This window comes from Lagenorhynchus albirostris, chromosome 5 (assembly GCF_949774975.1).
Source record: "Lagenorhynchus albirostris chromosome 5, mLagAlb1.1, whole genome shotgun sequence".
NCBI lineage: Eukaryota > Metazoa > Chordata > Mammalia > Artiodactyla > Delphinidae > Lagenorhynchus > Lagenorhynchus albirostris.
Window position 1 is genome coordinate 28268540 of NC_083099.1, and position 72089 is coordinate 28340628.

At 42.3% G+C, this 72089-nt stretch overlaps 1 protein-coding gene and 1 pseudogene across 2 annotated transcripts; both read right to left on the reverse strand.

Moving 5' to 3' along the window:
• Nucleotides 1-15185: 15185 nt before the first annotated feature.
• On the reverse strand, nt 15186-37004 carry CLDN18 (claudin 18). Of its 2 annotated transcripts, none has more exons than XM_060149174.1 (5): nt 36785-37004; nt 19196-19360; nt 18459-18576; nt 16347-16457; nt 15186-15357 (listed from the first exon to the last, which is right to left on the reverse strand). In XM_060149174.1, exons 1-5 carry the CDS (start codon nt 37002-37004, stop codon nt 15186-15188), a joined length of 786 nt encoding a protein of 261 aa, XP_060005157.1. The 2 variants fall into 2 exon arrangements, with proteins under 2 accessions (XP_060005157.1, XP_060005156.1); XM_060149173.1 differs by lacking the exon at nt 36785-37004 and adding an exon at nt 27308-27527.
• A 25484-nt stretch (nt 37005-62488) lies between these two features.
• Nucleotides 62489-63363, reverse strand: LOC132520428 (14-3-3 protein gamma-like; annotated as a pseudogene).
• Between the last annotated feature and the right edge of the window lie 8726 nt (nt 63364-72089).

The window sequence follows — 72089 nt, forward strand, 5'->3', positions numbered from 1 at the left end:
GGCTAGAAGCCACAGAAACCTGCTTTGTGTGAATTTTCTTTCTTCCAAGTGTAAACTACCGTCCAGAATATGCCTGTCTTTGTTCACTCTCTAGTGGCTTCAGGTGGTTGCTTTTTCTATTTTTTACAGCTTTTATATTTGTTATCTGCAGGAGGATCAGTCTGGAAGGAGCTTTCTAAGCCATACTGGAAGCTCCTCTAGACTAATTTTGCTAATAATTTTTCTGCCAGGCAAAACCCCTAAGCCAAGAAGAACGTGGAGAAGCACAGATTGTAGACATGAAGCTCTATATACAACATAGAATGTGGGTTCATTTTTCTCACAGGTGATTTCTTTCCCATCTTTGGTCCACAATCAGTGGCATGTATCTCTTCCGTGTTTTGGGGCCAGTGAGAGCGGTATTCCCCTTTATGCAGTGAGCTCAGTTCAAATATCAAATGTGTGGGGGCTGAGACTTTCCAAAAGAGGTTAAAATACAAACCCCATGGTGTATGTCTAGTGGAACCCCCACAGTGAGCCATCAACTCCCACTCATCACTCTGCCTTTGAGTTCTTTTTTTCATTTCCAGCACAGTTCAGTTTGGCTAAAAAGTAACAAAAGTTTTTTTTTTTTTTTTTTTTTTTGCGGTACGCGGGCCTCAGCGGCCATGGCTCACGGGCCCTGCCGCTCTGCGGCATGTGGGATTTTCCCGGACCGGGGCACGTGTCCCCTGCATCGGCAGGCGGACTCTCAACCACTGCGCCACCAGGGAAGCCCCTTTTTGTTTAATTTTATACAGCATACCTATGTGTTTGAACTGGGTGTGGGGGTGAGCTTCCTGTGTCAGCTCAGCTTGCCTCATTGACTGAGAGGCAAGAGTTATAACTCCAGCTGACACAAGCATCAGTTTGCTTAGCTACCTCTGTCTGAGCTGGGGGGAGGCTCTCATCCAAGTGGAACTTCACCTACCCAGGTCTAGCCTCCTCTGCCCCAAACTTGGCATAAGCGCCTAGGGGCTGGTGAGCAATGCCAACCTGTGTCTGACTTAAAAACGTTCTATACCAGATATGCTGAACCACTGTTCCAGGACCACATCGGGACAACTTGCCTCCCTCCTGCCTCAGAGTGACTTTCTTCTCTCCACGTATAACCCCTCCCTTTATAACTTTGGAGACAGACTTTGTCCTCTCTTGTTGCTAAAGCCTTAACGTTGTGTGCCAGGATCTAAGTGTCAGTCTCATAGACATCTACAATCTTTCTCCCAGATCCTCCTGCAAACAGATCTCCCTCGTGGTAGATGTTCTGTTGTGTGAGAATTCCTCAATGAATATATAGGCTCCACTCAGCTCCACTTCTCCTGCCCTCTCCCATCCCTTCATTTCCCCTAGGGTCCTATTTTCTTCTATACACATACAAAAAGTGGTGATTTTTTCCTTTCAAAATTGTCTGAAATTTTACATCCCTAAAGGACTTGCTGTGGGATTGGCACACTTGCTGCAGCAAAAAGGTTAAAAGAAGGAATTTAATATGCTCCTTTCCCATTTCCTCTGGTGGGTAGGTGGAGTATTCACCTGGGATGGACACTAGTGGGGAGAGGGCTGAGGGTGAGGGGGCTCAAGTTCCCACCCTTAGCCTGGGGAGGGGAAAGAGGGGGAGCCCACTGGTGACATAGGCAAGCATGCCCTACTCATTTTTTTTCACAGCAGCCTCAGTGACAGCTTTACTTTTCTCTTGTCCTTTCTGCCTTCCCCTCCTCCATTTCTTTTTAACAGCAAAAGAGGAACCAAAAGGAGAGTGTATTAGAGAGAGAACCATTACTTTAAACATAATTAATTCTAGGGCTTTCTTACAGCAGGGTTTCTCAAATTTTAATAAGCATAAGAATCACCTGAGGATCTTATTAAAATGCAGATTCTGATTCAATAGGTCTGGGCATCAAGAGTCTGCATTTCAACAAGCTCCCAGGTAACACTGTTATGGAACCAAACTTGGGTCTGCTTGCCCATGCTCAGTAAAGTCAGTGTCCTGACTCCAGGACACTGGAGTGAAGTGTCCTGTGGTGGTGGGAAGTGAAGGAAAGTGCAGTGTTTATTGCAGGGTGCCAAGCAAGGAGTCCAGGGCAGCTGGTGCTCAAATCACCTGAACTCCCTGATGGGTTCAGCAAAGCATTTTAAAAGGCCAGGTGAGGGAGGGGAGTCCCAGGGTATGTGATCAGTTTGTGCACAATTCTCTGATTGAGTGATTGATGGTGAGGTAACAGTGCAGTGTCACAGCAGTTAACATTATCAATCCTTAGGTACCAGTAGGTCAGGGGGGCTATGTGCTCATGGTCATCCAGTAGTTAACTTTTTCCGTTTGGTGGTGATTTTAGCATCTGTAAAACAACTCAGGAAATGTGCTTCAGATACTACTATCTAGGTACTTCAGAGAAGAGCTAAAGCTAAAGGATATGGGGGAAGGGGTCTTTCCTGGGAAGGTCTTACAGGGTCCTGCTCAGTTACAATACCAAAACTTATGGTCCATGGACCATACTTTGAGGATTAAGGTATTACAGTTCAGACGTATAGCCAGGTGCTAACCTCAAGGGGAGGGAGCCTGGGGGCCGGGCCAGGATGTGATGTGGGATTTTTGCCGTAGTTCCTGGTCTCTGCCACAAAGGGGGCAATACCAATGGAGGCATAGAAGGAATGAGAGGGCATGAAATTGTAAGTTTGGGGGCTCCCTCTTGGCAATGAAACTGTACTTTTACATACTTCATAAATCTGTCTTTACCTGGGTGTGATTTCAAATGGGGAAAAGTCCACACTGAGAAGGAGAAATATCTATGTGACTACATGTGCTAGGAAATTTTATTTTATTTTTTTTGCTCATGTTTTCACACATTTGGGCCAGCCTTAAGAAGCAGTACAATTGCATCAGTTAGGAATACATCCAACTTCTAGTTACAGGAAATCCAGTGACAGTGGGGTTTATTGGTTTCACATAATGGGAAGTCTGAATCATTGGGTAGTGGGATGTTGTCTCAGACCTCATCTTCTATATGCTTCCAGAACTTTGTTCTCAACTCTGGCTGAATGACCTGGGGAATTTAAAAATAATCATGTTGTCCAGAGCACAGCCCAGATCAATTAAATCAGAATTTCCAGGGTCAGGACCCAGGCGTCAGTATTTACCAAATCTCACTCCATGAATCTAATGGGTGAGAACCTCCACTCCTGGCCTTGCTGCTGCAGAGCTTTCTCCAACACTTTGCATCATGTTCTTAACAGCTCTCAGCTGCTGGCATTGGCGCAGTACCGGACAGTGTTACAGCCAGCATATCTGTGAGTCTCTTGGCCTATCCAGCTTGGTTCCCAGATGCCTGATGCAGCCTCAGTCACTACATTCTAGATAAGAAGGAGGAGGAAGGGGGAAAGGCAGGGCTCAGACTGCCACTCACATCTTATTGGCTAGAATTGTGTCAGGTGTCTTCTGCTAGGACAGAGGTGGCTGGAAAAGTGACTACTTCACCTTTTTCAGCCTCTGTAGTAGAAGTAGACAAGAGCAATGTGGGTTGGGAATAGCTATGAGGTCAGAGATAGGTATTGGGTTTTGTAAAGAGTTGATTGTTATTGCAAACATAAAAATTACATGCCTGTTATAGAAAACTTGGAAAAAATGGAATAGAAGAAAATATACTTACCCTGGCCTCAGAACTTCAAGACAAGAACTGTCAATAGTTTGATGCATTTCCTTCCAGATTCTTACATGTTTTCCCTATGATTAAATTATATTGCACTTACAATGATGAATTTTACCTTTTCTTGTAGCATGAAAGGATGAGAATTTCTCCATATGTTATGATGATTTCTTAAACATCATTTTATTGTCTGCATTATATTTCACTGTGCTACTGCATCATAGCTTAACTTTTTCCTTGTTGTTAAGATTAAGGTTTTTGTTTTCCCTTTTCCAGTTTTACAGAATTAAAAACAATGCTGCACTGAACTTCTTCGTGCCCAAATTCTTCCCCCCTGCTTCATTCCTGTCTATCTATCTATCAATCATCTATCATCTATTTTGGTGGGAGAGAGGAGGAGATAAAGAAAAAAAAATTGGTTTCTACTTCAAAGAACTTTCCCAAAGAGTGGTGATTCATTTATATTATACATCCTCATGGATGAACACTGCTCTCCTGGTTTTCACGACAGTTTGAATTCAAGGTGATGTGTGTAATGTTTTTCTGAAGTCCGGTGTATTCATTTGGACCTGTGTGGGGTGTTTCTTGTGTTCTTGATCTCATATGAAAGGAGGGGGAAGGGTAAGCTGGGACAAAGTGAGACAGTGGCATGGACATACATACATTACCAAATGTAGAATAGATAGCTAGTGGGAAGCAGCCACATAGCATAGGGAGATCAGCTCGGTGCTTTGAGTCCACCTAGAGGGGTGGGATAGGGAGGGTGGGAGGGAGACGCAAGAGGGAGGAGGTATGGGGATATATATTTATGTATAACTGATTTACTTTGTTATACAGCAGAAACTAACACACCAATGTAAAGCAGTTATATTCCAATAAAGATGTTAAACAAAACAAAACAAAACAGAAAACCAGAAAGATACATGCACCCCTATGTTGACAGCAGCACTGTTCACAATAGCCAAAACATGGAAACAACCTAAACATCCATCGACAGATGAATGGATAAAGATGTGGTACATATATACAATGGAATACTACTCAGTCATAAAAAAGGACAAAATAAAGCCATTTTCAGCAACATGGATGCCACATGTTGGAGATTATCGTACTAAGTGAAGTAAGTAAGTCAGAGAGAGACAAATATCATATGATATCACTTATATGTGGAAACTAAAATAAGGCACAAATGCACCTATCTACAAAAGAGAAGCAGACTCATAGACATAGAGAACAGACTTGTGGTTGCCTAGGGGGAGAGGGGAGGGAGGAGAGACTGGGAGTTTGGGGTTCGTAGATGCAAACTATTACATTTAGAATGGATAAACAATAAGATCCTAATGTATAGCACAGGGAACTATATTCAATAACCTGTGATAAACCATAATGGAAAAGAATATAAAAAAGAACATGTATGTATGTATAACTGAGTCACTTTGCTGTACAGCAGACATTGGCTCGGCATTGTAAATCAACTGTACTTCAATTAAAAAAATTAAAAAGAAAAGAAAGGAAGGTATTGACATTTTGGCTTCAAGAACAAATTAAAAAATCATAAACACAACTTGTGTTTGATTTGGGTCTGGGCTGATTACCAAGCAACCATTCAGCCACAATGGTCTCAAATATTTAAACACCCTGTGAAATTGCAATTAATTTAGCAACTGTTGATTTGAAGAACTGTGCAACCAACAAGGAAATAAGGGGAGAATTTTAAGTCTGGATGCCAAGTTCAGAGCAAAATATTAAGTCTCCTGCTCACATCTGCCATATCTGTAAATATAATAGAGGGAGAGGATAATAAGAATCATATGAATAATGTTAAATAAAATGTGCAAATAAAGCAGGAAATTTTTTCCATTAAATTTGTCACTTATTCAAGTTCAGTAAAATGGTTGTAAGGAAAATAACAATTTAAGGCAGAAGGCTAGTTACATTGTTGCTATTCAGAACTTCTTAAGGGCGGAAGAATGAATACCTATCAACTCCCCTGCTTTAAACTTACTTATTTGCCTTAAAACATGTTATTTTGTAACTTGAACATCTGTGTTGTGCCTTGAAAAGTCCAAGAAGAAAGTAAAATCATACAGAAAGCCAGCAACTGCATCAATACATCTAGACAGATGTTTGCTGGTGGGTTTTGGTAACAAACCCTTTTTCCTCACGTTGCAGATATTCTTTTTATAGGCACAGCCCTGGCAGTAATGAGAAGGCGGGTTGGTGCACAGAAATGTTACAAATTCTGCAAGTGGAGAACTTATTCTCTCCATAGGGGCTGAATTTTGCTTTTTTTAGAAGGTAAAGTTTTATTTTTGTTCAGCTTTCTCCCACCAATTTCACTAGTATTTCTTGCACATGAAAAGACGTATATCTGGTGTGATAATACTATCAAAAGTACTACCAAATACCTTCAGCTGATGGTTCCCTTAGCCACAGAACAAACTTTTTTTAGAGTCAGGATGATTTCCTTTGGGCAGATTCCCAGGAAGGGACCACTGGGTCACAGAGAATGAATCTGGTAGTGACTTGGAGTATGTTGCCAGAGAGGCCAGGAGGGTCATTCCAATGCCAGCTCTCCAGTGAACCCTTCACTGGCTTCTCTCTGCCCCGTTGGCTGTGCCCCTTTGCAGACGGATGGGGCTGATCTGTCTGCACAAGGGCTAGTGGTGGGAGGGTTTTGCCAGCCCTCAGGAGAAGACACAGTCACATACACCCACCCATTCTGACGCCCCACCTGCATCCCTCAAAATGCTTGTTGGACATTTTTCTTTCTCTCATTCTCTCTTAATTATGACTTAACTCCTAAGACTTGGGCAAACACTCCCAGTATCATAAGGGGGGGCTAGCTGGGTGGCCTATGCCCTATTATGGTATTTTATTCACCCTTCAGCCAGACTCCATCCTCCTTACCAGAGCCATTGCCATAGCAACTGTCCTCCTTTGGGCAATAAGTATGGGCGGCAAAGTCCTACATGATTAATATGTTTGCTATTTTACCTTTCAAAAAATTCTTTAGGGAAATTCAAGTTGGATTGTTGAACAAAATAAATAAGCTTCTTATTGTCAATGAGGGCTAAGGGTGGCAGCTTTGATAACAGGAAAAGCCTGGACTGGCCACAAACCTGAGACCAGAGTGAGCAGGTCACATCCAGCTCCACTTCAGACAAGAAAGGAATGAAAAAACTCTCGATTGATGGAAATTGACTCAGAACCCAGAGTGCTGGGGAGCTCTAACATAAGATTAGTGCTGAGATGAAATGTGCCTCAACCCAAACCCAATCTCAGTGACCTTTGGGTGGTTTCTGGCTGTCACCACTGGAGGGATCAGGGATTTCACCTGCGGAGAATGCCCTTTGGGGGCTCTGGGCCTTCCCTGACGCTCTGGCATCACACCACAGGTCTCCTCAGCCTTAAACATGCGCCCATGTCACACAGCACACTGAGAATTTTGCAGAGGCTGAATGTATCAGCTCAGAGGGAAGAGCTAGCCTAATGTCCTCCTCCATCACCACCATCTTCTGTCCACCATTTACAATAGATTTGCTCTTTTTTTTTTTCTGGCGGTACGCCTCAGTCACCTCACCTCCCTCACCTCCCTCACCTCACCACCCTCACTTCCCTCACCTCACCTCTCACACATCACCTCACATCCCTCACCTCACCTCACCTCCATCACCTCACCTCCCTCACCTCCCTCACCTCACCTTCCTCACCTCCCTCAACTCACCTCACCTCCCTCACATCATCTCACCTCCCTCACATCATCTCACCTCCCTCACCTCTCCTCCGTCACCTCCCACACCTCTCCTTACCTCCCTAAACTCACCTCACCTCCCTCACCTCATCTCCCTCACCTCCCTCACCTCACCTCCCTCTCCTCACCTCACCTCCATCGCCTCAACTCCCTCACCTCCCTCTCACTGTTGTGGCCTCTCCCGTTGCGTAGCACAGGCTCCGGACGCGCAGGCTCAGCGGCCATGGCTCACGGGCCCAGCCGCTCTGCGGCATGTTGGGTCCTCCCGAACCGGGGCACAAACCCGTGTCCCCTGCATTGGCAGGCGGACTCTCAACCACTGTACCACCAGGGAAGACCAGATTTGCTCTTTTTTGACATTTTGTTTAAAATTAGAGAATTAAAGATTGAAATTTTACAGTATGTTGTTTTAAGTATTATGCTTCTTGGTTTCATAGGCAATTACTTTTTCCTTTAAAGTAGACTTATTCCTCCCTCCCTCCCTCCCTCTCTCCCTTCCTTCCTTCCTTCCCTCCTTTGTCTGTATTTATGTATGTATTTTGCCTTAGTGGGATTCACTCTGGCGTAGTGGAAAGAGAGTGAGGTGTGGAGGCAGACAAACCTTGGTTGGAGCATGCTTTCCTATTAGCTATGTAGCTTTGGCATAGGGTGACCAGATGTCCTAATTTGCTGAGGACTGAGGGGTTTCCTGGAAGACAAGATTTTCAGTGCTAAACTCAGGACAGTTTATCACAAACCAGGACAGTTGATCACCTTACTTAGGCAAGAGACTTAACCTCTCTGAGCCTTGGTGTCTTCATATGTGAAATGAGGATAATAATACTTGTCTCCTGAGTTATTTTGAGGATTGGAGCTAGTGTACAAAAAGGGCCTGAAGCTATGTCTGAGAGCTACTAGATCTCAGTAGATGATACTGATAGTAGTATTAAGATTAGTAATTTTCTATATAGTTTTTAAGGCTCGAAGAGATCTTTCATCATCATTCAGTTCTGCCATCAATGCTTTTCTCTTAATTTCTAATGTCTGTTCAGGAAAGGGGAGTTTAGTTTGTTTTCTTCACTTTTATGTAAGCCTAGGTTTCTAAAACGTTACTTTCCCAATTAAAAAAAGGCTATTAAATTTTGCCTAACATCTCTGAGTGGAGTCTAAGGGTAACACACCAACTGAGATTCAGATTATCTTTTAGAAACCCTGAGAAAGTCATTGAGGCCCCTAAGGTCTTCCTCTTTAGATACAAGACATATGGCTTTTACCAAGCCCCTTCTTTCCCAGATGCAGGTCTGATGTGTTTCAGGTATTGAAGGCTTGGGAACTGACGGTCTGCTCTGGATACTTCCCTACACAGGAGAGTGAAGGTCCAGGCCACCTGCCAACATTAGATCACCTGCCCCACAGCAAGCTTGTCCTCGCTCTTTTGAGTTGGCCCTTTTGTCCAGAAAAAGGCGTTGGGAACCAGGGAGGCCAATGGGGTGGAAACGTGTGGCTTTGGGAGGAAAGTAAGAGGTTAAACCTGCGTATGGACTCCAACACTTGTTCTAGCTCCCCTGACTCTCTTCTGGTCCTTGCCCACTATCGAGGTGTGGGCCTCTGTCTCCCATCTTCAAATTTGAGTAGAGGTGATGAAATGGAGAAATGAATACCAAAGTGTCTCCAAAGGGGAAAAACTAAGACAACTCAGTAGAGGTCCAGTTTCTGGGCTCATAAGCATTTTATTTTATTGGTTCAGAATAAACAGAGAGCTCTATTCAGCCAGGACTTATCAGCTTCCTCCCTCCAAGCTGTCTGAGATGGTCTGGTCTCCAGGTAACAGGTTGCACCTGCCCTTGTGGACTTCCTGCTTGGATGTTATTATTATTTTTAAATTGTGGTAAAGAAAAAACACATAACAAAATTTATCATATTAACTATTTTTAAGTGTATAGTTAAGTACATTCATATTGTGCCATTTCTGGGTGTTATTTTCAAGTTTTTGATCCTTCATAAGTTCTTAGGTTTGTGTTTTTCCTCTGGTTAGGAAATGAAGATATTCTCATTGAAGAAAATTTAGAAAGTACGGAGAAGTACAAATAAAGAAAAAGAATCATTATATCACTATGAAAACAACCACTTTAAAATATTTTGGAATATATTTCTTTCCAGGGCATTTTTCAATGCACTAGTTAAAAGAATTAATATTTTAAAAAATCTTAAGAATTTAATGGCTGTGTATTAATTTACATGTATAAACTATTATTTATGTAAGTCTTCCTCTAGCTGGATTTTAGGATGATACAGTTTCACTATTCCAAACAATTGATATATATCTTTGGGCATAAATATTTATGATTATTTCCATAGAGGATGTGAAAAAAAGAATTGCTGGATTAAAGAACAAATATTTTTAGCCTTTTGCCTATTAGGTTTTACATTATCTTTACATTTCCTCCCAAAATCTAAGTTAAAAGATAAGACAAAATGTGATATTTTCTATAGAAGGGACTTGTGCGTTCCTCATCTCCAGGCAGGTCCCAGCTCTCCCTGGAAGGTTCTCCAAGGAAGAAATCTCTGATTTCTTTTAGCAGTCCTATAGTAGGGGTGGCTAAGGGTTTTCATCTTATTTGATCATTAGGTAGTAGCTGCCTTTAGTACCGAGTATTGTGGTGCTATGCCTACTGAAAACCATCACTGTTAGACCCTTTTTTCTGTATCTAGATTAAATACTTTTGCTCCAGAATAGGATTTGAATACTTTTGAAGAACTTGAGCGACATTATTTCTCCACGATATAGTGTCTTGCACTAAATACTAAACCAAAAGGAAACTCTGTTTATCCCTACTCCTAATTCCTCTTTTACTCATTTCATATTCATTTGGGCTATTCTGAAGAAAATCATCCCTTTCCTTCCTCAGGGTGGACTGGGAAGGATGATAAATCAGCCTGGCTTCAGCTGGACAAATGGAATAGTTCCAAAGCAGCTCCGAGGTGTATGCAAACGCCTGAGAACTGAAAAATCAAAGAAACTGTGGGTGCCGCTGAGGACCCAGAGATACAGCTGACTGAGTCCGTGTGAGTATCAGTGAGTGTACGTTTGCTCGTGTGTGGTTCCTGACAAGTACCTGGGAGCTTTGGGCCACTCAGACTGGTCACAGGATGGAGGTTGATGAGGAGACATCAGGGTTGTTGGGGGATTACAGATAAGGTATGTAAAGCACTAAATGCAGTACTGATAATCCCAAGGACTTGATAAGGAAACAAAACAGTGAAAACGTGTTGGTGAATCATTGTGATTGATCCCTGAAGGTCACATAACTGGTTGGCCTTGGAGTTGGGACCAGAAGTTCAGGTTTCCCCAGAGACTGGATTCCAAGCCCAGTGCTCTCTCCAATGAAATGCTCCAACTCTGAGATACCAGGCACTTTGGCGCAAATTGTAGTCATTGCAGCGGTTGACCCTGTATAATATCTGTGGTGGCAGGATGGGGCTGAATATTACCCAAGAAAAAAGGTAAAAGAATTGGGCATCCCATGGAAACATGGATTTAACCCTCTTTCTTTTGGACCTCAACATGAATGACAGCGAAACGCTAGCCCACTCCTCAGGATTCCCCAGGGATTTTTATGGCTAACAGTGATGAGTCATATTTTGAGCTTGTACATTATGACTTGCACATACTGTTTTCGCACAGAGTCTTCAAAATGTCCTTAACCTTAGTTTTCTACTATCCAGTTTGGTAATCCCACTTGTTTAAAATTGAATGTGAAGGTTGTTCTCTTTTTTTTTTTTTTTTTGCCATTTTTAGATTGTAATTATCAGTTTCCTGGGAGAACCAAAGAAGTCTCCCAGATCTTCCCTCTCTGTACTGTAAATACTGTGCTATTTGGTAAATGGTCAGAGAGGTTCAGAGGTTGTGCCTCTGAAGGTTTTTTTGGAGTTCAGTTTCAACCAAAGGGGTAAAAAGAAAAATAAAATCAAGGCAAAGCAATGAGTGCCTGATTGCTAAGGACTCTGGGTCCTTAGGATATAGTCTTTGTGATATATGACAAATCTCCACTTCCTTTTTTTTAAGATTTATTTATTATTTATTTATTTAATTTATTTTTGGCCGCGTCGGGTCTTAGTTGTGGCATGCGGGCTCTTCATTGTGGTGCACGCGGGCACAGGATTTTCTCTTCTCTAGTTGTGGCCCACAGGCTCCAGGGCACGTGGGCTCTTCAGTTTGCAGCACACGGGCTGTCGTCCAGGCGCGTGAGCTCAGTAGTTGTGGCATGTGGGCTTAGTTGCCCCGCAGCATGTGGGATCTTACCTCCCTGACCAGGGATCGAACCCGCGTCCCCTGCATTGTAAGGTGGATTCTTTACCACTGTACCGCCAGGGAAGTCCCCATTTCCACGTTTTGACTGTGGGACCCAGGCTTGGCCAAGCTAAATACCATTGCTCTGGCTATAGGAAGAGATGACGGATGGATACCTGGATAGGAATAGATTCATGACCCAAATAGTCCAATGAGTTTTATCAGGATTTTTTTCTCCTACAGATATCAGGAAAGAGATACCTCCTTTTTGGCAAGTTTCCCGAGCCGAAAGATGGCCTATGCCTGGAAATATGATCAGCCATCACTGCTAGCCTGTGGGAACAACCTGCCTGAGAAACACACCAACTGAGAGGAAAGCAGAACTGAGACGTGAGCAGAAAAAGGTAGGGTCTCGAGCATATTCCTTGATCCTTCTGTGCCTGAAACCAATCCTGGCCTCATGCTAGCTACACAAGCCAAGGCCCTGGTTGTCTTAAGTTGTTTAAGTCAGATGTTTTCACTTAAATAGATCCTTTACTCACATTATTCCATTAGCCTTATTATACCTATTCTGTAGATAAGGAAACTGAGATTCTGAAAGGTTAAGTGTTTTGTTCAAGCTAACACAGCTGGGAAATGGCGCGGCCTGGATTTGAGATTGGGATGTTCTGCTTCTATAGAGCATGCTGTTTCCATAGCCTGATGCAGCCTCAGTGAGTATGGCTAATGGAGCTGGTCAAGCCAGACCTTGATGTCACCAAGGGGACAGGCACTGACTCTCCTGTTTTACTAGCTCATGGGCTTACCAATGACATTAGACACTCCAGGCTGGCACACTCAGGGTCAGACAGGCCAAACTTGGTTTTTGGATCCCATGCTGCATGCCCGGCAGCTCTGGGAATCCCTTTTTATTCAGGCTTCCCAAGTTGCAGAAACTGCTAACTGGACTGGATCAGACCTGGCTGGCCTCCAGGCAGCCAGGCTGCTGCTGAGAAGACAGAGATTCTGCAAACAGAAACACCCCAGGGAGATGCACTCGGCTTTGAGGTGCTGAGACTCCCACCTCCACATTCTGAAGCTAAGGAAAAAAGAGCAGAAGCTGTTCGAATGTGAGAAAACAGTATCTTTAATATTTAAGTAACAAAACATGGAGGTCAACACTCAGTGCATGTACAATAAGACAGAGCAGCAACAAAAAAAATTTACAAAGCGCGCTCTAACTACATGGAGGCTTTCAAACAATTAAGTGTTGGATAGAGAATGTGCTAATTAAAAGCCCAGCTGAGCCACACCTCAGGGCCTCAGACCTGACTAGGGACTTGGTGGTGGTGCGGGGGAGAGTTCACTGTGTTCATGGCCTTCCACTCAAACCCTGAACACCCTGAACAATCTCCGTGTCCTACATTGCTCAGCTTTCTCTCTCCCAACCTCCACTTTGTGTGTGTGTGTGTGTGCATGCACTTGCTGACTTTTTTTTAATTTTAATTTTTTTTTTTTACAGTAGGTCCTTGTTGGTTATGTAATTTAAACACAGCAGTGTGTGCATGTCAATCCCAAACTTCCAATCTGTCCCTCCCTCTTACCCTTCCCCACTGGTAACCATAAGTTCATTCTCTAAGTCTGTGAGTCTGTTTCTGTTTTGTAAATAAGTTCATTAGTATCATTTTTTTTTTTTAGATTCTGCATATAAGCGATATCATATGATATTTGTCTTTCTCTCTCTGACTTATTTCACTTAGTATGATAATCTCCAGGTCCATCCTGATTTTATCTGTTCATCCTTTACCCCATCTTAGACAATGATTTTCATGAGCACTCTTATGTGGTTTGGCCTAAAACCATTGGTGTCTCATTGAGAAGTGTCTCTGGGTTTACTGTTTGGATTCTTGGTGAACACAAGTCCTCTCTGCTTAATGGGCCATGATCTGGTCTCCTCCCCGCCCCCCAACGTAGTCTTTACAACCTGAAGACCCCTATGAATATTCACCCATCTCCTTGGAGGCCACTTTCATATGCACTATTGGCCTGAGGACTTTTCTCCTCCAAAGAATAACCCAATGGTCAGATTCCCCCAGTGCCAGCGCTGTTCCCTGAGTAGGTAGTTTTGAGAGATTGGCCTTACCTCAGTTTCCTGGGGGGGGGCCTATTCTGGCTCTCGTGCTGGGATGGGATTCTGGTGGCCTGGAAGAAGGAGGTTAGGCTTCTGGCAGTAGTGATGCACACAAGGAAGGCGTGTGGCTGCAGAGAGTTCTCGAACATCCAACGGTCCAGCCACTCAAGATGAATTTAGTGAAGGGACCAGCTTTCAGTGTCACAAAGCTGACCACAGTGCCAAGTAAGTGCTACCCTCAACTCTTAGTGGCCTGCAGCCATGGAAGTGTGGATACCTGTCACTTGGAACTATTTATTACATTCAGGCTCATCACTTTTTAAAAAAAGAACCAGTTTCAACTCACTTCCTAGGACCTGCTGTGTTCCATTATTTGGTTTTTACATGGATTACACTGATTCTATCATCTATAATCAGAGCCCAGGAGACCTCAAAGGGAAAGAAATAGGATCAGTGAGCATTTCATGAAATTCGGACTTAAATGTGATTTTACAAAGTACAATACAACATCAGAGCAATTATTTTTTTCATTTTCTTCTATTCATGTGCAGCGGTGAGGCTGATTCACAGAGACAGTGTATCATTTCACTAATACATTATTTATTCTAAGTATATTTAGAACCAAATATATTTAGATTACCAAAAAAAAAAAAAAAGAAAAAAGAAAAAAATTCTTTTCTCATTCCTCTGAGGACAGTTTCTGGCCTGTGGCAGAAAGAGGACCTGCAGTGGGGAGTCCAGCTAGAATTAGCAGATGTTAGCAGAAGTGGAAAAGGTTGGTTTCGTCAAACTGAAATCACTTTGGTCCAAGTAATGTTCAAGATCATAGTGTAAGAAAACTCAGATAATGAGCTGCAGATACGATAAATATTTTTCCCTACTAACTTTCCTTCAATCGGTGTTATTAGTAGCCAAGTTAGGGCGGGGGTGGGGGGAAGGGGCAAAAATCGAATAGCAGAAAATGATGTCTTTTGATTGACTCTTTTTTTCCTTTCATAATTGTTCTGGGGGATGAGTTGGGAAATAGATCATCAATGGGCCATTGGCTAGAAGGAGGAGGGAGAGTCTGCCTAAATTATCTAAGTGATTGATAGGAATTCAAACCACATTCTATCATCAGATTAAAAAGGTTATGTTAAAAAAAAGAAAAGGATTGGAAAATGTGGGCTATAGCCTCTAAGGCACATCTGCTAACTCAGCTGTTTCGTGATGGAACATTTAGAGACAGAGGCCGGTGTCCAAGACCATCTGGCCTCACCACAGGTGAAACCAAGGCTTTCTAACTTCCAACTGTGAGTCAAAAGCAATGGGAAATTAAGGTAAAATGTCCTTGTTTTGGGGTGAGCTCTAGTTGGGGGATTTCTTCTGCTCCTGCCGAGGTGTCTTGGAGGGCTACACGTAGTCGTACTTGGAAGGATGAGATTGTCCCTCATCTTCTGTGCGGGCACCCCCATCGTATATCTTCTTGTTTTTGGTGTTGGACTCAAAGACAGTGCTGGCTTTGAAGCCTCCAGGCCTGTAGGCAACATTGTGGCCCGAGGCGTGATAAGAGACGGCTTTGTAGCTGAAAGCAAAAGAAATATTCTATGATCATAGATGTATTTGGTAGGAGGACAAACAACTCATTTTCCCTAGGATGTCTGACTTTTAGCACTGAAAGTCCAGTGTCCCAGGAAACCCTTAGTCCTCGGCAAACTGAGACAGTTGCTTCCCTGGGCTTTGGGACACTGGCTTTTCAGCCTCTGCGGTAGAGCAGAATTTCTTGCTTTGTATTAGAGCTGGGGGGTTAGTGACTAGTGAGTTCCCTCTGTTCATCAGTTAAGATGAAGCGGAACCAGAAATGATGTCCAGGTGAACATGGTCATGCCAAAGAATCATAGAATTTGTGAGCTGGGAGGTATTTACATGCAACCCATCTCCCCTAATCTGCTTAGTATGTGGATGAGGTAACAGAGGCTCAGAGAGGGCAAATGACTGGCTAGAGGTCACGGGGCTGGTGAACAGGAGCACCTGACTGGGATCCAGGTCTCCCAACCCCAGGCCCAGTTACAGAGGCACAACAGGCATTCTCAGCGGCAGTGCTACTAACGTTTTGGAACGGATACTTCTTTGCTGTAGGGGCCTGTCCTGTGCTCTGTAGGATATTTAGCACCAGATTCCAGGATCACCCAACCCTTCCACCCCAAAGCTGTAACCATCAAGAGTCTTCAGATGTTGCCCAATATCTCCTGGGGACCAGGGCAGGGGTGGGTGGGGGTGGGAGGTGGGTAAAATTGCTCCCAGCTGAGGACCATTGAGTTACAGAATACTGGAGTCGGGGGTGGGGGGGAAACCTAGAGGGCTGGGTTTTTCCTTCAATAGCATCATTTCTAAATCTGCTCAGGCTGAAATAGGCCTGTTCTGGTGTTTAGGTCTCCTCGTAAAAGATAGGGTTCATGATCCTCTTGTCAGTAGAGTTCTTCCGTGTGCCTATACTGATCATTCTGCCTGCAAATGATATGTTAAAATGGACTCGGATAAAACATCTGATTGCATTGGGACGGGGAGACTCACTTGGTTTCCTCGGGCGCCAGGCCCCGGCACGTGATGCACATCAGCACACCCCCAATTAGCGTGAGGCCTCCAGCGACCCAGCCGACAAACAGAGCCGCACCAAAGGTGTACCTGGGTGGGGAGACGGTGGCTGTGAATGTGGTTGGCTCAACTCCCCGGGCTTTACCCCGTGAACCTGACCATGCCCATCCTCTCTGTCCCCACTTTTGGATTCTACATCTATCCCAGCCCGCTCCTGAACACAGCCCTTTGGGTCGCAGTCAACTGAATCAGGTGTCCTGGAGAATAGAATTGGGACTGAAGCTACTCAGCAAAAAAGCTGTGGGATTCTTAGGCCCCTAGCATCACTCAGGCATAGAATTAATTGTAAACTTCTAATTTCAGAGAAACATCTCAGGAAATCCCCCTCCCTCCCTATTGGCAAAGGGAAGTGTCTTGAAGGTTTGGTAAGAGAAGTTTGAGAGATTAGGGAATCAGTCTCAAGTTATTATTTCAGAAGGAATTTTGGTCTCTTGGGTTCTTACTGTGGATAAATCTCTAACTCAAGTAACCCTGGTAACCATCCATGCCGGTAGGAGCATTAAGTTTAGAAAGACCTAATGTGAAGAGATCAGTCATTCTTTCATTCATTTCTTTACTCATTTGTTCAACAAGTATTTATTGAGCTCCTACTATGTGCCTGGCACTGCCAGGCACCGGGACAAAGGGATGAACAAAACGGACATAGACCCCACCCTCATGGTGCTTCTGTTCCAGTCCACACTGAATTCCAGTCCACCAAGGCTGGTGCCCTTCCCCTTGGAGGGTTGCCTCCAATGGGACTCAATTACATCAAAACAGAATTGTCTGAGAACAAAATCTCTGAAGTTGCCTGCCCAAGGGACACGGGAATGTTCTAAGGAGATGGTGTAAGAGAGTGATGGCGGGCATTAGCGCTGGGTGCCAGGCAGGTGGGTGACTCCTCAGGCAGGGGCAGTGACACCAGGCACCCAGATACTGCGGCCAAGGCGAGCTCTTCAAAGTAGGGTGACCAACCATCCTGATGTGCCTGTGACAGAGAAGTTTCCCAGGATCTGGGACTATCAGTGCTAAAACTGGGAAAATCCCAGGAAAACCAGGACGAGTTGATCAACATGCTTCTAAGTAGCCCTTGTAGTCAAGAGACCATGAGGGGATGGTAAAGGAGGATGAGGGCAGCTTATGGGGACCACATTTTTTCCTATTCTTGAAATAAAGCAGGAACATGGGTGGCGAGTGGAGTTCCAGGGAGCCAGAGAGTAATGGATTTATCACGTGCTCACGCTCATCTGTCTCCCATGATGGTGCTGCTAGAGAAATACCAAGTGTATCCACTCCAGAGATGACGGGTCACTTAGGTATAATATTTACATTGCTCTCCCAGAATAAGATCTTTCTCCTTCAGGAATTTGCTGCTGCTTCTTGCTATGAAATACATCCCTTTGAAGTGGCTAAATGAATATAGGTATTGGAATTGCTCTTCCATCTTTGAAAAGTTCTACTCTGCTTCCGACACCAAATTACAGTGAGGTTTCATCTCCCTCCACTAGACCGTGACCTCCGTGAGGGCCTTGTCGTTATCCCCAGACCTCAGAAGAGTGCCTGTATGTTCGATACATTTGTAGAATGAATGAATGAATGAATGAGAGAAAGAGCAGCCGTACAAGGAAGAAACATTACTTTTCTCATCTGTACCGCACCTCCCTCATTTCGATTCCAGCTTTGCCCTGTCCCTAGCTGGGTTCCCGTCATGGACTGGAGACGTGGGGGTGACGCTCATTTACAGGCTTGGGTTAGCAGTGCCTGTTTCATTGCCACCACAATGGGGCCTGTGTAAGAGTGGTAGACAAATACTGTGAACTGTCGCTGTATTTCAATGCAAATGTCAGATCAGCCTCAAGCCATATCGCCAAGGATATTTCACTGAAATGAAGCTTATGAATTTACAGATCATTGTTGATTTATGATATGGCATGGTTGCCTCTGATAAATTTTTGCTATTTCAGGCGCTGACAGTCACATTAGGCATACGTGTTTAATCGGATTTTTACAACAATGTTCACCACGGAATACTGAGACTAGATTGGGGGTTACCTGGTCTGGACGGTCTGCACCATCCCACCCATGCTGGTGTACATGTTAGCTGTGGACATCCAGAAGTTAGTCACCAGCATGTTGGCAAATACAGACACTCCAGCGATTGCACAGAGACCTGTGGGCAAGAAAAAGAAAACTCCGGAGTCAGCTTTAAATGGATCACATTGTTTGTGAGGCAATGTACGTTTAAACGAGTTTAGAGGAGCAGGCTGCAGAATATGCTATTCCTATAACAGGATGGTCAATCCAAGCATCAATTATTGAATTCCCACTATGAGTCAGACCCTGTGCTAGGTGCCTACACTCTTTTATCTCTCCAGCTGAGGAAGGATTTGTACGTGCGCAGAAAGAGATTTTCCATCTTGGGACCAGGGGTCAGTAGTACAAATATTTTGGGCCTGGTTCTTTGATGATGTCAAGGGCTTTTCCCTTAAAATCATTTTCTAAAGTCTCACCAGAATAATGCCTTTAGGGATTGAGTCACATGTCTACCTAGAGCTGAGAATCTCTCATAGTGAGGCGAGGGTGGCAGCTAAGAGGGACACCAGCGCTCATGATAATTCTGTAGAGTGTAAGTGAGCCTTAATCTCAGATCTTGAATCCCAGCGTGTAACGCTCAGATCCATGTTCAAACCATGCTCACTAGGGAGAAGCCCTGTCCTCTGCCAGAATGATTTTGCTTTGGCATTCCTGGATGCGCATGTGAGAGAGGGAACCCCAGGCTCCTTGTTTACCTGAGATGATGAACATGATCCCGGAGGTAAGTGTCATTTTGGCTTTGGCAGAGTCATCCATGCCGCCGATGCGGATGCACTTGAGGGCGAAGATGGACACCAGGAGGCCAATGATACTCAGGACGATGCCCACAATCATCAGGGCTCGCACGGCCTGCAGCATGGCTGCGGGGCGAGGGGCAAGACACAAGCAGACAAGTAAGACCACCTCAGCGTGATTGAGTAGGCTCTGGTGTAATACAACCAAACAACTACAGCCAACCAGCACCAAACTGCTGAGAAAAGGCAAGTCCATAAACTGGGAACCTTATCATCCTCAGGGGATATGAAATTGTGAAAAACGCAAAACCATCGCTTACACTCCCCTGACTGATGAAAGACATGCACGCAGGAGTCTATAGAATGAGAAAATTATGAACTGTTGGAGCTGGGAGGGCCAAGGGAATTTAGCTACTTCATGTCCTCATTTTAAAGCTTGATAACCTGGGGTCCAAGAAGGGGGAAATGGCTTGACTGAGGTGCCATTAAAAATTATTGATAGAGCTTATAGTAAAACTGTGTTGCTTTGACTTCTAACCCAAACATCTTTCTTCTCTAGTCTTTCCATAGGAACTCAGTGCTTCATAGGGTTGTATCCACTCCCAGAAAGCTCAATACTCACAGCCTATAATGAAGCAAGGTCACTAGGTGGTATACCAGGGGCACTGTATTGTTGCCTCTTCCCAAAGGGACTACTAAGGTCATGGTGAGCTGTAGGTTTGACGATTATATCAATCTCAGGCCCTTCAGCACAACCACAGTTTATCAGCAGTTCCCTTTCCAGGAATTAATGGAAGCTGTACATCCTGCTGGGACTCGCCTGCAGTGGCCTCCCCTCCAGATATTTCCAAAGAGGTTTCTAGTGCATCCTTAAGGTGCAGTGACTCATCCCAACAGTTTTTTACTGAGCCTGCATGCCTAGGCATGGGGATGACGGTGAGTAACAGGTCGGATATGGTCTCTGCCTTCACGGAGCTTATGCCAAAGTGGGGAAAGAAAGTCATTAAACATGTCCACCACAAGCATAATTAATTTTACAAAAGGAAGATAAATTAGTTTTTGTGTCTTCCAGAGGGAAAGGCCACTAGTGTGGGTAGTTCTGGTAGAGCAGAACTGAAGAACCATGTGAAGCAAAGCAGAGAGCTCTGTCCTATTCTAGTTGTCATAGCCAACTGCTACTTTTATTTTCTGGTACGTGGGCCTCTCACTGTTGTGGCCTCTCCCGTTGCGGAGCACAGGCTCCAGACGCGCAGGATCAGCGGCCATGGCTCACGGGCCCAGCCGCTCCGCGGCATGTGGGATCTTCCCAGACCGGGGCTCAAACCCGTATCCCCTGCATCGGCAGGCAGACTCTCAACCACTGCGCCACCAGGGAAGCCCGCCAACTTCTACTTTTAATTGAAAGCTATTAGGGACTTTTCAACGTTAAGAGATTGAATCCATATAAAAACTCCCTTGCAATGTAGGTAGTATTATTATCTCTATTTTATGATTGAAGAAATTGAGACTCAGGTTAAATAACTGCCCAAAGACACATAGCAAGGGAAAGGCAGAGCTGCGGGTCAAACCTGGAACTGTTTCAAAATGGTTATTTTCCCATCACAATACGTTGCTCTGAGGTACTTTATCCTGGAAAAACAGGTAGAGTTCTGGCTGCCAGCAAGGTATAGGGATCTGTAAGCTCCTAACAGAATGTATCCTTCAGACTTGGAGACCAGACCATAAAATGTCATCCTCTGAAATGGATGCTAAGAATGTATAAAGGAATATTCTCCAAAAGTCATCTCAGGGAATTGCCTGTCCCAGGAGATTATTTATAAATGTGACTCTCAAGACAAGGGAGCCCTGGGAGGAATTCTCTCCAGTCTCTTAGGGAAGATGTCATCTCAAATATGGCCGATATCAGGGGAGCTGCCTGCTTATTCACTCTAATGTGTGTATCATAAAGCAATTTGTCATGATGGAAGAATTGGAAATCAATGAAAGATATTGAAAACAGGAGAGGTAGATCAGTTCATTAAAGAGCCTTCTGCAGTGTCTGAGGAATGGAGGCCCCGGCAACTTTCTCATCAGGTAGTGAGACAATGGTAACCAGCTACTCTAGTTCTGTGCCATTGACTTCCATTCACTTAATTCTGATTCTCTTCTCCCTAAAGAAACTTCTGCTTTTAACTTTGCTTCCCTGCTGGGAAGAGATTTCTATAAGCATCCATCATCAGTCTTGGTCCTATTAACCACTATATTCTGGGGGTAATTGTATTGGTGTACGGTGTGGATCAATCTTCCAGGATCTGACCATTCATTCCTAGAAGAACTGATGAACATCAGCGTCTTGGGCTTGCAGTTTCCTGATGCTAGAGCCACGGTGGCCCCAGTAAGGTGAAAAGAACTCAGGAGGGCTTAAGAGTGGCCTCTGGATCCACTCCTTAATATAAGAGGACTCTAGTGTGTCACCTCTGTTTTCCAAAGCCCTGCCCAATGGCTTTGTTGACCCCACACATACTGGGAACAAACACCTCATCCATTCCCTCATTAACAAATGCAGGCATGTGACATCTACTTGTGTATTTATTTATAACTTTGTGTATTCATCCAGCACATGTTGGTATACTTTCATAGTCACACATTCACAGATTCATGCACTCATCCATGAATTCATTCATTCATTCATTCATTCATCCATCACGTATTCTTAAGCTCAAATTCTCTGCAAAGCCCTTTGCCAGATGCTGTAGGAAGAATAAAATTTCATGAGAAATAATCTCTGTCTTCAAGCAGCTTACAACCTGGAAAGATTATATTTTCACTGGAAATCCTGAACCTCAAATTTCTTTTTACCTTGGGAGTACCTTGGCTAAGAAATCATAATAGAACCCCTTTCTGACAGTCACTCATCGTGTGGTTCTAGCTCTCTTTCACACACACAATTAAACTCTAAGGCTGTGGTTCAGGACAGCTGTGGAGAGGACATTTGTGGGGCAGCCCCAGACTTCAGGAAATACCCTCAGAGCTCTTCTATTTTTGCATGTTGCTACCAGAAAACTGGACCTATGAGAGGAGGAAGGGACTTTGACTTTCCTTCCGTCTTGTCCTCATGGGCCTCTTATGAACGTCAAATCTACTCAGGAACCTGTTAAAGGTTTTAAAAACTGCTCTTGTTCTGATATTTTAAGCCTTAAGCCATTCAGAGAACAAAATCTTTTATCCCTTTTGAGAAGCACCTGGCAAGGCATCTGGTTAAAACAACTGAAACCCAACCAACCAACCAACCAACCAACCAACCAATCAACCAGCCAAATATTAACCAAGTAGAATAAAAAATATCCCTTCCTCATTCTATGCAAAATTTTACTCATCCTGGACTGTTGGCAAGGATGGGGTCATTGAATCTCTTTAACTGAGTGGTTCTACTATTTGTTCCTGAAAACATACCATGTATGTGCTATGGCTGTGGCTGAAGTATGTGGTCTTCCCTGACATTGCTGGATTAGAAGGGATGGTGATGCCAGCTGGTGGGAGGTGAAAGCACCAGACTTGCCTGATGTGGAGAGCAGCTGCTGCTGTGTGTGCCACGGGATTCTTTGGGTACCGAAGCCGTAGCCAGCCTGTCTTTGCCTTTGCAAAGACAGCCTTTGCCTCAGGCTCTCAGATGCCCTCTTGCCTTTGCTGGGTCAGGTATGCATGACAAGACCTCATTCTTTACTGCTCTCTCTTGATCTCTGGATTTCTGATGAACACTGGTACCTGCTTTGAACCAGGGGTCCACCCTGACCCTGAGCTCCTTTTTATTTTTTAGAATCTCCTTCTAGGGTTAGGGTTAGATTACCACTTTCTTTTAGCCTGTGGTTGGGCAAAGACACAACACTGTCTTAAATCTTGCGGGGCCACTGTCAGAGCCACAACACTGGACCTGGATGGATGAACCAAGATCTTCCTTGCTTTGGAGACCCCTTGTGGGTGTTCTTCTGAGGGTGGGAGCTGTGATGGGGGCAGCTGTCAGGAAGCGAGGGGAAATGTTCTTCACTACTCATTGCTGGAACCCCCCTATGTCTAGTAATGACCATGGGGACGCATGGTGGTGACCCGAACTTCCTTTCCATCTGGAAGATTCTACCACCTGGAATACTAATCTGTCTCCATGGATTAGTCACCAGAGGAACTGCTTCCAAAGGAGGTAAGATTTCTCTTTTAGCCTCTCTGTCTCTTATTTGATATTCTGAGCAAGGGGCATAGGCTTACCAGCTGATAACAGGTGAGTCAACGGGTTCTATAGACTGATTCCCTGCACCAAAGGTGTGACTACAGCATTCTTTCCAATGAACAAAGACGTATTATCAGACCTGAAAGGTGGGCAGGATTCAGGGCTGACAGAAGCAAACAGAAAAATGGGAACTCAGTTTCCGCCCCCCACCCCCCACCGTTGCAATATATCTTATTCCCCCAAAGTAGCTATGAACTGACAGGCAAGGCGTGGTTCCCAATCCTGGCTGTACCTTAGCCTCTCCTGGGGAAACTTCCAAAGAAATGTTAATGTTTTGCCTTGATCCCTAGGGATTTTCATTTAATTGTTCAGTGACATAAAATTGCAAGGAATAATCTGGGAAAACAGCCCTCAAGAGGGCTTAGGAGGAGATGCTCAGAATGGGGAGTTGAGAAGAAAGAGTTCCCAGTGGCTGACATCACTAAGCTGGCTAGGGGGTGTGGGTGGGGCTGATGAGACTGCAAGTCACAAAGTGCCAAAGACTGGAAATGGGGCCTTTGTTGGGGTGGGAGGGGGAGGACCCATATCTTCAGGCACAGCTTGGCTTCAGATTGAAGGCAGGAATGGCTGGTGGAGGAGCCCAAAGGAGGGGATCCCAGAGGAGGGAAGTCTAAGGCCAGACCTCAGAGGGAAAGCCCTTCAGAACAAGGTGGGAAGGCTTTGATTCTCCAGAGATCCCAGGGAACTGATATGGAGGTCCTGTGTATCTCATGAAAACCTGCAGACTTCATGATGCCAGGTGAGTGTCATTAGGCAAGTCTTTTAACCTCATGGAAGCCAAGTCTCCTCAACTCTGGAGTGGGATAGAGATATTTCTTGCAAAGAAATGTTGTGAGGATCAGATGCTGCTAGAACAATTCAGAGCATGGAACTAAGCCAGCCTCAGTAAGTTTTAGTTTCTTCCCCTTCCCTAAAAAGAAGTTATCTCTCCATAGAGAACAAACTAGTGGTTACCAGTGGGGAGCGGGGGAGGGGCAATATAGGGGTGTGGGAGTGGGAGATACAAACTATCGGGTGTAATCTTGGCTACAGGGATGTATTGAACAACACAGGGAATGTAACCAACATTTGGTAATAACTGTAACTGGAAAGTAAGCTTTAAAAATTGTATAAAAATTAATTTAAAACAATAAAACAATTTGAGAAAAAGCAGTTATCTCTCTCCAACCTGACATGGCTTTGATTTGTGTTAACCGTGTACAAACCTGAATCCTCTCACATGATGATAAAATATAGTTGAGAATTTGAAAGCCATGGGTGGGAGAGTGTGAAGGGCAGGAATGGAAGAAGACTTGGGAAGAGGAGGAAGAGAAAGGCCTGGACCAAGGTAGGGGGGAAGACCTCCTCTTATTCACAATATTTCAGGATGCCAGTTGACACTGTAGTCACTCCTGCTGCCTTGAGGACTGGCTATTCTTAAATCCACACTGTTCTCCAAGGCCATACATCATCAACGATTTAAAGTATCTCCTCTCCCACAAACTCAGTCCCAAGAAATGTCTTTCCTGGATTTTGGTGGGATCCTGTTTCCCCAATGCAGACCGGCAGGGCTGGGGTCCCCCTCTGTGAAGGCTGCCTGGAGCTTTTCAGAGTTTCAGATTTGTGAGCAGTTGTCGGGAGTGGTACAGAGATCTGTGGGATCCTTTTTCATTTGGGGATGTGAGGGGGCTTCAGGGAGGAGATGGTATTGAGCTGGACCTCACATATGGGAAGATTTGTGCAGGTTGCAGTTGGGGTGTAAGAGGGGGGACATTTGGGCAGTAGGGGCAATGGGTATCCAGGACCAAGCCCAAGGCATAGTAAATGGACAGGGAAAACCTTAGGCTGTGGGCAAAGGGCTGGTAAGAGATGGGTCAGGGAAGGGAGGTGAGCAATGCAGGAGGGTGTGGGTGTCAGGCTGTCATGTCTGCACCTAATTAAGCTGGGAGTGGGGAACCATGGAAGCTGGTTAGGTCTTGAAATATCCAGGGAGATGAGAGGTGAGAACTGGAAGTTGGTGACTGGAAGATTCTGCCCGACCTTCTGCCACAATCAAAGCAGAAAACAGTCTAAAGAGATGAAGGATAGAAACCAGAGGTTAAGAGTGAGGGGTGGTAGAAAAATTGAGTCTTTTAATCTGATTGTCAGTGAGCCGGGGAGAGACAGAAATTGACAATGATCCGAATCAAGAGAAGGTTTTCCAGTAAAGGAGGATATAAGCATAAGAGAGGAGGGAAGATGAAAGAGGCAGAGAGGAGAGGGGCTGATCAGCGGTGATGGCCAGACAGGAGGGCGTGGGGCCTTCAGAGCCGGGATGGAGAGGTCGGCCTTGGGCGGGAGGGAGGGAGGGAGGGGATCTTGTTCTGCAGAGAGGTGGGGAGATGAGGAGAGGTTCTGGGAGGGCTCATGGAGGATGGGATCCCTCGATAGAACAGGAAAGGCCATGAGAGTGGCAGCGATGGGGTCTGGCCATTTAGGGCAGTGGGGATGTTCGGGAGCCCCATGTGTAGAAAAATACAGAATGAGCAAGAGATTGATAACAGGTGATGGGGCCCTGGGTTAACGAGCTGAAGTCACGGAATGTCATGCCTTAATTTTCAACGTAAGGTCAGTCTTATTTTTTCATTTAATAGTTAAAATTAGCTAGCAACTCAACAATCCACGGTCTCACATCTCCTCCCTTCTGACCTTTGCCCTCACGCTATAGCATCATCCCTCCTCCAGGGTTTCCTTCCCTCCGGCCAGGTTCTACCACCCTTGATTCTCTAAGCAGGTCTCAGTCAGGGATGGGTCTGTCCTGCAACACAAGTGGCTTCTAAAAATGGAGTCAATACCCCAATTCTTCCACTCTGCCACCCACCTTCTATTTCTTTCTACACATGGAGATGAATTAATTGAATTGCTCTTTACAATTCAATTTCAAGGGCTTCACAGGCTCCTAACAGTTTTGTGCAAACTTATTCCCATCTACCTGTCCACAAAGTGTTTGTTTCAGAGAGACAAAACCCAGCCCTGTTTTCCTTTCCTCACCAAACTCACATCTGGGCCACTGATTAGCCTGACCTTTTACTTCTTTTTGCTTTAAAAAACAAATGCAAGTAGAGCTTCCATAATATCTAGAATGCAAAGTTCCTATGATTCCTATTTGAAATAATTATCTGTATGAGAAACAGGGATTTAGTGGATTTTATCTTCAGGGGTGAAACGATGTCACATTTATAATTATATTTATATTCTGAAATTATTATAATATCATTACAGTTCTATAATTACATTTTGACATGCATTGTTTTTTAGGAGGGCAGACCAGAACCTCTCAACACAAATGCAGAGAAAAGATATTTATAGTTTAATGGCAATGTATACTTTCTGGCACCTACAGAGAACTCCAGCTTTTCAAAGGAAAAATTAATTGAATTGATAATGAAATGATATTAGCTCCCAATAAACTTTCTGGACTGGAAGAAAATATTCACCACCCTACCTACTCCCATGTGTGTGCAGGCAAGAGCAATGCACATACATGCACACGATTACTTTTCTCCTTGAGAAACATTGTCTATTCTAGTACCATGAGCTTGTCCTCACGATAGACCCATTCTTTTCAAGACCTGCTTCCTTACTAGCAATTCCTTTGACCTGAGTACGAAGTCTCCGATATTCACCGCTACGACTATAGCCCTCTTTGACACCGGGTCAACTTCTCCTCTTATTCACACCTCCGATCCGAAGCCCGTGCTGCGAGGGTCATGCCCTGCACGCATCTCACCAGTCCCTCCTGGCTGCGGTGAGAGAAGCAGGCCCTTCCCTGCCTCACCTGTGCCCTCGCCTACCTGGCAGGCCCAGGATGGTGAAGTAGGGCCGGCACTGGGTGAAGCCGGAGCTCTGCTGCACGCAGCTGCGCCAGAGCCCTTCGTACTGGAACACGGCGGTGACAGGGTTGTCGTACAGGTCCTGGGTGCTCCACATGTCCATCACCGTGGCAGTGATGCAGCCGGCCAGGCCCAGCATGGACAGCAGGAAGCCCACCACTTGACATGCGGTGGTGGACATGGCCTGGGTCACCGTCCTCCCACCCAGCTGCCTCCTTCGTCCTGCTGTGCTCCCGGGGAGCTGCTCTGATTAGATGGTTTCCCTCAGCCCTTAGTGTTTGCTCACAGTGTTTTCCTTAGATAGTTCAGTTTCACTCTTGGTTCAAGGGCATTATTTTTTCATTTGTTAGGGAAGCAGCCCCAAGAGGCACTTGTCCCGCTGCACCGCGCAGGCCCAGCTGGTTTGAGGGCGAGGCAGTCTGAGTGCACCCCCGCCCCATCCTGGCTCGGGCTCTGCCCAGAGGGCGCCACCCTCTGGGGAAGAAGCGCAGCTGAGAACGCCCCCCCCACCCCCCACCCCTCCGCCACCGCACCACCACCAAAAAAAAAAAAGCCCTTCCTTTAGGCTCTGCTCATCACAGGAAACCACTTCGCCTGACCTCACTTAAAAAAAAAAAGGCTCCAGGAATCTCCTCTTACACCAGATGTTAACATTTTCTCCTCACGACTAAAAACACGTTTCACTGACATAGTTCCATTTTGATCTTACAGAAATGGGTAGGGCAGGTATTATTATTTCCCACCCATATTTTTTGGGGGGGGCTGTGAGTCAAGCGACCTACAAACAGGTTAAGAAACTTGCCCAAGTGCCTTGAGCCACAGCTACTTTTTTTTTTTTTTTTTTTTCCGGTACGTGGGCCTCTCACTGTTGTGGCCTCTCCCGTTGCGGAGCACAGGCTCCGGACGCGCAGGCTCAGCGGCCATGGCTCACAGGCCCAGCCGCTTCGCGGCATGTGGGATCTTCCCGGACCGGGGCACGAACCCGTGTCCCCTGCATCGGCAGGCGGACTCTCAACCACTGCGCCGCCAGGGAAGCCCCCACAGCTACTTTAAAGATGACAAAGGTGGAGCTCCCATCTCAACTTCCAATCTGGGGCTCCTTCTCTGTTTCCATATGGAGTGGCAGAGGCAGGCAGAGTTGTCCCCTCTTTTGAGAACAGGAAGCCAAATCCTAGAGATAGGCTCTCGGTCCACTGATATTGGAACTGGGATGAGAAGAAGCAGGGCATTGTATTGACGGCCATCTCACCCTTTCACTCCTGTTGCAAGAACCACGTGAAGACCACGTGGCATGCAGACATGGAAGTTCCACAAAGGCCAGGAGGAGGGCACAGGGCAGGCTGGGCCAGAGACCCTGACCTGGTTACTGAGAGGCCTAGCATCTGCTCCTGACACTGTCCCTAACACGCCGTGTGCTGCGTGATTTGGAACAATGGCTCAACCTCTGTGGGTCACAGTTTTTTCATCTGTAACATGGACAGATTAAACTAGAACACTTCAGAGCCCATTCAGGTCTCACACACTGTCACCTTCTACATTTTGCAAAAGCGGTTTTCACGACAGTTGGTCAAAATATCAGGATTATATAGTCACACAAAAGAGAGACTTGGCTGGAGATCAGCCATGGCGTTTTGTCTACATAATTTGATTTTAGAATTATGTTAGGGAACTGATGGACCTGCTGCTTCCCGTAGGTGGTGTGTGTCTGGCCTCCGAATTCAGACACATTTTAATGAGACTTTCCCCAAATCTGGATGTCAGGGCCCTGATACACAGCCCCACACACCCATGCCCCAATCTCTAACCTGCAGACAGGTTCTCCCGGAAACAGGCCTGTGCATCTGGACATTTCAATGTTATCTTGGGTGCACCCAGCCACCACTCCCACGGCTTTATTCCCAGTAAACACAGAAAGCAAATATGCAAGGTCTCCCCTCTGATTTGAATGGAGGCAATGCTCCCCTCAACCGCACACCTTGCTTTAGGTTCTGTGATCAGTGTTTGTAGAGGAAAAAGAATGAGTCAGGAAACCCAGAAGACGAGAGCAGGCAAGAGTTACATGACTAAAGTCAAGTCATGACTCTGTATCCCTGAACTGAGCTACAAGGCCAAGTCTGAAATGTGGATAGAAGGCAGCTAGAAGAAGTGACTGTTCTCTGCTTGTGGACAGGGATCGACCGATTCAACTGGAAAATGTTGGAGTAAGTCAGGAATGATTCTGCCACTGTGTCTGTGGACAGAGCTCATTTTATTCTTTTTTCAACTAAGAGGCAGGCTTTTTATCCACAAAGAGATTTGTAAGAGTTTGGTTTCCAGTTGTTCATTTTATGACATCTGTCTACCCCCTCCCCACACATTGACTACAATACCACCAGAACAGTAGATTGAAAATGGAAACATTAAAACGAAAAAGTTATTATAGTTATCTATTCTGATTCATGGAGGTTTCCCCACCCACTCTCCTATGCAAATGTTTTTATGCAAAATTTCAGGACAGAAAAAACAAAGTTATTCAGGTAATAAGGAATTAAGCTTTCTTTCTTGCTTGAAATGGCGACAGTGGCTTTATGTTTTTGGAGGAAGGAAAAGTTAAGTTTAAAGGATAAACTAAAGTTCCCTCTACCTAGGCAGAATACTGAACGAGTAGAGAGAAATTCTAAGTCTATACGCTTTTTAAAATATGAAATAAGTACTAACATGCTTTAAAACATGTGAAAGATGGGATTTTTCACTTCCTGGTGAGTTTTCTGTGCTCCAAAATGAGTGGACCACTGCTTTAGCTGTCACTGCCAAAGAGTGAATGGGGGTCCGCAGAGGAACATCTGGCTTTCTTGTTCATGGCAACAGGCTTTGTTAAAATATATTAAATGTATCTCTAATGATAGTGATAGTTTGTGGTCTGATTATAATAGTATATAATAATAATGGTAATAATTCACGGTATGTGTTTAACAATAATGAGGTTGTTACAACTTTGTTTAATCACCTTTAAAATAGAGCAAAAATTTTTGCTGACTTCTTAGGGGGAATCGTCCCTATATTCAACTTTAAATTTGGTTCTGGTGGTGGCGTTTCAGGTTGTAAATTTCCAGGAGCTTGTATTATTTTACTGACATTGGAGAAAACATTTCCCCTACCTTTTCTTTATCTCATTTTAGGAATATTAATATAACACCATCTATGGCAATTAGGCAAAATGGTGGTCAAATAGCAATATAAAATATCATAGCTAGGAATATAGGAGGAGTAAAATTAGTATTATTAGCAAGACAAATGATTGATACATCTATTGATTTTTTTTCTTTTAAACTGTTAACACACTTTATATTCTTAATTCCTGACTCTACCTTTTGGTGCTCAAAATAGAAAATTTAGAAGTAGGGAAAATTTAAAAAAATCTTACAGTTTTAAATCCTAGACAAAATATCTGGCATACTTTCTTTTTAATCCATTCTCTGTATATATTTTTACATGATTAAGAGATTATACGATTTCATGTTTTGTGCTTTTCACTTGATTGCATACATTGTTTAATATATTTAATTTAGTATATTAATATCCCATTAATAGAAGTACTACTATTCACTAAAACAGCATCTATTCTTATATAGTTAGATTATATCCCTTCCCCAGTTTTTTTTTTTTGTATGAAAAACAATGTTATGATGAACATTTTTCACATAACTCTTTGTTAGCATTTCTGATTACTCTTTTAGGACAGATTCCTAAGAGAGGAATTAAGATGTCAAAGGGTGTGAGGTTTTAAAAAATCTTTCTTATGTAGAAGCAGATTTTTTTTTCTATGAATTTTATTCCTAGCAGCAGTATTTGAAAGATCTTGCCTCATAGTACCCTTACCTACACTGTGAATTTGGTAAGTTATACACGATCACTTGTTTTGATTTGCATTACTTTGATTACTAATGAGTTTGAAACTATAGTTTTTAAACAAATATTTATGGAGCCTTTGTTTTTCCCTTTTCTTGAGTTGTCAGTTTGTACTTCTTCCTCATTTATTTGCTGGAATTTTAGCATTTTTCTACCAATTTATATGAATTATTTATTTGTTAAGGATCTTAATATATTGCTATGATTACTAAAAAGATCTTTTCACATCGATTATTTCCTTTTTAGTGTTTTTCATGGTTCTAGAAAAAATACAGCGTATTCCATTTATATTTTATTTATATGTTCCATTTATAGGTTCACAGTACATGGTGCATAATAATACGTGCTTAATAAAAATCTGTTGAATGATGTAGTAAAATGACTGTTCTTTTCTATGCTTAGGAATTTAATTTCCATTTAGAAATGATATTAGAATTATAGAAAGTTTAAAAGTATTTTATGTATCTTTACATTTAATTAATCTGGAATCTATTTTGGTTTATAGTCTATGATTCTTTTTTTCCCTCAAAAAAAGTTAATCATTTTTACAGCACTCACTGAATAACCTTCCCTCTCCCCATGCTTTGTAAAACCTCCTCTATCTATATTAAATTCACGTATATGTCTTTCTAATTTTAGACTTTGTTCCATTGACCTTCTGTCCATCTTTGGGCCGAAGCACCCTTTTAATTATCACAGCTTTAGAATTTGGTTGAATATCTGGCCGAGTTAGCTCTTTACTTTTGTATTATTCTTAAAAAAAACATTTAAAAGTTAATTTCATCTACTTTCTTCTTATAGATAACCACTTTGTCAAGTTCCCAAAGGAAAACTCTTACTAGCATTTTGATTAGAATTCTTGTAATATTATACACACAAGCTTATGCTCTGCAGAAATTCTTCCTGGGTTTGAATTCTCACCTGCCACTTACTACTACAGTGTCACTGGGCAAATTCTACAGCCTTTTTGTGCTTCAGTTTCCTTATCTATAAAATGGAGGTAATACCACTACTTACCTCATAGTGTTGTTGTGAAAATTAAAGTTAAGTGTAAGGTAATTTATGTAAATTTATACAACCATGTAAATTATATTTAAAATATAAATGAACATATGCTAATTCCTTGAGCCAATGCCTAGCACAGGGTAAGGTCTTAATACATTTTATTATTTTTGTAATTAGTTAATTATATTATTTATTATTATACATTAATTAGGAACAAATTCACATCTTTATAATATTCCTATCTAGGAACCTGTAGTATATATTTCCATTTAATTGACATTTAAAATTTTCTTAGTAAACCTCTTTTTTCATCTTTATCCTTGCCTAATATTTACACTTGATCTTAGCCAAAAGGCCGAGAAGCGATCCTTGCCTAATATTTAAAGATATTATTCCTAAGTGTTTAACACATATTGTATTGTGTTGCCTCACAAGGAGGTCTAAGTTATTTTAATTCTCTTAATACACTACACTCTCTCATGCCACTGTGTCTTTTCCAATGATGTTCCTCTCTTTCTGGAAAATTCTTTACCTCTTTATCTTCCTGGGTAACTCATACTTCTTGTTAGTAACTCAGCTCAGCTGTCAGTTCCTTTAGGAATTCCCTTCCGTCATGTCTGCTGACTATGCTTTATTGCAGTGATTCTTAACTGGGGCTGCTTTTGCCCCAGGGGATACATGGCAATGTCTGGAGACATCTTTGTTGTCACAACTGGGGAGGGAGAGGTGCTGCTACTCCCATCTAGTGGATGGAGGCCAAGGATGCTGCTAAATAGCCTATAATGTACAGAACAGTACCCTACAAGAAAGAATTACATGGCCTAAACTGTCAGTAGCGCCGAGGTTGAGAAACCTTGCATTGCAATGGTTTGTTCATCCTCTGTCTCTCTTTCTAGATTTGTGAGCCTTTTGATATCTATGTTCCCCGTGTGCAGACAGCTTGGGACATAGTAGGTGCTCAATAAATGTTTGTTGAACAAATAAACGTTCTTTCTAGTGCCACGATTTCTGTGTTACTGGGTTTTAAAATTTTTTTAAAAATTTTTTTAATTTAAAATTTTAATTAATTAACATATTTATTTTGTGTTATTGTTTATTTCCTATTATTTCTGCCTGTGTAGGGGGACCAAAGGCTTTGCCTTTCTTTCCTTATCCCTGCCAAGAGGAGACCTTGTCCAAACCCGGCCAGCCTAGGACAGGGTGGCTGCCAGTGATGGTTCTGGTGAAAAGACTTTGTCTAGGAAGGTTGGCTGCCAGTCCTATGGCTCAGATTTCTCTGGAGGGTTTGGCTGTGCCTGATTTCTTCCCTCTGAGCCTGAGTATCTGTGTTTGCATTCTTGGGAGTGTGTAGCTTCTCCTTGGAAATTAAAATATTCTGTGCTTACATTACATGCCATTACATGGCAACGGAAAGGAAGTTAAAACAAGCATGTTCCAGATCCTCAGGCTAGCCACTTACGGTTCGGGTTCATTTTGGTGTTTATGATAATGTTTATATCAGGGGTCAGTGAAGTGATAGCCTCAGCTGCTACTTGAACAAAGGGTTCATTCCAGCTCAAATAGAAATGGAGTCAGGGGAATTTCTCCCTACCTTGTGGCACTGGCACCATGAGCTCAGACACCTGTGCCCTGGTGGTCAATATTCTGTCCTGCCTTTGCATAAACCCGATTGCAACAGTTAGTGGTGGTAAATACACAGCAGAGAACTATTCCACCCCAATTCCAGAAATAATTGGGTTGATAGCCTTAGAGCCACATTGAGTAGTTCCACATCCCAACCTCACCTCAAATGAACAAGACCATTGCAAAAAGCAGCAAGTCACAGATGCCTCATCACTACAGACTCAAGAGGATGATTCTCTGATGGGGTGGTGCCTAAGTGTAACATGGGAGTACCTCGAATTTATTAACACCATTTTGTAAAACAAACCCCCGTGAATAGAGAATCTGCATTAATAATACTAAAGTCAAAACACTGAGAGAGGTGAAATACAAAATCGGACTTGAGGCTGTCTCTGTCTTGTTAAACTCCAAACGAAAACCAACAATATCCCTAACACCAGATGAATTTTGACGTTTGTGTTTATTAGTGTTTTAGTGGTATTTACATTACACTTGCAAGTGTGGCTTTGGTCCTTGTATAAGATTTATATGCATTAGGAATTTAAATCTATTGTTATACGTGTTTATATTAAAGTGACACTAAAATGAATATAATTGAAATCAACATTGAGGGGCTGCAAGAATTTCTTTCTTTTAAAAGCGATTCCTACAAAATTCTCTTTGAAAAATCCTTCTCTGAACTATCTAGTTGCAGGATCTTCACATATGAACACACACAAAATTTCTAAGAGAAGACCCTAGAGCAGTTTCAGTCTGGCTCAGTTTTAGCTCTGTGCACGTGGGCAAGTCACTTTGCCCTTCTAAGTCTCCCTCTCTTAACCTGCAAAATAAGTACCGGGGTTGTTGACAGCTGTTGCTAGTCCAGGACACTCCCCAAGACTGCAGCCCCGATCTTAGGCAAGAGGGGAGGATAGGAAAGGTGCCTTTGCACTGGGGATTTCTGCTTTGTGTCTGAGAGCCTTGGGGCTCCCAGTTAGGGCTGCGAGCTGGGGCTTAGGTGCAGGCAGGTCTGAGCCCTGGCTCCATTTGCATGTGACTTTGGGCAAGTTACCCCAGCTCAGCTTCCTTGTTTCTAAAAAGGTGGTAGTGATAGCACCAAGTTCACAGGGTGACTTGTAGAGGTTACACAAAATATTGCAAGGCAGTTGTCGGCTCAAGTGCTAGTGCCAGGTCTGCCATAGTTATTTGCCCTTTGTGAAGCCGTATGACTCCTCAGATGTCACGTGGGCGCTCTGTGCACAAGAGGTCAGCCTCAGGCTGACTCTCTCCTTCGTGGCCTCTAGCTCTGCATGGACACAGGTCCATGGACCAGACCTCTGAGAGATTTGGGGCGTTTTGCATTTGAGGTGAGTGAGAATCCCTAGGGCAGATGGTTAGCCCTGAAGCTCAGGAGGGGTCAGTAGGACATAGGGATGTGGGAGTGGCTCGCCTTCCTCCAGTCCCTAGTGGAGGGAGACCTCACTGAATTGGCAGCTGGTCACCCATGGATCTGGTTCACATTCTCCTGTTTGTACCCAGGCCCTTCATCTCTTAGCTTGGCATTCGATGCTCTTCATCATCATCTCCGTAAAAACCCTCTTCTCCAGCCAAGGTCATTCCTTCATTTTCTCGCAAGTCAGACTTGGGTGGAAGCACCCCCATGCCTTTTCCCATGCTGTTTTTCCTCCTGGGATGCTGCCTCTCTAACTCTTAACTACCTTTCAAGGGTCACTTGTGGGATTTCCTTCTCGGTGGGTCTCTTCCTGAGCAGGTCATCTTCATCTCATCTACTGCAGCACCGGCCTTCTGTCCTCCTTCCTTGTCACCTTGTCATACCCAGCCCGCAGAGCACTTTCACATTTTGTGGGGGGGGGGCGGCGCCAGGCCCACAGAATCCTGAGGTTGTAGTGAGCTCTCCATCCATAGGTGTGGAATGTATAAAAGACTGAGTCACTGCGTCACTGAGTCTTTACCTCTTACCTTCTGTGTGGGTCTAAGTCTTGACCCTGCAGCCAAATGGGGAATTCCTGCAGGAGAAGCCCTAGTTCTATTTCTGACCCTCTTTACTGTGTCCACCTTAGGAAATGCCTCTCTCCAGACTTTGATGTATATTTATGGAAGGAAAAAAGAACTAAGAAATAAAAATGACACGTGTATTCATTGTCTTACTCTGTTACCTGAGTGAAAGATACTTTTAACATTCTCTACTCTTGAGACTTGAATTTCTTCAAGTTAACATGACCCATCTACAAATCCTTGAAAACAAATCCTTGTGTGGCTAATATGCCAGTCTGGACATCACACCCACACCCCTTTGCCCCGCACAGTGGAGTGCACTTTCTACAAGGGTCCTCTGTGCAGAGAGTGCCCTGAAGCTGGTTCCATGTGACCAATATGTTCTGGAGGTCGGGAGACTCAGAGAAGGGGTGCATCTGGCGCCTCCGTCCCTGAGAAATGCAGCACCCAGTTCTTTTTCTCTGTCCCTTTCCTCTGCTCCCTTTCTGTTGCTGCTACATGCTGAGGTGTCCCCTGGAAGCTGGGACCAGGCACAGGGGGGGCTGGAGATGGAACTCCGTTCAGGAGATTCACAGTCCCCAACTCAGGGAGGGGAGATCTCTAGGGCTAAAGGAAGGAAGTGGCTATGATCTGGGCCTCCTGAGTCCTCTTCCTGTTGGTGATTGAGACAATGCTATTGCTTGCATAGGAGTTATTTAAAAATGTGCCCAATGGGGAGAACTGGGTACCATCCGGTTAGGGATACAGGAGCCCTACCAGCTCTAGGAAGCTCCTCTCCCTAAGTTTCCTGCACTCCTGTTCCTACCTTGGTGGTGGAGGCTTTTGCTTCTCCCTCCCCCGTGGTCCTTCTGTGGTGCGCCAGACAGAGGCCACTGTCTCCTGTCCACCTCTGTCTTCCCCCACATCCTGCCAGGTACCAGCCCTTACCTGGCAGCCCCAGCAGGGTGAAGTAGCCCCGGCACTCGGTGAACCCAGAGCTCTCTCGGACACAGGAGCGCCACAGCCCTTGGTAGTTGAATACAGCTGTTACCGGGTTGTTGTACAGATCCTGGGTGCTCCACTGGTCCATGCAGGTGGCGGCAATGATGCCCGCAACCCCAAGCAGTGAAATCACAAACCCCAAGCCCTGGCAGGCGGTCACGGACATGGTGGGGTGCAGAGTTGACACAGAGCGCCACTCAGCAGGGGGCCAGTCCAGTTCTGAGAGCACTGAGTGTAGGGATGGAGTTTTCTCAGAGAGGCTGGTACACACGTCACGAATGGGCCGTGTAAGGAAGGGATTCAACAGTGCCACCTGGGCTCACCCTGCTCCTTTATCTACCTGAGTGAGATAATTTCCATAACATGGTACCAAGAGCCATTTGTTTTCCACCATATGTACACTCTACTCACTGTTTACCTTTTGAGGGAGTTTTCTGATTAGCCAGGCTCCCGTCTGTGGAGAGTAAAGCAGGAACAGAGGGCAATGCCTGCAAGACCCACAGGCTGGCCAGGCAGGGCTCCTAGTGGCTAAGTCACAACACACTTGGAGATGTCAAAACACTTGGAGATGTACACATATATGTATAGATAGCTAGACACATATAACTGAATCACTTTGTGGTACAGCAGTAATTAACACAACATTGTAAATCAACTATACTTCAATTAAAATAATACTTGGAGATGAAAGGGCTTCATCCTTGTGGCTCTCCCAAGGTACTGCTGCCACTTTAGTTAGAAACCTAGGTAAGGCAGGTTATGAGGCAGGATGAAATACAGCCGATTCCCCTTAAGCACGTTGCTAACGTTCTATAAGGTTTCCGGGAACACTGAATTAGCGAATACCGAATTGTTGCTCCTGAGAGGATACAGGGTTCGGTTCCTGTGAGCCTCGGGTCACATTTCCATCAACCGATCAATACATAACCTTGTTATATATGGGTTTCTGCCTAAAGACACCTAATTTACATCGTTGATTCATTAACATTGAGCTCGTGGCCATCCGCACTAGAACTCACGCCTGAAGCTCATCTAACGCATCCTTTTCTCTGTAAGGCGCATCCCAGCCTTCCCGCCTTAGGACCACTAACCAGCACTTCAAGCACTATGCTTGGGGCCATTTTTATTTTTTAATTTTTCATTTTAGAATTCATCCAATTTAATGGATCCATTGGCCATTGATGAGTAGTATTTTTTTAAAATTTATTTATTTTTGGCTGTGTTGGGTCTTCGTTTCTATGTGAGGGCTTTCTCTACTTGTGGCAAGCGGGGGCCACTCCTCATTGCGGTGCGCGGGCCTCTTACTATCGCGGCCTCTCCTACTGCGAAGCACAGGCTCCAGACGCACAGGCTCAGCAGTTGTGGCTCACGGGCCCAGTTGCTCCGCGGCATGTGGGATCCTCCCAGACCAGGGCTCGAACCCGTGTCCCCTGCATTAGCAGGCAGATTCTCAACCACTGTGCCACCAGGGAAGCCCGGGGCCATTTTAAATAGAGAAATCACCAAATAAAAGCACAAAGACGTGAAAAACATGGCACTAAAATACTGCGAGAAAGGCATTTGTTTACAGGATGAGCTGAAACAAGAAGGCAAAACCTTGCTTGTTTCGCCTCACCTGGGAACATGTACCTCCCACCGCCCAATATATCTTGCCGTCTGCATACACACATGTCAGGTGACCACTGAGGAAGCACCTTGAGCACTGATTAAAGTACATTCTAGTGAATAGGTGAACTGTCAAATATGAATCTGCAAATAATTGACTAGTTATGTGATGGAACTGAGTAGTGACTGTGGTCAAGCTGTTTGCAGCTTCTGTGGCACTGACTCCACCTTCAGCCCAGAGACCATGGGGGAGGGAAGATGGCAGAGGGAAGAAGCAGGACGGTCCTGGGCTCTGGAGTCAGCAGCCTGGGTTCACCCTCATGGCACTAACTGTGTGAGACAACAGCTAAATCGCTTAACCTCTCTGAGTCTCGTTGTCTTCATCTGTAAAATGAGATAATAAGCATGATTATCTCCCTGGATTGTTTTGTAGCTTCAATGTGATAATGCATGTGAAATGCTAGGTATTACATGTGGAGCTCTGAACTCAGAAACAATAACAAATATTACTAGGGCAAACTGATAGTAGTAGAATTAAAAGCTTTAGTAATTGACGGATCACTTTTGCATTGTGTTTCTTCACATTGATCAGAAACTAACCCCCAGCCTCTCACACAAAGTATCTCTAGTTATAGAGAGGTTTTACAATTTTTTAGTCCAAATATCATTTCTACCTACTTTGACCCTGGATTCAAGTCTCAACTCTCTTACCAACTCACAGAACTATATTATACACTGTTGGCTAATACCTCTGTGCCTCAGTTTCCCCAAATTATTAAAGTATTTGTAATGTATAGAAATATTGGATCACTATGTTGTGTACCAGGAAAAAATAATGTAAAAGGTTTGGAATATCTCAGAAATCTCATAATTTAAAAAAAGAGGAACCCCTTTCGTTGTCTGTGATATTTTCAGGAAGACTAATATGTCGTGTAGGTAAAATGTGTGTGTGTGTGTGTGTGTGTGTGTGTGTGTGTATGCTTGTGTGGCAGTGCAAGGAGAGGAGAGAGGTGTGCTACCCTGGTTTTGAAGCAGGGAAGAATCTGCCCACTTTTCTCTTGCTCCCTGAAGCAGCTGCTTGGGTCATTTATTAGAACCCCTCAGGGCATCTGGGGACATAGTTTGAAAACCACTGGACAAGATTCTTTCAATAATCGATTCAACAATTTATACAGTGAAGGGATGGACTAGAAAATTCAGCTCCCTGGCCCAGGGAGAAAACAAAGAAGCTTGTTAGGCTTAGTCTGACTTCGTCTCCATATGGAAAAAAAAAAAGAAAAAGTCCTCTGAGAATATATGACCATGAGACTTTGTTTCATATGTGACTGGGTTTGAACGGACACATCCCACATCATGGTCCTGGAACTCCCACACTAAGAAAATAGCATTACAAGGTGATTCCAGACTGAAAAAACTTCAGGAACGACTTGCAGAGGCAACTGCACAGCCCTCAGTGAAGACTGAATAGACTTCTACATTTAAGGCTGTCAAACTTGAACTCAAAAATTCTAAGTCTATTATGAACAGTGGTAAACCAACTCTTTAAAAAAATCGCTGACTTTATAGCATTTGCCAATTTGCATGGCATAACTACTCCCATTATGGCTGACTTCAAGCTACCATCGTGAGACCACTGAATGCAAAGGTGGGAAGAGATGCATGAATCAGCTCCCACAAGCTGACTCCAGCACATCACTTGATTACAACGAAGATCACAAGACTTAACAAACGGTTCCAATGGACCCCCTAAGAAAATCAGATAATATTGGTTAAAGACATAAAAGAAGGAACAAAAATCACAAGTAACTAAAAGACGCCATGAGAAAAAGAACAGGAAGATTTAACCACTATCCACCCACCTAGAATTCCTAGAAATTAAAAATGTAGTCAGTGAAACAAAAAACTCAGTGGATAGTGTAACAGGTGCAGTTTTTGGCCCGATGATTTCTGCCTTTTAGGTTACACGATGGTTATATTATGTCATATGGCAAAAAGAGTTTTACAGATGTCAATTTACTCATCAGGGGACCTTAAAATAGAGAGATTATCCTAGATTATAGGATAGGAAGCACGATGTATTCCTATGAGCCCTAAGAAGCAAAAAAGGAATGCAGGACAGATAGTGAGAGAAATACAGCGGAAAGGAAGTCAGAGATTAGGAGAACGAGAAGGATTCAATGCACCAGTGTTGATTTGAAGATGAAAGGAGTCATAAATGAAGGAAACAGGGACCTCAGTTCTACAGCTGCAAAGAACTGAATTCCTCCAACCAACAGTGATCTTGGAAGAGGACCTCAAGCCCCATACAAGAACCACAGCCATGGCTGGTACCTTGATTTAAGCCTGGTGAGACCATAAGCAGAGTATCAAACCACACCATGCTAGACTTGTGACCTACAGAAATTGTGAGATAATAAATGGATGTTGTTTGAAGCTGCAAAGTTTCTGAAAATTCGTTATGGCAGAGATAACTAACAACAGGTAATTAGCAGATTAAATACACCTAAAGTTAACATTCATAAACTAAAAGATAGAACTGAGAAAAGTATGCAAAATTAGACACAAATAAAGAGGTAGAAAACAGGAAATAGCAGTAAGAGGCATGGAGGATAGAATGAGAAGTTCCAACATTCATCCAATGTATGAGTACTGAAAGAAGAGAATAAAGAGAATGAGAGAAAGACAATATGTGCTAAGCTACTGCCTAAGAATTTTCTATAGCTGGTGAAAAGCATTACTTCCATGTTAAGGTTGTACAGTAGTTCCATGAAAGGTAAATAAAAATAAAACAATAGCTGCATGTATTATACTATTGCAAAAATACCAAATATAAAGAGAGAAACCTTTTAAAAATCTGAAAGAAAAGAATTATAGCCATTATATCAATTGCACCAATAGAAACCAGGAGGTGAAAGAATTATATCTTTAAAAATTGAGAATAAAAATAACTATCAACCTCAAGACAATGAGAAGATAGGCCACAAATGGAGAGAAAATATTTGCAAAAGGAACATATTTATGAAAGAAAAATATCTGCAAATTATTTTTTATCCCAAAAATTTTTGAATCAGACTCACCCCAAATATACAAAAACTTTTGAAAGTCAACAAGAAGAAAATGAACAACCTGATTAAAAAATGGGCAAGAGATCTGAAGAGTTCCTCATCAAAGAAAATATACAGATGGCAAATAAGCATCTGAAAAGATGCTCAACATCATATGTCATTAAGGAATTACAAATTAAAATGACAACAAGATACTACTACCTACCTGTTAGAATGGCTAAAATCCAAAACACTAATACCAAATTCTAACAAGGATGTGGAGCAACAGGAACTCTCATTTATTGCTGGTGATAATGCAAAATGGTACAGCCAATTTGGAAGACAGTTCCGCAGTTTCTTACAAAACTAAACATACTCTTACCATATGATCCAGCCAATCACACTCCTTGGTATTTACCCACGTGAGGTGAAAACTTATGTCCACACAAAAACCTGCACACAGATGTTTATAAAAACTTTATTCATAATTGACAAAACTTGTAGGTAACTAAGATGTCCTTCAGTAGGTGAATGGATAAATAAACTGTGGCACACCCAGACAATGGAATATTAGCTAGTGCTAAAAAGAAATGGGCTATAAAGGCATGAAAAGACATGAGGAAACCTTATATGCATATTACTAAGTGAAAGAAGCCAACCTGAGAAGGCTACATACTGTACGATTCCAACTATATGACATTCTAGAAACGGCAAAACTATGGAGGCAGTAAGAAAGATTAGTGGTTACCAAGGTCTCGGGGCTCAGGAGGGATGTATAGGAGGAGCACGGAAGATTTTTAGGGCAGTGAAGCTATTCTGTATGATACTATAATGGGGGGTGGGTATCTGTCTTTATACATTTATCAAAACCCATAGAATGTACAACATCAAGAGCGTACCCTAATGTAAACTATGGACTTAGGGTGAAAACGATGTGTCAGTGTAGGTTCATTGATTGTAACAGAGGTACCATTCTGGGGTTGAATGTAGGTCGTTGGGAAGGCTGTGCCTGTGTGGGGGGAACTCTCTCCATATTGCTGTGAGCCTAAAACTGCTCTTAAACGTAAAGTCTCTTTTTAATAAAAGGGCTGAGTTCCATATTTGGGATGATATCTGAGTGGAGATAGAAGAACAGCTCTGGAAGTGCAGAGCAGAGAACAAGACTTCCACAGGGGCAGGGAGCTGGAATGAGAAGTGCTCGTGAAAAGGTAAAATCGCTGGGAATTCTGAGAAATCTTGGAGTGGGCAGTAGACTTTCTCAAGGTGTGGCATGAGAGCTCAAAACAATCTCATTTAGGTCTTCAGGGACAGGGGAACCCCTAGGGGGAATCTCAGTTACATGACAAGCAGAAGAAGCAAGGACACTATCTCGGTGATGTGCTCAGTCATGGGGAGGACATAAGTCAGAACACTTTCAAACTCTCGGTAACGGGGCGATTGTGAGTCTTGAATTGGGAAGAGAGAATTCTGACTCAAAACATTCTCAGTGACTTCAAGACTGGCTCCGTGTAGCTCTGACCCTCTGGCTGCCAGATGTACACCTTAAGGTCTGTGACCAAGAGAACACTCCTTATATCTAACCTTCTGTCCAGGTGGTCAGTGGTCAAGGATTCTTTAAAAAACTTGTAGGAATTTTTTTTATCATCAAATCTTGGAATGAACCTAGAGTCTGTCATACAGAGTGAAGTAAGTCAGAAAGAGAAAGACAAATACCGTATGCTAACACATATGTGTGGAATTTAAGGAAAAAAAAATGTCATGAAGAACCTAGGGGTAAGACAGGAATAAAGACACAGACCTACTAGAGAATGGACGTGAGGATATGGGGAGGGGGAAGGGTAAGCTGTGACAAAGTGAGAGAGTGGCATGGACATATATACACTACCAAACGTAAAATAGATAGCTAGTGGAAAGCAGCTGCATAGCACAGGGAGATCAGCTCGGTGCTTTGTGACCACCTAGAGGCGTGGGATAGGGAGGGTGGGAGGGAGGGAGACACAAGAGGGAAGAGATATGGGAACATATGTATATGTATAACTGATTCACTTTGTTATAAAGCAGAAACTAACACACCATTGTAAAGCAATTATACTCCAATAAAGATGTCAAACAAACAAAATCAAAAAAAATCTTGGAATCAGAGGCAAAGCAATCTCAGTATATACGCTAACATATGAAGAAGTTCATGTCCTAACTCTAACATTGTGTGGCTTTACTTACACTATTTTACCAAAACTGGACCTCTCTCCCCCAGAGAAATAAGGAATATTTTGAAGAATAACAGGCTGAATACCACTACGTGCAGAGATCTCTGGCACTGAGTGTAGGCTCTGAAAAAACAAACTCAAATTTCCCGAGAGAGCCAGTCTGCTCTTTCCAGGTAAAATGTCTACCCCAGATTCTACAGGAGAAACTCAGCATGTCCTTGTCATAAGCTTATGCTCCTGAGTTAGCTATGACTCAGAGAAATGACCGCTGAACCCTGAGTTTCAGCCTAATGTGGGTGTTCCAAGGACAGGACTCAGCCACACGGTGACTCATTTCCATTTGGTGTGGCTTGTGGGAATAAAAAGATTATACTCCCTTGACTGTGGTGGGTATAAACGACTCAAGTACTCCACCCCATTTGAGTTTCAAGATTCAATTCTAAAGCCAGTAAGAAAGAATAATCAATATACTGCCCAGCATTCATCAGCTTTCTAGACCTGGCTATATTTTTGAGTCCTAGTTGGAGTGACTAATTGCATATGGATTTTTAATAAAAAAATTTGCCTAACATATCTGGAAAAGAATTTGGACAGTATGCATCATTTCAGGCTAGACAAGAATTAGGTCCCTATTTGTCTGCCAAGCAGGGTTTTAGCTGGGAAACCCAAACCTTCCTTCTTTGGTGATAAAGCAAAATGCAGCAGGAATATGGACACATCCACAGTGTCCATGTTTTTCTGTTGCCAGCACAAACCAATATCAAGGTGTCCCCTAAAATATAGGAAACACTTTTAGGGCAAATGTTCTAGGACAGAATCAGCCCTTCATGCAGATGTGATGATGTCACAGATGATCCTCATACTCCCCTGACCTCACCTATGTCGCTTCCTCATTGATGCTCATTGATGCTCCGTGCCCCAGGCTCCTCAAACTCACTCCCAGCTCTAAGAGCTGCTATCAGGAAAGAGATGTGCTAAGGCACGATGATTGAATGGCAAAGCTTAGTTTGTAACCTCTTCCGGACTCTGTGTTTTACCCCATGAATCAACTTCTCCTCTCTCCCCCTAAAAAGACAAATAAAACAAAACATTGTGTTTTTGTTAATGGTTTGGTGATCTCCAGTCTTTCGGATTATATGAATGAGTAAATTTTCATATAAAAGATTCCAGGACACAAAGGAGACCAGCAAATTTTAATTTTTCCCAGTGAAGACAATAACTAATTATTATCACCATCATTCGTAAGAGAAAAATATTTTGATATAAAAAATATAAAAAACCATAATCTCAGAATAAAGGACAGTCACACAGAGCTAGAAAACCACAATCTCAGAAATATATGTATGTGTATATATATATATATATATATATATATATATATATATTTGGATTTATGATCCACATTGTCCTCATTTCTTCCCTCATTTCTTTTTTTCTTTTTGGTTTTTTTTTTTTTTTTTTTTTTGCGGTACGTGGGCCTCTCACTGTTGTGAGCACAGGCTCCGGACGCGCAGACTCAGCGGCCATGGCTCACAGGCCCAGCCGCTTCGCGGCATGTGGGATCTTCCCGGACCGGGGCATGAACCCGCGTCCCCTGCATCGGCAGGCGGACTCTCAACAACTGCACCACCAGGGAAGGCCCCTCATTTCTTTTCAGATGGGAAAACAATCATCGTGGATCAGCATGGTCCATGGAGCAGCATGGCTGCAGAAGCCTGGAGCTGGAGGACTGGGTGTTTTCCTATAGCCAATGAGATGCTCACTGCCAAGGTCTCTTGAAGGGAAGCAATGCCAGGATATAGGGGCTAGAAACATGATTATTGAATAGAAGGTGAGGGTGGGAGTTTTGGTGATCCTGAAGGGAGTTGTTAGCTTTGGGAGGAGATATATATGGGCAAAGATGGGAGATCTTGAGGATTCAGGATGATCTGGTGGGGGGTGTACAGACTAAGGTGGGTGGAAGGGCAGTGTGTCTGCTAAAAAATCATTCTCATCAGGAGTGGAAGAAAAGCAATGAAAAGTTCCTAAAGACAGTGACTATAACCTTACAAGGACTTATTTAGAATGTTCTATAGACAGAGACTAAGGAACATCATTGACTGATTGATTTTGTGTGACCTATTTGATTCATTTATGGATGCATTTGCCTAAAAATTGCGGTGCCAGGTGTACACTAAGCACTGGAAATCTGGAAATAAATAAGATTCAGTCCTTGTTCCCAGATATGTAAAATTATTTATAAATGATATATATGTGCTACTATATTTATGTATTACATTGCAAAACATAGCCTAACAAGAAATTAAAGGAGGATAATACAAAGTGATTATAAATATAAGTTCTGAAATAATCTTCCTGTATCTCAGTGTATTGTTTTGTCTGTCATTGCACTGTGTGCTTCCCTATTTGGAAATTACTGGCCAAATCAGCTGTGAGCAAGTTGAGAGACTGGTAAGTCAGAGCGATGATGGCTTTGCAGAGAGAAGTATTAATACAAGGCTGAGGAATAGACACGGGGCTCAAAGAGAGTAGCCCAAGTTCCTTAGGATTAAAGAGAAAAGAAGGGAGAAAGAGTGAATAAAAGTGAAATGAAGCAAAAAGAAGAGAGAAGAATATGTAGCTTGGGCCTGGGAGGAAAGTAGAGAGGTCAAGAAACCTGTTGAATGACCCTTGAGGCAGAGCCTATCAACAGAAAGGGAGCTTGAAACTTTAGGTGGGGTGGATCAGGCTCATTTAGACCCAGCTAAGTGAGCAGCATGAGGCTGGGTCTGCGATTTAGCCACTCAGCCCCACACAGTAATACAGTGATGACTGATGGCTGTGCTCAACCACAGAGGACTGGGTGGGAAGGGCTTCCATGAGACCTGAAATAAAGAAAAACCAGAAGTCTTCAGGGAGAACCTTGCACTGCTGCTGATATATAGGTCACAAGGCACTGTGGCTCAATGATAGCTTTTTGAATCATCTGATATCAGCACTGGAGTTACCAGTCATCCTGGTTTGCTTGGGAGTGTCCCAGTTATATCACTGAAAGTCCCAGGTTCTGGGAAACCCCTCAGTTTGGGGAAGATTTGGACAGCTGATCACCCTAAGTTAGAGCATCTTGCTCGCTCTTTTGAGGAATGACCTCTTATCACTTTCAGTCCATTAGGTTCCAGTAGAGTGGTTTCCTCTCTAGGGGTAAACATGTGACTGAAGCTGGCCAATCAGTATCTTTCACCTCCTTGGTCACAGTGATTGGATTATGAATGAGCACAAAATACAAACCAGGTCAGTGAGACTCAATTCTAGGCATTTTGTTGGGTTGTTGGGAAAGAAAAGGGGCTGTTTTCACTGGGACTGCAGGCATTGAGTCTGATGAACACTTGAAGATTCTGGAAACACTTATTGGAACCTTGAATGAATCAACTTAGAAAAAAGTAGAAAGGAGAGATGGTGAGAGATACTGATGATCTTGATGATGTCTGATTCCCTCTACCAGACTCTGCCTAAAGAGAGTTTACACTTAAACTTTTCAGTTATGTGAGCCAACAAATCTCTCCATCCCCACCATCCCACCCTCTGCTCAAGCCAATTTGAATTAGGTTTTTCTAACTTTTAACTGATAGAGTCCTGACAAATACAGCTTGTGGTGATCAGATAGAGACAAGGAAATATATATTGTTCTATCCAGAAGACATCTTTCATTCTGCATCTTGATGCTTGGGGTAAGGGGTACAAATAGCTGTTAGCCCTCCTCTAAGGTAAAAGAAGTAATTAGTAGTTGTGTGGAGTTTAATAGTCAGGAATAAAAGTGGAGAACTGATGTCTAATGGAACTTGGTTAGTATTTCAGAAAATAGTCAAGAAGAGTGCAGGACCAGTGCTACAAGAAATTCGGAAAATTCTAGATTTTTGTCAATCCATTATATTTACTTTATTTTTATTTATTCCTCTGTGCAGTGATTAACATTAAAATCTTCAAAAAAATATTAAAAATTAGCTTGTAAGCATCTTTTGGGGAGCAGGTAAGCTAGGGGAAGAAGAAATCAAGTGAGAATAATAATTTACAGCCCTCTGTCCAACCAAAAGTCTTTATGTATTTGTTCAACACTTACTTAGATGTGATGAGAAAAACATATTTATTAAAAATTTACTTCTGTTAATTAAAGATGTCCTAAAAACATTCCATAAAACGTTTTTGTAGTTCTCATTCTTCCCTATAGTTTTATGATTTACTGAAGCAGACATTTCCTTGGTAGGCTTATTACAAAGTTTAAAATTTAAAAAATAAATTTCAGTAAATGGCACTATGCTATGCATGATTCAGTTTTATAATTTCAGTTGTCTGTGACAGAGACCTTTGGTGGCCATTAGCAGGCTGGCTTTGGGTTGGAACAGTCAAGAGAAAAAGAGGTGCTGGAAAGATGTGCTTGAAAAACTTTTACTGGAGGGCACATTGTAGTTTGGGGGCAGTGGGACTATTTAACTTTTCACCAACAAGGTATAGAGTTGTGTGAGGAAACATGAGTTAAATGACATCATATTTCCAATTTATTCAGTGATGGTGTAATATCCCATATGGATTGTCATCACTATCAGTTGCCTGGTTAGCCTAATCCAGCTCTGGAGAGAAAACATGGTAGCAGATACTGAGGGGGAGACGAATTTGGATCTCTGAGTCTTCAGGAAAGGATGCTTTAAAAAAGAGTAAGAAAACTGGTCTGTTGTCCTCAGGATGGGCAGTAGAAATGCCAGGTGGAGGGGTTCCTTGTTTCTAGAAATGGTGAGCTATGTAATTTGATCAATCCTTCCACTGGAAACTATTTAAAAAGCTGAATAAAATATTAGGAAAAAGGGTTCTTAAAAAATAAAGGGATCACCAGCCAAAAATGAAAGAAAACCAGAACCCTGGGAAATAACTGAGCATGGAAGTGAATTTTAATTGAGGGCATTTGCTGACCTTTCAAAATTAGAACCTTTGTTTTGACAACCTAGTGAGGTATGTGTGGAGAAGAAAAATCAAAGTTCCATGAGAGCTAAAGATGAGGACTCAAGAGACTATCCCACAATTAACTGGGAATCCAAAAATCTAAACCCTCAAGATAAGGGTGTACCAGAAGTTTAGAACTTAAGCTATAAAAAAATTCCCTGGTATTCCAGATAGTTTGATTTAAGGTTGTTTTGGACTGGCAATAACCTCAGGCACCTGGCATAAAGCAAACTCAAATTCTTCCTTGCAGAACATCTCTTTATTGTGGGCCTTGAATTATTTCTTCAAATAATTAAAAAATACATAATATATAACATATAGCCAAAGATAACCAGGCACACATAGAAATAAGACTCCATGAGAAAGAGCCAGCCAAAAACCAAAGCAAAACAAAACACAACAGCAGATTAGACATAGTCAAAGAAAGAATTAGTGAACTGATAGACCCATTAAAGAAATTATTCACAATACTGTATGAGGTAAAATGAGGGAGAGATAGAGATGACAGAGATAGAGGTAGAGTTAGAGATAGAGATGAGAGAGAAAGAGAGAGAGAGAGAGAGAGAGAGAGAGAGAGAGAGAGAGAGAGAGAGAGAAAGAAAAGGGGGTAAGAATCCTGCAAGATACAGTGATAAGGCATAAACATATGTATAATTACAATCCAAAGAGAAGAGAGAGAGAATGCAGCAGATGTTGTATGTGAAGAGATAATTGCTGAGAGTTTTTCAGAACTGATTAAAGACACCATTGCACAGATTCAAGAAACCCCCAAATCCCTAGCAAGATAAATAAAAAGAAATGTATTCCTACACATATCATGACATTACTGAAAATCAAAGATAAGGAGAGTTTTTTAATAGCAGCTGATGAACAAGAGAGTAATTTAAAAGGAGCAGCAGTAGACTGTCAGCAACAATGGAAGGCAGAAGACAGTGGAATGATGTCTCCAAGGGGCTGAAAGAAGATAGCTGCCAACCTACCATTTTATATTTGGCAAACACATCTTTCAAGACTTGTGATAAAGAAAAAGCATTCAAACAAACAAAAAATGAGTAAGTTCTTCATTAGCAGACCTATAACTAAGGAAATTCTAAAGGAATTTTGTAGACAGTAAAAAAAGTGATTTCAAATATCCTAAATCTGATAAAGAGTACCTATTAAACCTGAAATCTGATAATGAATATCTATTAAACCCTTAACTAACATCATATCTAAAAAGACAATGATTTCCCCCTAAGATCAGGAACAAGACAAGGATGTCTACTCTCATCATTCTATTCAACATTTTACTGGAGATTCTAATCTGGGCAATTAGTCAAGAAAATGAAATAAAACATGTCCAGATTGAAAAGGAAGAAGTGAAACTATCTCTATTTTCGGATGACATGATCTCATATACAGAAAATCCTTAAGAACCCACTAAAAAGCTAATAGAGCTTATAATGAGTTGAGCAGGTTACAGGCTACAAGGTCAATATATAATTGCATTTCTATATTCTTGCAATGAAAAATCTGAAAAGGACATTAAGAAAACAATTTCATCTGAAATAGCATAAAAAAGAGCAAAAGGGTTAGGAATAAGTTTAATGAAAGAAGTATAAAACTTATATTCTGAAAACTATAAAACATTATAGAAATAAATTTAAAAAGATTGAAATAAATGGAAAAACAACTCCTGTTCATGACTTGGAAAACTTAATATTGTTAAGGTGACAATACTCCTCAATCTGATCTTCAAATTCAATGCAATCTCTATAAAAATTCCAGCTGACTTCTTTATAAAAAATGATAAGCTTATCCTAAAGTTCATATGGAAATTCAAAGGATCTGGTATAGCCAAAAGAACCTTGAAAAAGAACAAAATTGAAGAGTTCACACTTTCCAATTTCAAAACTTATTACAAATCTACAGTAATCAAGACAGTGTGGTACAGGAATAATGGAATGGAATTGAGAGTCCAGAAATAAACCCTCACCATTATGTCATAAGTCAAAAATCTTGTTTTTGACAAGAGTGCCAAGACAATTCAATAGAGGAAAGAATAATCTCTTCAACAAATGGTGCTGATCAACTGGATATCCACATGGAAAAAAATGAAGTTGGGCCCTTACCTACACTACATACAAAAATTAACTCAACATGGACCTATATGTTAAGTGCTAAAGCTATAAAACTCTTAGAAGAAAACATAGACATAAATCTTTGTGATCTTGGAGTAAGCAATGGTTTCTTAGATATGACACCAAAAGCACATGCAACAAAAGAAAACAAAGAAACTGGACTTTATTAGAATAAAATTTTTGGGTGTCAAAGGACAGGATCAAGAAAAGTGAGATGAACCAGTGGAATGTGGTACTGTGGAAATCATCTTTTTTAAGAATTTGAAATCCAATTTTCACTTTGAAGAATGGAGATATGCTAAAGGTAAGTATACTGTTAGTCCTCCCAGGAGAGAAGGCTAGTAAAAGGGAGTGCAGTGATGCTTCAGAACACTCCTGATAAAGGTCCTGTACAGTGACTGTTTTCCAAACTAAAGAGATTATGTACGTGAACTGAGGCAGGTTCCCCACCCCCGCTTTTGATTTAAATGAACATTTTTAATGAAAAAAATTTAATATAAATGAGTCACCTTTAGTTAATGTATACAATGAGATGAGAAGACACCCCCTGCATGGCAAGTGGTTGGAGTGATATGGTCGTAGGAGTTTTCATTCACCACTGGCACACACCTTTTCTGAGCTGACACTCAGAATCAGGAAGCAGTGGTACTCTGTGGTTCCTGCTCTCAGAAAGAGAATGAGGCAAGAGAGTAAACAAGGTGGGAGGGCTGGCTGGTTTCTGTTTGATTAGCCTGGGTCCAGAGGTACCCTGACTTCTCCTGGTACTCCACACAGAAACTGCATGTTCACCTTTTGGTGCTTTTATTCAGTGGAGCTGAAACTATTCTCAAAGTGTTTCTGAGTTGGGGAAAATGAAAGCTCCAATGTGCATTTTCCTGTAAAAAAGAGTTTCTTTAAATGACAGTATTTTTTTATTATTATTATTATAAAAGTAATATAAAATGTAGAAAATGTTTCAGAATAAAAAAAATGTGTAAATCCAAAGAGGGAAGAATAGGTGGAGCATAGGATTTTTAAGGCAGTGAAACTACTCTGTAGGATCCTATATTGTCAGTTTATATTTGTCTAAACCCATGGGACGTACACCAAGAGTGAACCCTAATGATGTGTCAGTGTAGGTTCATCAATTGTAACAAATGTACCACTCTGGTGGGGGATGTTGATAATGGGGGAGACTATCTATGTGTGGAGGGGAGGTTATATGAGGAATCTCTGTACCTTCCCCTCAGTTTTTCTGTGAACCTAAGACTGCTCTAAAAAAATAAAATGTAACAAAATTTTTTCAAAAAGAAAAAGAAAAAAATTTAAAAATCCAAAAAAATAAAACCAAGAAAAGCATAGAGAATAAAACAATAAACTGTGACTCTATCTCTAAAAGGTACTATTGTTAACATTTTGGCTTTATTTCCTTCTAGTCTTCTTTCCTTGAATACATGGTTTTTAAATAGGATCATACTACATGTATAGTTTTTACTCAAGCTTTTTTATTTAACTTTATATCTGTCAAAAATATTTTCATACTTTATCAAAAATTTATTGTAAGTGTAAATTTTAATACTTTATCATGTGGATGTATCATGTTCGTTTAACCTTTCCCCCGTTGTTGAGTATTTAGGTTATTTGTAGTGTTTACTTTTTTTTTTTTTTTTGCCATGCGCGGGCCTCTCACTGTTGTGGCCTCTGTGCAGAGCACAGGCTCCAGACGCGCAGGCTCAGCGGCCATGGCTCACAGGCCCGGCCGCTCCACGGCATGTGGAATCTTCCCGGACCCGGGCACGAACCCGTGTCCCCTGCATCGGCAGGCGGACTCTCAACCACTACGCCACCAGGGAAGCCCAGTAGTGTTTACTTTTTACGTGTAATATGATTTTTGAAAAACCAGAATGTCTGATTTTTGAAATCTTGATGGTTAGAAGTTTAAAAAAACTAACATTTAAACTGTAAGCAGTTTTCTGTTTCACTAGTGATAGAGGCTCTAATACTCCTTCAAGACAGGCTGCATTTTGTTCTGGGCACCACTGGAATTAACAATATAATCACACAAATGTAAAGTACTCACTTACTATTCTTGGAGAAAATGTGGTATCATCACCAACCATAATATAGATGTTTGTAGACTGAGAATCCAAGTATCCTGAAGGGTAAAGTACATATTTTTGGTGTATGCCTGAGTCAGAATCTTGTCTCTGTAGAATTTTTAATTTTTTTTGTAAGGAGACGTTAATGAAGTAAAAAAAAAAAAATTTTTTTTTCTCATTTTAGAATGAAACTGCTTTTTGCCTGAAGGCTGGTTGTTTCCCTGGATATGAATATGCATGTGTGTGTGTGTGTATGCTGTGGTTACCTGGAGCACTCAGCCTCTTGCGATCTAAATAAGACTGGTTCTATCACTCATTTTGCATCTCCTGGGTCTCCAAAGCCCTGCCCGCAATTTCTGCAATTTCCTGACAGTCTTATGTTCTTGTATCAATTTTGCCTCTGGGATCCTGCTCCCCTGCAGCTGTTCCTGTCCCATACCATGTATACTCAGATCTCAGATTCAGCTTCTTCCTCAATTTCCATGATACTAACTCACATAGAGCATCCTTATGTAGAGAAATAATAATAATGACCACCGACATTTACTGAGCACTAACACTGTACCAAGCATTATTATAAGAACTTCAGAGGTATTGCCTAATTTAATCTTCATAACAACTCTATGAGATAGGAATATCCCAACTTTACAAATGAAGAACCTGAGACACTGAGAGATTAGGTACAATTTATGTTCAAGTATGTTTACTAAAGCATAAATTTATTTTAAAAATTAGTAAGCATCCTAATAATTCTGCAAGGTGCTAGAGATTCAATGGTGAATAATACAGGTGTGGTCTTGGCCATCAGAGAGCTCATGGTCTAGAGGAAGGATTAAGACAATTATCAAATTACCAAAAACATGAAATAGATGAAGTACAGAGTGATACTCCAGAAAATTTCATTTAATCTTTTTATTTATGGAAACTTCCTCAGTGAAATGGCGACTAATAGAGACCTGGAGGATGATTGGAAGTGAGCCATAAAAGTGGGAAGTGGGAAGAACGAGGTAAAGAGTGGTTTGGGTACAGAGTAGTTTGTGCAAAGGCTGAGAATGAAAAGTAAGTATGGGAGGACCAGGTGCTAAAGGGGGTTGGGAATGGCTGCAGCACAGAGGGCTGTGGGTGAATGTGAGAGAGGGGCTAGGGAGTTGGGGAGTTGGACAGAAGCCAGGACATGGAGGGCTTGTAGGCCATGGAGTAAACATGAAGGGTCTAATAGGTCTCTTAAGGATTTTGGACTCCATCCCAAGTGTGGTGGCAAGCCAATGAAGGGCTTGAGAGGGGAGGGATAAGCTCATCTTTACATCTTGCTTACTTACTTTGATTGCGTATGGAGAATGGGATTGACTAGTGGGCAACTACTAACAACAGGCAATCCAGAAGGCTTCTGAGGGAGCCTTTTATGGTGGCCTGGACTGAAGGAGTGGCAATGCCAATGGCGAGAAGTAGATGGATTTGAGGTTTACTTAAAAGGTTGCATTAGTCTGGGTTATTAATTGCAGAAAACAGAATCATTCCAGGTGATTTAAGCAGGAAGGGATTTATTATAAGATATTAAGTAGCTCATAAAATGTATAGGAAGACTCAGGGAATAGACTCGAGGCTGAGCTTCCAGAAAAACCGCTAGAGGAGGTGGTAGAGAAATCCCTCTGCTACAGCTGCTTCTGTCACTATCAAACTCAGAACTACACTGTCTCTGCTGCTACCCACATCGGCAACATGGATGCCCCACACCCTGCCTCTTTTACATAACTCAGTTTTGATCAAAGCGTCATGCAACTTTATCTAATGAGAAGAACCTTAATCACATAGGTCCCGCCTAGTGGCAAGGAAGCAAGAGAAATGTACAATCTCTGTACAGGAAGTCATGCTAGAAAGTAATTGGAATGGCATTGAGTGAGTCAAAATGCAGTACCTGTTTCAAAGGTGGCAGGGCTGATAGGCTTTGGTGAATGATTTTGTGGAGAGTAAGAGAGAAGAGGGTATTATGAAAAGCCCCTAATTCTAGCTTAGATCCTGAGAATATCATGGTAGATTTTTATTAAAGTAAAAACATGGCAGAAGGAGGACCTCTTTGGAGGTTGGAGAAAGGAGAGATAAGTTCATTGGGGTAGGGATTGACTTTGAGATATCTGTGGGTTGTAGTGTACAAAGGTGACCCCTGGATAGTTAGATGTAGGCACCTGGAGGTATAGATTAATGAGTTATCAGTATATGGATGGCACCTGATGAGAGATGAGACCGTCATTAGAGGAATGAGATCATATGGGAATAGAGTACAGCATCTGTAGCATGGAGGGCCAAAGATAAGAACCTTGGGAATACTACCAACACTAGAGGACAGGCAGAGCAAGAGGCATCAGCAAAGAGACTGGGAAGCGTTGACCAGAGAGGTGGAAGGAAGTTGGAATGTGGGTCATGGAAGGCAAGAGAAAAGAGTGTTTGGAAGAGAAGGGAGAGTGTGACAGTGTCGAATGCTGCTAGAGGTCAAGCAAATGGAGGACTGAGTGGCGTCCAGTGGATTGAATGATAAAGAGGTCATTCGTTTCTCTTCTGTTCTCTTTTGAGGGCAATTTAAGTCTAGTGAGAGGGAAGAAAGTCAGATGTAGGGAGCGGAGGAGTGCATAGGATGTGGGGAAGAGGAGAGGACGGCAGTAGATGTCTCTTTCCATAAGTTTGGCCATGAAAGGAGAGATGAGAAAGGGATATGGGATTGAAGGAATATGGGGGGTGGGTGAGAAGGCATGGCTAAAGTGTATAAATGCTGATAAACAGGAGAGAGGAAGAGGAATAAGGTTCAGAAGAGAGAGGGGATAATTGAGAGATTGAAGTCCCTAAGAAGATAGAAGGGGCAAAGCCAGAGCTTAGACAGCTAGAGAGAGAGAGAGAGAGAGAGAGAGAGAGAGAGAGACATTCATTCATTCAATTATTTTTATTCATTCATTCATTTAATTCATTTTTTTCTGAGCCACTGCCTCCTTCAGCTGGGTATTGTGCAGTTCAGAGGCCATTAAGTATTTCTCCATTGAATCATCCTTCTATTTGCTCTTGAATTTATTCATTCTCTACTCACTCACTCAATCCTCCCTCCCTCCCTCTTTTCCTCCCGTCCTCCCTCCCTCCCTCCCTCCCTCCCTCCCTTCCTTCCTTCCTTCCTTCCTCCTTTCATGGGCTCATCCTGGGCCAAGGAAGGGACAGTCCTTTGGGTCACTTTTCTTTCTGAGCCATCTGCCTCCTTCTCCTGGGCCTTGTGTAGTCCAGAGTTCACTATGAAATCCTCCATTCAATCATCCTTCTAGTTGCTCTTGAATTTATTTACTATCTCAAACGTGCCCATACTTTATTCACCCATTCAGCTACATATTTATTCATTCATTCATTTATTAATTAATTCGTTAATCCATTCATACTCTACCATTCATTCATTCACTCACACGTTCCCACTTAACTCATTTACTCAACTGACATTTATGTGTTGGTCATTGTGGGGATAGAGAAGAGCGGTGGATCAGTTCAGAGTCTGGAATTCAGAACTGTCTGCTTTGGTCAAGGGTACTGGGCAGACCCATCTTCCTTCTCCTATACACCTCTGCTTGGCTGGTGGCTCTCAAGCTAAGTGCTTCTCAACTATTGATGTTCGCACAGATAACCCGGGGATCTTGTTAAATGAAAGATTTTGGTTCTGTAGCTATGGGTGAGGCTTAAGATGCAGCATCTCTGACAAGATCCCAGGTTAGATCTATGTTTCTTGTCTTCAGACCACATTCTGTGTAGCAAGAGTCTTGATCAGTGCTGTCCAATAGACATGTTAGTGTGGCCAGATAATATTTAGGACACCCAGTTTAATTAATGAATTTCAGATAAACAATGAATTTTATTTTTAGAATAAGTATGTCCCAAATAGCGCATGGGACATATTTATACTAAAAATTTACTAAATATACTAAAAAAAATTTGTGTTTATTTGAAATTCAAACTAATCTGGGCATCCAGTATTTTTATTTCCTAAATCTGGAAAGCTTATATATGATCTGAGCCACAAATGTGAATCACATATGTAATTTAAAATTTTCTAATAGCTACATTTTAAAAAGTAAAAACAGGTAGGTGAATTAATTTAAAGAATATACTTTATTTAACCCAATATATCCAAAATACCATTTCAGCATATTATTAATATAAATATTATTAATGAGATAGTTCTCATTCTCTTTTTTGTACTAAGCCTTTGATATCCAGTGTATATTTTACACTTACATCTCATTTTGAATTAGCCACATTTCAAGTGCTCTGTAGCCTCGTGTGGCTAATGGCTACTGTGTTGAACAGCTCAGGTCCAAATCTCCCTAGCTATTCCTATTTCACTGACCTGGGGCATGAGCTTTAAAAGCTCCAATGATTCCAATGTGCAGCCTGGTTACCACTTCTGCTCTTCAGGGCTGCCTGGTCTCAGATCATTCCGTGATGAGCGGCAGCGGCCACAAGAGGGAGCCAGCCCTTTGGAATAAAGGCTTCTCAAAGCTGCTCGGTCTTCACTAGGCAGGGACTCGGGAAAACCTGGACGAATCCACGAGCTGGACCTGTTCCTCAGTTTCCCTTACACTCGATTTCGCAGCTAAGGTTTCCCACAGCCCGGGCCGCTATTGCAGATCTCTCTGTTAAGTTGCTCCATAATTATCCCTTTCCTCGGCTGTATCTTGATCTCCCCTCTCCCACCATCATAAGGTCTTTCCCCCCTTAGCAGTTTGTAAGGTACGAAAACTAGGAACCAGGGGTCCTAGAGGTTGGGGTCGTATTCCAGCTCTGCTACTGACAAGCCAAGCGCCCTTTCAGGGCTTCCCGTAATCGTTGCCAGCTTCTTCACTAGTGTGGAGATACTATCAATCTCATAAGCATGTCGAGAAAGGACAACGTGTGATGATATACTTAGTGTCCAGGAGATACTCCTAAGAAAATGAAGCGACGTAGGTGCTCAGGGAGTAACGGTTCATTCCCCGCCTGCCCCCCTGCAGTTGTGTTGGAGGTAACGTGACACACCTAACATATTAGCTCCCAAACTTGGCTGTACCACAGGATCATTGAACAAACTTACGCATAAATCCTATTTCCTGATCCTCCCAGAGATTCTGCTTCAGTAGCTCTGGGATGAGGCCAGGGATTATGGATTATGAATTTTAAAGAAGTTCTCCAGGTGATTCTGAGAAGCCAGACTGGTACTGTTTTTGTGGCTCGTGTGGGAACCACTGACATGTGGAAGGAACAGGGGATTCGCAATCAGGGGTCCTGGGCTTCACTTCATGCTTTGCTGTTTACCTAACTTTTCTGAGCCTCTGTCATGCCATTGCTAAAGGAGACAGTATAAGACCCCTGCCCAGGGGGTGGTAAGATATATAAGGCAGAGTAAGGGCTGGGCAGCCATGCTCCATCCTTTCCCCACCCCTTCCTATGCCCCCTCTTTCCCAAGTCCCTGGCCTTCCTACTGTTTCTTGCACAGGCCATTCTTTCTCACCTCCCAACCACTCCACACCTTTCCTGTTACTGGGATGTCCTCTGCTTCTTTCTCTGTCCGAGCTGGGCCAGCTAAACCAACAGCGCTTCTTGCTTCCCTTGGACTTATTAGATTCTGTCTTTGGTGTCCTATTGCTCCGCCCTGGTTTCGGATTCAGTTTCTTTGATGGAGCAATGAGTTTATCCTTAGGCCAATTCAAATGTGGCCTTTTCTATCTCCTCACCACTCTTCCCACCCTACTCCCCACCCTGTCTCACACTTCACTCAGCCCCAAGGAGCCGGACTTAGCTGACAGGTCTTCATGGGAGGCGGTGTGTGCCATAGAGGAAGGAAAGAGGAGAAGTTCCATGTGGGAAAGAACAAAGAAGACAACCTTTGCAGGTTTTGGTCTGAAACAGATTTGCTCTACAGCAAACCTATCAAAAACAAAGCTAGAGGACAAATGCCCAAAGGTTAATATCTTACCAGGTCTCATATATAAATGATATTAAATGAAGTTTGCAGTTTTGATTCATATAATGGATTAAACATTCTGATTTTTCACACTTGAGACAGTAATTATATCTTAAAGTGACTGTAGGATTGTCAACCAAGAGTGAGCAGAAAAATCAAGGGCTTGCTACAGTTTTCATCTAGTTGTAGAGGAAATTTACACTAACTGACCAAACTTTAAAGTGACAATACCAGACCCAAAATAAAATTGCATTTTTATTATGTCAGCATTGGTAACTATTCAATGTACTGGTCATACCCAGTATTCTTAACCTCTTTATCTATTTATTTATTTTTTCAGATCTGTACGTTTATTTGCTCAATGTACAACAGCTACATAATGAGTCACATTCATGATCTTCCATCACTGAGGAAAACTGCTAAGAATGGTCCGTGTGTGAAATAATTCCTTAGAGAAACATGGAGTTGGAAAAATAATTACTGATTAGACCTTAAAAATAGTTCACTGCATAACATGACAAAAAGCAAAAAGACTCATTCAGAGAATATATTCGTTGTTCTCCTACACTATAATAGTTATAATTTCACCATGACAAACGCCAGACATTAAGATTAAGCTAACACTGGTGTTTCTTTTGCTTCCCCTCCCACCCTTAAAAACAAAATATATAACTGCATGTCACTATAGCAACATCCAAAACAGATCAATTTGTTACGGTCACTATTCGGTAGAGCAAACTTTACCCCCAAAAGGAAAAATTAAATTAAAAAAACTTTTAAAAATTTGAAGACTTAATTCTTTTTTGTCATAGAAATACATAACACCTACAGTATAAGTTACTAAGTTTCAAGCTACTGTATAGAACTACAACACTAGCATGCACAGTATTGTATCAATAGGGTAATGGAGGAGTAATCATTTCACTGGAGAGACAGCATCATAGGCAAGTGCATTTCTTTAAAAATAAAGAAAAGAAAATAACCATTCAAGCTGCTTAAATATCAAGTCTCGGGCTTCCCTGGTGGCGCAGTGGTTGAGAGTCCGCCTGCCGATGCAGGGGACACGGGTTCGTGCCCCGATCCGGGAAGATCCCACATGCCGCGGAGCGGCTGTGCCCGTGAGCCATGGCCGCTGAGCCTGTGCGTCCGGAGCCTGTTGCTCCGCAACGGGAGAGGCCACAACAGTGAGAGGCCCACATACCGCAAAAAAAAAAAAAAAATCAGGTCTCCCATTCCCTCCATTTTTAGCCCTCAGATATGGTTTTATCTTGCATTATTCTAAAAAGCAGCCAGAGCTAAAGCTGAAATGTAAAAGAAAAATAGGTTTTGTAGTTCCAGTAAATCATTTCCAAATGCTACAAGGAAGGACCCAACACTGCTCACTGGGCATGAAGATAAATTAAGGAAATCCCCACTTACGCCCCCCCCCAAATCTGTTCCCATCCGTGCCATTGACCTCAGACCCCTGTTAGGGCACAGAAGCTATAAAGCTCTCTTCTGTTAGTTCTTCTGGTAGGTTTGGTTTGTTGGGACTTCCGCTCTAGCACATGGAGGGGGCCTTCTAAGGAAAGTCATGCTGGGTAACTGTGCCACATTACAGAGGATAGGCACACCCTTCTATCTTCACTGTCACCTAGATCCTGGTCAACACATGCATTTCAAAACTGGAAGCTCCCTTTTGGTTTTAGCAAAAGCAACTGTCAGGTTTTCCTCAATTACTATTCATTCCTCTCCCTGCCTAAATAAAACAAAGAAACAAACAAGTCTGGTGTCATTACCTATCTCAGCAGTTCACGCTGTTACTGACCTTATAAAAAAGGCTGAATGCACACGCAACAGGTCGTGTGTTAAGACTTATCCAAAATGAGAACCAAGGACATAAGGCTAACTGAAACAAACTTGTGGAAATAGCGTCGTGGGTTCCTTCAATTCTAAAACGTGTACAGATGGTACAAATCAATTTCCAACTTCTACGCTTTCATTAAAAAGAAAAAAAATACATAGAAAAACTTTTGGTCAGATAGGAGTTAAGTATTTATTATCTGATAATGATTTTAGTTTATTTTCCTACAACGATTATTTGGGGAAAGAGCGTTTTCAGGGAGGAAAAACTGACACCCAAGGCTCCTGAAATTGGACAGAATGTTTATGAATAGAGCTCTTCCTTTAGGATTTTCCTACCAGTAAGCTCCTAGCACCTGAATTTTCACACACTGCACCACAAACTTTCTCAAAACGACCGCCAACTTCTATGACCCAACAGCTTTTCAACCCACCCGAGTGCATGCCCTGGGCACAAGGTACAGTAGGGAAGACTCAGGTGAGGAGTGAGACAGCAGTGCAGTCCCTGAGGAAGGAGCTATGGCAGCTGAAAAAAATCAGGATCTCTCTGGAAATATCAGCACAATAAATGACATACAGACCTGAATTTTCCTCTATTTTTGTGGTGTTTAACATTTCTATTAAAGTGATTAATCATTTTTGTGGTGGATTTAAGTTAAGAAGAAAGGACAAAAATCCCACAGCCACCTGCCAAGCACCTATTCAACAAAACCTAAAGTAGCTTTGATTCTCCTCAGGCAAGCCTTTTGGCCTAGGAGACAGATAACAGCAAAACCAACCTGGATGAGGCTGAATAAGGATGTAAAAGCCAAAATAAGAAAAAACACACTATCAATGGCTTGATGTCATATATGGCTGTAATGTAGAAATACTGTAAACTGCAATTTAGTGTTAATACTGTCAACTAATCAGAAACTTCTGAAAACTGGCAAGGCCTAAACCACAAGGATAAATATACCTTATGTTCTAAGTCTATCAGTTTGGGATTTTAACTATTCCATGTCTGGTAAAGTACAGCCTGAAAAACAAAATGCACAGCTAAAACAGATGAGCTAGAAAGTACCCAGAACTTAAAAGACAAGAGCATATGTACATAAAAATCCTTACTGGAACCACAGAACTTACTGAATGGGGGCTATTCCATTTAAGTTTTCTTTTCATCTTAAAACCCTATTTTCTAGGGGTAAGACAGGAATAAAGACACAGACCTACTGGAGAACGGACTTGAGGATATGGGGAGGGGGAAGGGTGATCTGTGACAAAGCGAGAGAGAGGCATGGACATATATACACTACCAAACATAAGGTAGAGAGCTAGTGGGAAGCAGCTGCATAGCACAGGGAGATCCGCTCGGTGCTTTGTGACCGCCTGGAGGGGTGGGATAGGGAGGGTGGGAGGGAGGGAGACGCAAGAGGGAAGAGATATGGGAACATATGTATATGTATAACTGATTCACTTTATTATAAAGCAGAAACTAACACACCATTGTAAAGCAATTATACTCCAATAAAGATGTTAAAAAAACCCCTATTTTCTAGCAATAAGTTAAATTAAGGACAGCTCCACTTGCATTAGTCTACAGAACAGTCCATATGCCAGTGTGAGGCTGCTATTCCAATACCAGCACAGCTAGCCTGACTTTCCACTAGTGGTATTTTGGCAAAAATGTCAAAGAGGCGATCAAAGACAGGACAGGTCGTGGGTTTCTCCCTAGGAAGGTCATCGCTCCCTTTCCCTCCCCGACCCGACCCACAACTCATGGGAAAAAAATAAAGACTGCAGTAGTAGCATCAGCGTGTGCTGCCAGCCCACCTGGGGGCCTTAATTGTTGCCTTCTCCACCGTCGTCGTCTTGCTGATCGCTTGTCCAGAGCGTGAGGTTGTCGCGGAGGAGCTGCATGATGAGTGTGGAGTCCTTGTAGGAGTCTTGTTGAGAGCGTCGAGCTCAGCAATGGCGTCATCAAAAGCGGTCTTGGCCAGTGGCAGGCTTGCTCTGGGGCGTTCTGCATCTCATAGTAGAAAACGGAGTAGTTAAGGGCCAGGCCTAATCTAATGGGGTGAGTGGGCTGCACGTGCTCCTGGCTAATCTCATGGGCTTCGCTGTAGGCCTTCTCAGATGACTCCACGATGGTCATCCCCTTCTCTCCAGTGGCGACTTTGGCCAGGTAGTGGTAATAGTCCCCTTTCATCTTCAGGTAAAACACTTTGCTCTCATACTGGGTCTCACTGCAATTCTTGATCAGGTAGTTATCCAGTAGGCTCAGCACATCCTGACATACAGCCTCCAACTCCTTCTCTATTTTTTCACGGTAAGCACGGACCATCTCTATCTTCTTCTCATTACCATCTGCAGATGTCTTCTGCTCAATGCTACTAATGACCCTCCAGGAAGAACGGCGTGCCCCAACTACATTCTTGTAGGCCACAGAGAGAAGATTTCTTTCTTCATTGGACAGTGGCTTATTCAGCTCTGTCACCTGCAGGAGTGACGGGCGACTAGTCCCCAAGTCGACCTAGCGAAAACCCGCGTCTGCGAAGGGTGGGGTGGCGGGGGTGGGGGGACTCACGTTCTTCGTCGTAGCGCTGCGCCTGCTACGACGCCTGCTGCGCCTGCGCCTGCTACTCACTCACGTCGTTGTAGCGCTGCGCCTGCTCCGCCAGCTGGGCTTTCTGCACCAGTTGCTCGCGGTCCACCATCTTCACGGGCTGGGTCGGGCCAGGCGAAGAGACCGGGGCGGCCTGAAGGGCTTGGAGGGCGGCTGCGGGCGCGGCTGGAGCCTGTGTGCCGGAAGGACCGACCCACGAAGCGAGCGGCTGAGGTGACGGCGTGAAGGCTGCGGCTCAAGCTGAGACTGTGGGACCCGGCACGAGGCGGCTCTTAACCTCTTTATTTTCATTTTTTTTTTAATATAATGGGATAATTTTTTATGCTATTACATCAAAATTTACCCTAGTTTTTTAAAACCCTGTGTAGTATTGCATCATTTGTCTATACTGTAATTTATTTCACATGATCCAGCAATCTCACTCCTGGGCATATATCCAGAGAAAACTCTAACCTGAAAAGATACACGCACCCCAATGTTCACAGCAGCACTATTCACAAGAGCCAAGGCATGGAAGCAATGTAAATGTCCATTGACAGATGAATGGATAAAAGATGTGGTATGATGGAATATTACTCAGCCATAAAAAAGAATGAAATGATGCCGTTTTCAGCAACATGGGTGGACTTAGAGATTATCATACTAAGTGAAGTAAGCCAGACAGAGAAAGACATATATCATATGATATCACTTATATATGGAATCTAAAAAAATAATACAAATGAACTTATTTATAAAACAGAAATAGACTCACAGACACAGAAAACAAATTTATGATTGCCAAAGTAGAAAGGGAGGGGGAGGGATGAATTTGGAATTTGAGATTAACAGTTATAGACTACTATATATAAAATAGATAACCAACAAGGACCTACTGTATAGCACAGGGAACTATATTCAATATCTTGTAGTAACCTATAATGGAAAAGAATATATGTATATCTATATATCTATATATCTATATATATCTTCTAATCACTTTGCTATACACATGAAACATTGTAATCAATTATACTTCAGTTAAAAAAAAGGAAAAAATTCAGCTAGTTTAAAAAATAATCAATCACATATAATGTATATTTAGTTGTTTCCAATTTTTAAATTATAATTATTTATAATGACATCAATGATATTGATATCTTAGAACATTAATCTTTTCCCCCTCATTTCATTATTTCCTTAGGATAAACTCCCTGAAGTGAAATATCTGGTATGAGCGTAAAAAAAATACATATTTAAAATTTTGATCATATTGTCCTCTCAAAAAGTTAGATCAGCTTATACTCCTGCTAAAAAACAGTATATTTAAATGACAATTTTCCATACCCTCAAAAACAGGATTATCAATATTTTACTACTTTCAAGAAAGAATAGATGGAAGTGACGCCCCATTTTAACCTGCAATGCTTTGGTTATTGTCTGCCAAGTACCTTTTTCTGTATTTGTGGACATCTTTATTTCTTCTCTTTCGATTTGCTTGTTCATGTTCGTGAGTAAAGTTTTAATCAGATTAATAATTCCATTACAAGGTTGTGTCTTAATATCTTCTTTCAGTGAAATTAATGTCAAATTGGTGGGCAGGGGTCTCTACCCTTCAATTATATATGATTAATGCCTCCAATTACTGTCTTAGATTAAAGTACTTTTCAGGTTCTTATCTTCTGTGCAACTCAAGGTTTTATGGTATTTTTATTTATTTTTTAGAAGAATTTGAGTGTAGCGTGAAGCTCACTCAGACAGAAATAAGGTTGCTAATGTGGTCTTCAGTAGAGAAGGGAGCTGCCTCTCTGTGGGACCTACTCATTGATTCTAAAAGCCAGACCATCCAGATCTATTTGAAACAATCTTTGAGGATGTTTATTAAGACCGAAAAGAAGTTTGTTAATGAGATTGAACTCAACTTTTTTTGCTGGACAGTTAACTTAAATATAAATGTAGCCATCTGATGAAGCATATACTGATAGGTTCTGTCATCACTTTCAATTTTCTCTTCACTATGGAGGTTTTTGAAAGTCTTCACCTGGGATGAGGAATAGAATGGCCACTCCTGGCCCTTTGGCAGAGACCGGGTTTCTGGGAACCTTTTCTGTGTGTCTCCATAGTTCTTGCTGTGCTAGACACATCTTTACATGAGATGTATGTCATGTTTCAGTTCAGTGTAAGGGCCCAGTGTAATCATGAGAGTAAAGCTCAGGGATTTTCTTCCCTCCAGTATGTTTTGCAAAATACAGTGAAGGAGCTGAATACACAGGTTACAAACCTAAGACAATTTTCCTTCCCCGGTGTCTACTCAAACCCAGTCTTGGAATAGTCCTCTACTACTCGTGGATGACATCCCAAGCAGACCCTGCTTTCCCAATCATCCTTAGACACAAAAGGTCCACAAATCAGAGACCAAGAAAAGGTCCCTTTTCAGTGATCAGTATGTCCACTCTAACTACGGTGTGTGTCCACTGTTATTTGACACCCACAGAGGCTCACTTGTCAACATTTCCTCCCTCTATAGGACCAAATTATTTTCAGTATAATCATGAAAGGAAACAAATAATAACAATGGCCAAAGAAAAGAATGTAAACAGTGAAAGTTTTCTTTTCTCAAACGTCTCAAAGTTTTCTTTTCTCAAACATGACATATATAATCATGTCAGGTAACAAAAAGTAAGTAAAAATAAAACAAATACTACAATACAGGAAAGGGGAAAAGTAGTGAATTAATACTTTCTACGTAGGTTATGATTATTTTAAAGAAAGAAAAAATTACACTGTAGTTTGCACTCGGCTTTAAATTTTAAACCAAGAAAAACTCCAAGTGGTCTCAGAGAACGACAGAATTGAAGTAACATATGTTCTTTATCTTTAAAATAACCATGCTATCATGGCTTATTTCAAATCTACTGATTAAATGCAGGGATATGAAGTACCACAGGAGTCGGAGATATTAAACTGCGCCTGAAGCAAACACAATGATTCTGAACCCTTAAAATTTACTCTTAAAACGAATGTGTGCAGCTAAGTTTGAGTGTGTTGGGGCCAACTGGGCAGCAGGAAACTTTCTGAATTAACTTCCAGGCAGAAACTGTGTATTAAAAGAGAAGTAATAAAAATATCCTAATTTGGAGCCTACATATATAGTACTCAAGTGTATCCACAGCAATTGTTTAGATATTAGACCAACAAAAGATACTTTTGGGGGGAGAAGTTTATCACTGACATTCTATAGAGTTGTCACATGATGATGATAAAAATCAGATTGACGTTGATTAGACTTTATTATTGCTTTTAAATTCTCTACAGACGATGCCTACCTGATGCCTTGATACCATATCAGCTCTGGAGCTTGGATTCAACCCTCAGGAAAACATAGGAGGAAGATATGAGTTTCGGTTGTTGAGTGAAATGGGGCTCAAAGTAAAAATTATGCTCAGTTATTAAAGAATGGAAAAAGTTACTCTCTTAAACATCTGAGTGTGTGGCTGGAAATTTGTAGCTTGTTATTCCAGAAACAGCTTCTTGGTGCTTGCTGATTCCTTTTCTCTCTCTCATCTGAGCCCGTATAGTATAGTTTGTTGTATGGGTAGAAGAGATTTTAAACTTTTATTTTGGAGAGAAGAATCGCTTTGTAAATGGGATCCAAACCAAACACAGCCTTCCCTGCCCCCCCTTGGGGTGGGTGGGTGGGGCAGAAGCATGAATGTGTAACCTCAGTACACGATTTGCACAGAATTCAGGGAACATCCACGCTCAATGTCAAGTGGGTCACAGAAGCCCCTTTCATCTCCAATCCCCTCCCCTCTTCAGGGCATTCCACACCATCTTCTTTGCCAATCCCTGGCCTGAGGCTGCTCTCAGGAGCTAAAATGGCAGGTGCCCGTTCATTCCCAATGTCTTCATTCTGAAGGGCATCTATCTGAATATCTGTGGCAGCGAGGGAGGGACCTGCCGTCCTAGAGGGGGACTCTTTCGTAGAGCAATGGAAATTTTTCTGAATCCTGAAATCCAGCATGGCTTTGCAAATGACCACGCTGGTGAGTGAGTCTTCAATCAGGATGCCTCTCTGGTGGTGTTTCAGCTTGCAATTAGCTCCAAAGTCCTCAGGGGTTGGCACAATTGGTATGGACCCCCACTGGGTTTGATAACTCTCCAAAGCGTCCGTGGGGGTGCCGTGCCCATGCCAGGAAGGTGCTGCGGCAATTAAAGAATGTTTTCTTCCTGAGCTCTGGGGTGCATTTATCTTCAAGCTAATGTTACGGTTGGCGCTTTCTTTTGCCAAAGCTCCGTAACAACTGGGCCTCTTATTCCTTCCCATGGAGTAAGAGGAGGGTTCAAATCAAAAGAAAACCCTTCCTCCGGTGAGGGGGAAGAGTGCTAGTTGAGTGTCCACTAGACTCAATAAGTCAGCCTCATTTCAAAGTCATCTTGTTGACCTATCTCAGGTCCTGCTGAAGCTGTGACCCAGAATAGGCGCTGTGCCTCTTTTGTCTCCAAGGGCTGGCGGGAGGGAAGCTGGGCAGCAGGACGGTGCCCTGCTGGACAATGGGGAGCGTTGACAGAGTGCTCCCATTTATTGGCTGAGCGACTACATCAGTCATTCATTCACAGGCACAAGGTCTAAATTGCAGAACCAATTAACAGCACTAATAGCCCTTGCCTGAATTAATCTTTGAGACAAAGGGAGGAGAAGTGGAAGTGCTATTAGCAAATCGAGCTGTACCATCCCTGCTTTATTGCGCAAATCTCAGTGTCTGTATGTGGCTATTGTGCGCTGACTGCAATTACAGCCCTCATTTAAAAATGATTAAGTGGTTATAATTATTTTTCAATTAAAACTTATATCTTCCATTTATGCAACATTTCAGACTTCAATTACACTTCTTTTGAAAAGTGCCACTGAACCAAAAGATTCCCGTTTCCTCTTTGAACCAGGAAACCTGAAACTCAACCCAGATAGGATTTTGATTTCCAACCTTCAGAATTCATTTTATGAAACGTAGACATCGTGATGAGAGTTCCCAAGCGATACAGAGATGTGTGGTACCTGCTGGAAGTGACCACCACCACCCAGGGGGTGGGGAGAGAGAGAGAGTTCAGGCTCCTCCTGGAGGTTTGTGAAGACTGAGAAAAGAAGGTTGTTCCTGCCATTGGAAGGCAGTGTCACTAGGAGAGGTGATACCTGAGGCTAAATGTTTAGAGCGCTCAGCTGTGCTCTTGTGACAGTAATGATTGCTGCAAGAAAGGTGTGAAGCTGTAACAGGGAAGAGCCAATTTTGACTCCATGTTGGATCTGTTTCTTTGACTTTAACCCTTGCTTTTTGTTGCTTTTGTTATTATAATCATACATAATGGTCTGCCTCAGGGAACCCTACCCACCTGTGAATGGCTGCAAGAAAGAAGAAATTAACACATCCCCTCCCCAAGGCTGGCCATTCCAGGAGCTGATGGCCCTTTTTACTTTACTTCCTCCCCGCCTCGCCCTCTCTATTCTGCCTTTTTACTTCACTTCCCTCTCTGATTCTATAAAAGAAACTGGCATCCAGACCTGGTAAGATGGTTCTTTTGAGACATTTGTCTGCCATCTTCTCGTGGCTTTCCGGATAAAGTCGTCTTCCCTGCCTCAACACCTTGACCCCGATTTATTGGCCTGTCATGAGGCAAGCAGAGCGAGCTTGGACTCTGTAATAAAGTTTTGAGCAATCTAATTCATTTGAGCAGTCTACTTCATAAAAATTAGAGCCGTTTCAGAGTTTTCCCCTTAAAACCCATCTCATTTGCTTTTAATGACTTTCTTGAGAAGGAGAGAAAGGAATTGCTAGGCATTACTCATAAACCGTAGTCGATTTTATCTTGCTGCTGCCCATAATCGGAGTACATCCATGGCGTTGACCCTCAAGGGGACATCATGGATCATGTGTGTAGTGGTGGAAAAAAAGGTGTGAGAATCTCTGGGGTCTAGAGGTTCCAGTCAGGACTGTGTCCCAGAGCCCTGCTCACCAACTTTAGACCAGAGCTGTAAAAAGTGGTTCTTGGCCTCCGAGAAGCAGTAGAAAGTGTTAGTTGCTATCCTCATGCTGGCTGACCTTGGCCTGCTATTCTAACTGGATATTCTGAGTTAATAGCCTCAGTTTAATTCTGTGCTGTTGAAGGCATGCATGCCACGTGTAATAAGTTTAAAACTCACACAATTAAAAGAAATTATTTATAATTCTTGTTCCTTAGTAACAAAGTCCTGGTTTCTCTGACCTAATTTTGGCTCTGGTGAGGAAAATTATGTCTTAAGAAATGAAAGGCAATGGCAGTAATGAAATCTGTTATTTTATGTAGTTTCTATAACCCATCTATGATGTAGATGATATAAAATTAACTTTCCAGATAGGATGAAAGAAGTTGCTCAGAGGGCTAAGAATTTGGCCCCAGTCACATAGCTAATAAGTGGCAGAGCTGGATTCACTTGTCCATCTTGGCACCAGTAACACTATTTCTTAATCACAATAGCTTTATAGAAAGTCTGATAAATGGAAGGGCAAGTAACTTCCTGTCTTGCCCCGCTGCCATCTCTCAGTCCCACCCTCTCCACACCTACCCACCTCGCTCCTCTTCTTCAGAACAATCAATGATTTTCTTGGCCCTTTACTCTTACATGTGAATTTAAGGATGAGCTTGTCACATTCCATAAATAAAACCCCTGTTGGGATATTGATTGGAATTACATTAAATTTATAGGTTACTTTGGGGAAAACTTGACATCTTTATGAGATGAAGTCTTCCTGTCTATGAACATGGAGTATCTGTTTGTTCAGGTCTCCTTTCATGTACTTCAATAATACTTTATAATTTTTTTGTAAAGCACATCTCTTTATTCCAAGGCTCCTTACAGATTTTAATCTTTTGGTGCTGTGAATGGAATCTTTTCCTCTTATGTTTTCTATTTGATTATCGCTATTGCATAGAATTTCAATTGATTTTTGTATATAACTCCTAGCTCTAGCAAGCTTGCCGAATTCTCTCATTTGCAAATTAATTTCCTATTTTCAGTTCTATGTTTGTATGAATTGAATTGCTTGTATTCAGTACCATGGTGGATAGAAGCGATGATGGAGGCATTTTTGCCTTGTTCTTGATTTTAAAGGGACAACCTGTAATGTTTCACCATTAAGCATATTATTTGTGTTAGGTTTTGATAAATGCCCTGTCACGTGTTAAAGAAATTATTTTCTAAAAGAATAATAATTATTTTATTAGAAGTTACTTTTAATCCTGATTAAGTGTTAAATTTCATCAAATCTTTTCCTGCATTTACTAAGCTAATCACATAGTTTTTCTCATTTAATCTGGTATTGTGGTATATTATATGAATAGACTTCCTTGCATTCCTGGGATATGCCCTATCTTATCAGATTATACTGTTGTATTCAATTTAATGGTATTTTACCTAAGTTTTTCCATTTAGTTTTATAAATGAGATTGATCTATAATTCCCTCTCTCTCTCCCTCCCTCCTTCTTCCCTTCCTTCCTTCCTTCCATCCCTCATTTTAGTGCTGAGCCTGTGTCCTCCCCCACTGTAACAATGAAGAACAAGCCTGACTCCATATTGGACCTATTCCTTTAGCTCTCACCTTTGTGCTCTGTTGCCTGTGCTTAGTCTGCTGGCTCTGCACCTTTGTAAAGTAATGTTGCCTGTAGCCTGAAATATACCTAATAGCACATTCTCGGGGCCCTGCTTCCCAGGCTTGACCTTTAATGGTATAACACTTTTCCATTCATGTAGAGATAAAAAGTTGCAGAACAGAAAATAATGATAGTCTTGTTGGAGGTTTACAGGAACATTGTGACCAGACCTACAGGGACAGCGGCAGGACCAATGGATTCTGACACCAAGAAGTTTGCAACAACTAGCCACACCCCTCCCTTTTAGTATAAAAAATGCCTGAGTTCTAACTCAGGTAAGATGGGACACTAGATTACCATCTTCTCAGTCTGATGGCTTTCGGAATAAAGTTGCTATTCCTTGCCCCAGCAACTTGTCTCTTGGTTTATTGGGCTGTCACGTGGTGAACAGTATGAGCTTGGACTCGGTAACACCATCAGTTAATTTCCATCATTCCATATTTTTCCATTCTTTGAAACAGTTTATGTGTGATCAAGATTGTTTATTTAGCACATACTTATTGAGTACTCACTATGTGCCAGGCCCTCTTCTAGTTTCTGGTGATATGGTAACGGATAAGCAAAAGTCTCACTTTACACATTCCTTAATACTTTGACCAAACGCCGCTGGCTCCGGGTCTTCGGGAGTGAAGAAGAGTTTTCCCCTTTTCAACTCAATTTCTTTCATAGTTTTTCGGTTTATTCAGGTTTCTTATTCGTCTTCACTTTGTTTTTTAGATTTTTCCTAGGAACTTTTCTAATATATCTGCTTACTAATATATTGAGAGAAAATTATTTATAGTATTAAATTATGATTTTTAGACTCTGTTGTAGATGTACCTTTTTCTTCTTTTTTTCCTCCACAATATTGCTTATTTCTGCCTTTTCATTCTTACTTAGTCTTGTTAAAATTCTGCTTAAAATTTTGTCTGTTTTGTTATTAAACTATTTTTGTTAGTTTTGCAAGGAACCATCTTTTAGTTCCTAATTTCTGCCCTTAACTTTACTATTTTCTTCCACTATTTTTTAAAGGGCTTTTTGCTTCTAGCTTCTTAAAATGACCACATAACTAATTTATTTCCAATCTGTCCATTAAAAAAATACATTTCTCTAAATATCATTCCCACAGAAAGGAATCACAGCTTCTTGAAGAATTGCTGAGTCCAGATTTGGGG

What these genes read in the sequence shown, in the direction of transcription:
- CLDN18 (XM_060149174.1), bottom strand. Translation starts at nt 37,004, where the DNA reads ATGTCCGTGACCGCCTGCCAGGGCTTGGGGTTTGTGATTTCACTGCTT. An exon ending in GTGCAGACCGTCCAGACCAG is followed by an intron (nt 16,458 to 18,458) that starts GTAACCCCCAAT and finishes CTCCCCACCCAG; the next exon opens with GTACACCTTTGGTGCGGCTC. An exon ending in CTGGCGCCCGAGGAAACCAA is followed by an intron (nt 15,358 to 16,346) that starts GTGAGTCTCCCC and finishes TTTTGCTTTCAG; the next exon opens with CTACAAAGCCGTCTCTTATC.